We start from the raw sequence: 62075 nt of genomic DNA, 5'->3' as shown, positions 1-62075 counted from the left end.
CATGTTGTTGACACGTTCATATATTAAAGCCATTATGCAAATTTGGTCATGGCAAGAGCACAAAGTCAAGCGCTTGCTGAAATGAGTCGGGCTGAAAATTCCAATCTATCTTTCATGAATAGCATTACCCACCTTGTTGCATGAAAAGTATGGTATATATCTCATCAGACTGTCCATTATACCGCGAAAAATAGCGCAACACATGTGCCGAAGGTCATTGCCACTGTCGAAGGTCAACTGAAATGAACATCTTTCACTGTGAGTTCGCATACTTTTCGCTGAATTAATTTGCATATACCTCAAAAAGAGAACTGCTTATTATGATAAAACGCTTCCAATTTTTTTTCTCATTTTTTTAACAACTAACGGAATAAACGCCAGTGTATAAACGTAAAATGTCCACTGATTTAGTGATCATTTAACTTACCCGACAGGACCCATTTTCACCGTACCTGGTTGAAAATGGCGAATTTTCTCTCTGACAGTACGCGTTGACTGCTGCAAACTACGAGAATGCTTTTTGGAAAATCCGCTTTTACACAAATCAAGAATTTCCGCTCTGATGTTGAAAAGGGTTTTTTCCGGCGGGCTTCCTGATCTTGTGGTTTCGTGGATTGTTCGAATAATCCAATTAGAAATCGAATTTTGATTTGAATACTTGAAACGACTAACGGCTTCAATTTTCAAATAATAGATTCATTAATAGAATCTAGGGGGGTACGCTTCACCTGGTTCGACTGTAAGCACAAAATGTAGATGAAATTTCCTGGAGTTGAATTTTTGGAGACCGCGCCTAAATTTAGAAAGAGTAAGAAAAATTCGTCGTCGTGTGTTTACGACCTCCAAAAAGCGTCCCATCGGGAAATCATGTTTCATGTCCTAGTCGTGCAGTGACGGCAAAAAAAATGTTCCAAAAAGTGTAGTGCACGTGCAGAGTTGTTGTTTCGGTTATTAAGTCTATTGTTTCAGGCTGACGTTCTCGTTGCCGTCGCTGTCGTCGTTGCCAAAACTCCCTTTGCGGTTTACACCGGACGAACGTCCATTACCGTATTTGAAAGCAACACAACAGGCCCGTAGCAGGGGAGGCTTGAGCCCCCCCCCGCCCCCAGAATTTTTGGAAGTTACAAAACAGTTTGCCAAAAAATAAATAATTAAACCAAATTAATATGCAGCAATCAGTCTTAAACTCTGACGCTGCAAATGCCTTTTCACAGCCCTTTTAAAATGTGTTTACTACCTCTCAGTTTCCTTCGCTAGCAGTTTGTTTTTATATACAACAACAACAACAAAGGTACTCCTACCTTGTGAATCGGAAATAGAAAACCAAAATGGATTGTAATCAACCAATCTTAAGCCCTAAAAGCTGTTGAAATAAACTTGTTTTCTAAGGCATCCGCTCATTTATAGCAATACAAATGTCCTTAGACCTCCTTAGTGTATTACAATTTAGTGTTTGCGCGTTGTCGAAAGACGCACAAATATGTCCTGTCAAGAGCCAGAGAAAAAATTCTCCCACAGTCGGATTCTTACTGCCCGGTTAAAGCCAAATCATAAAAGAGAAAGAAAAATTTGTCGTCGTTTGTTTACGTCCTCCTTCAAACGTGAAATTAGGAAACTTGACATGGTAGTCCACGTAAAAGAAATCGTAAAAACGATGTACCAAAAAGTGTGATGCAGGTGCAAAGTTATTGTTTTTACTCACTAAATCTACTTTTTTTCTTTTTTTTTTTTTATGTTCTCGTTGCATCTTAAACTCCCTAATCAGTCTGGTTTTTGGGGGGTGACGGGGGGGGGGGGGGGGGAGGTAGTTTTATTTAACCATTTTGCTGAGCCCCCTCAGTTGTTTTAGCCTTGCTACGGGCCTGCACAACAAAGAAAAACGACAACAATATTAACGACAACGGTTATTTTCTAAACATTCGTATCATTAAAATCATAGGCTCTAAAATATAATCTAAATAAAAATGAAACCAATTACAGTTTTAAAATAAGATCTGACGTAGTTTATCTTAGGCTCGTACCCTCGTTTCTCGCGAGATCGTGCCACCGAACACAAGGCCACCTGTTGTTTAATTGTAGGTTAACAAGAATTTTCACTGGTTCGCTAGTGTTCGACAAATTCAGACAAGACCGCAAATACGATATCCCTGGACGGGCCGAGGGTTAGGGGGACGGGTAGTCCTCTGTATTTTGATAAGTGTTACCCACAAAACCCGATCTTCAATAATATGGCCTTCCTTTATACCGACTTTCACTCCCACTAGCATAAAAGAAAAAAAAATCAAGCTCTGATGATTAAAAAAACAAAAAACAAAAAGCTCTAGACTCGTTGGGGCGGCTTCCAAACGCAATTAGTTAGGAAGCTGCTAAAGAATATTATTTACGTTAATAAACATTTCAAAACAACGACACAACACAACGTTTGAGTTTGTAAGACATGTTTCGGATACTTCAGTATCCATCGTTAGTTCAAGGGTGTTTACAACTTTTGCCGGACTAAATTTAAAGCAGAAATGGCAGCTGATTATGTTATTTGTTCAGTCAGGTGCGAGTCGTTCCCACTCAATATGAAGGGTTTCTTTGATTTTAAGGTTGAAATCGAAAATATATTAAGGCGTGTCCAAGATGGGAAAACAATCCTTAGAACATCGATTCTTACAAGCCTCTGCACCCTGCAAACCTTTGTAAAAGTGGGGATGCCAATCCGTAAGTAAATGTTCTTGTCTAGTGGTTCCACTGACATAGCAGACGTTACAGCCTGCACTTGTAAATTTGGGATCAATTTTACTATAGGTAGTGGTCGATATGTCGGTGGCCAGTCGGTCGATAGTCGGTCGATAGCCGCTCGATAATCGCTCGATAGTCGGCCGATAAAAATTTGCGTGGTGGTCGACATGTCGACCGATTCTCGACCGACGGATGAAGTGTCGCGTCTCGGTGGAATATCGGTCAAGTGTCGATGGAATAACTGGTGGAATATCGGTCAAGTGTCAGTCGTCTATCGGCCGAGTGTCGGTCAAGCAGTTTAAGGCCTGGGTCAAGGGCTTTTAAGAGGAAAAATGGTTTATTCTAGATAACTTTAACAAATTCAATGGCACTGAACTGAAATTTGGAAGATAAAAAGATCTCATCATTCTGAAAATTTCTAAGCATAATAAGTAGTGCTATAGATCACGTGACATGTCACGTGATCATTTTTGTGAAAAAAGCAAAGATTTGACAGGTAGGCGACGGTTTTAAGAGATAACATCAAACAAAAACGCGTTTCTAATAAAGATTAAATATCTCCATCGCTTCACGTTTGGAATGATCGTCCATTGTTCTCCAGAAAAAAATTATCAGGGCAAAGGTCATTTTTTAGTCCACAATTCAACCTTTGATCGTTAATTTCTCCAATTTAAAACCTTAAGGACAGTCATTCCAAACGTAGAAAGTTAAATATTTAAAATCTGCTTCAGAAACACTAATTCAGTTATCTTTATAAAGAAAATTCGCCGCCATATCGCCGATTTACGAAATTCTCATTTTTTGGTCACGTGATATGTCACGTGATCAAAATTATACGTTAAGGCAAAAGAAAACATCAAGTATAATATTCAGGGAAAATTTCATCCTGTTTTAGGCAGACAAACCGAAGATATAGGGGATCATTCATAATTTCTGAACACCCTTCAAACCCAGGCCTTAAACTGCTTGAGATATATAGTCTATCGGTCAGAAGTGTCAGTGGAATATCGGTCAAGTGTCAGTCGTCTATCGGCCGAGTGTCGGTAGTCTATCGGTCAAGTGTCTGAACTTTATCGGTAAATATAGTTTGAGCGTCGCTCGTGTGGTTGTGTATTTTTGCAGTGTCGGTATTGCATGAGGGACAGAAGAAAAATTTGATTTGAAGGCATACACTTTCAGGTATATGATTAAGATAAGAAACTTATAAATGGCGTGGTGAATTTAAAAAAAAAATTGCAGGTGACTTATTTACTACAACATGAGCAACTCACGAATTGAAGTCCGTTAAGCAAGTAACAATAACGGGAAAGTGAAAATCCTCATAAACGCAAATCCTTGCGTCACTGTCCCACTTTAATAAGAAGTTAGCACCTATGATAAAACTTTCCAAAGACCTTCTCTTTATGGTTTCAATCTGTACTTTTCTCTCGAATATTTTCCCTTTATTTTTGAGACTTAAACTTTTTCCTACTCGCCTAACGGGAGCTTTACAATAACTAATGACTAATGCGAATCGCAGGTGCGTCACTTCACGGGGATAAACTCTAGCCGAGCAACATGCTTTTTAGTTTTTAGTTCACACATCTCTATGGTACAGCCGGAACTGGCTGAATTGCATCTCTGCAAATAGCAAAAATTCTGAGGCAGTTAATATTTAACCAATAAAACTTTATTCTGACAAGTAAAATAACCAACAAAATTTTTCCCAACAAAGATTATTTAAATTATTTTGTGTCCAAGAAACTTGTAAAACAACACACTCAGATAGATTTACTCCGGTGTGGGGGTATGGAACCAAGCCTACTTTGAGGGTGGGGGATGATGGTAGCAGAAAGAGACGACCTTAATTCTGGTGCTGTGGTAAGACAGCGCGTAAATCTCATTTGAAGACGATTTATCTTAGGATAAGACGACTTTCTTCTTATTTATACGATGATGGCGTCTTAGATTAAGATGATTTTTTCTTAGATTCAAAGTGCTGTGGTAAGTCATATTTTCATCTTAACTCAAGATTTGAACAATCTTATTCTAGATGCTTTAGAATCTCAATTCAAGTTCGAAGCAAGGAAGAAATCTTCAATCTAACTGCAACGGTCACTATTAAGCCTACATTCAAAAACAGGGAGCGTTTAATACCGTTAAGCTTGAACATGATACATGCAGCAATGAAAACAAAACAAATTTCAATCCATAGTACTTTATTAAAACCAAATCTGAAATGACACAACTTATACAAATCCGCTTACCGTAAATTTGCAGGAAAACAGAGGTCGGGCCGCGGCATTTTAAATACTGTTTTATTGGTCTTAAAAGTCCCGTAAATTATAAACTTTGCATTGCAGATTGTCTGAATTGTCACTACACTCATTCCTTTGATCGGTGACGCAGCAGAATTGCAGGACTCATCTTGGTTTTCAAAAAACAGGCGGTTTAGAAAGCGACAGTAATTTCTTCATTCCATTTTCATTCCGCTGAGTGTGCAGTGCACGCTGTTAAGTTCGTGTATAGTTACAACGTTTAGCCGAGGCTTTAGACCGTATTTGATGTCCAGATGTCTTCTCATTTGAATATTGAAGTTGTTGTCTCGAAATTCTTGTAAATTCTCCACTCTCCCCTGCTTGAAAAATATTAACGGCTTGTTTTAAGTCTGAACAAGGTGAGAGTTTGCGATGGATCAAAGCTCCAGACTGCAGCCCAGACTCCGTGTCTGCAGAGTTTGGATCAAAATCAACCAATCAGAAGAGAAGTCCTGTTCCCTATGAGGTCTGCATTTTTTTAATGAACCAATCAGGAAGGCCGTTCCAAAATTTGGATCCTTTTGTGTTGGAATTTTCTATTTCTTCCAAGTTAGCCTTTTTTTAATTAATTTTTTTTTTACCGAGAACTAAAATGGTGATTAAATCGCCGATATCTGGCATGTCAGATATCGGCGATTAAATTCGCCAAATGTGCCCGTTCCCGCGATTTTTTTACGCTCATCGCTGCGAATTGCCAGTAAATTCAATCAGTCAGGTTGGGCGGGTTTATCACATGTACAACGCCGCGATCGGCGAAAAAAAATCGCCAGGTGTGTCCGCATCAATCGGTGGCGAAAATCACTGGCGATTTTCGCTAACGATCAAATTCGCTGCGATCGTCGTATAAAATGCCAGGTGTGTCGCCAGCTTAAGGCGTATTGCATCTTACGTAGGATGGCAGTATCTTATAGCCTGCTTAGGCGTCTTAAAATTTCCACAAGACCAAAAAACGTCTTAAAATAAGGACCCCATCGACTCAGATTAATATAATTAAGACTGGTCTTTCTTAAAGTAAGATGCCTTAATGTTGATTAAGATAAGCGCTTCTCAAATGAAGACGATTTAAAGACAATATTTAAGACGATCTTTTATCTTATATACTAACTGAGACTCCGATAGTCTTCATTTGCGATCTCCTGTGTTAAAATAAGATGATCACCGTCTCAATTTAATGTGGTGGTGGTCTTGCATAAGACGGGAAACGTAAGGTAAAATCTTAGTTTAAGATTTTAGTTTTTACGGAGTAAGATAAGCGCCGTTTAAGACAATCTTTTATCTTATATACTAACTGAGACTCCGGTAGTCTTCATTTGAGATCTCCTGTGTTAAAATAAGATGATCACCGTCTCAATTTAATGTGGTGGTGGTCTTGCATAAGACGGGAAACGTAAGGTAAAATCTTAGTTTAAGATTTTAGTTTTTACGGAGCGAAGAAAACGGCGAAGGAAAAGGCGTGCCGAGTGAAGGGCACTTCCTTCCGCCAGTCCTCGCTCGGCCAGCTCCCTTCTCGGCACAGTTTCCCCCGGCTTGCTTCGCTTGAGGTGTTTTCTTTGGTCATATCCGCTACCGTAGACTGTTCACAGGCTATGCTAACTTATGCTGTGCCGTGGGTCCCGTACGAATACAATGGTTTTGACTGATTCCCTTAAAGGGGATACTGTTCAGCAATGTCATCGAGCAGCCATCGAAAGCATTTTTCGTCTTTAATAATCTCGGCGTTCTATCCCTTTAGAACAAGACAATTCATACTTTCTAGCTGCCTTAGCACATTCCTTCACTTCAAATCAACTGTCCACCCAGCCCTAGCTTCGCGAGGTTTTGCGAGTCACGTATTTCTAGTATTATCAGGTATTATATAATAATTTCACAGACTTGTTTCCGTACCACGTCATTTGTATTCGCTAATTTTGTTGTATTATATGAGATCGCAGAGATCTAGATTCTGCCAGGTGAACCCTCCCAACCAGTGTGCTTTGCGGGCGTTCAGTCGTGTGGCGGCCATTTTTGCTATTATCAAAATTGCAGTTCTCAGAGTCCTGGCTTTTTCTGAGGATTTTCTGCGCTATCTGAACGATTTACGGTCCGGTGTGTTAAGACATCATTACATCATAGAATTTCTATATATATCCGTGTTTTTGTTCTATTGAATTAAGTTTGTGCCAAAAAAAACCCCCCGATTTTGTTGTGGTGACGGGCCAAATGTCTCTGCCAAAACGTGGTAGGCCACCAAGGAATGAAAAAAACAAGACGATTCTGTTGCGAGAGAGCACTTTCAATCTCTGGAACCAGAAGAAGATTGATCTTGGTTTTCAAGGAAACACCAATAGCGAATTTGCGGAGTTTCTTTTGCATAGTTTGGAACAATGTAAGCAATTTGAACAAGAAAGCGTGGATGATGGAGCAGAGGACAAGAAGCACAGAACTGCAGCGAACAGTAAGTGGTTTGTTTTGCGTTGAAAGTAGAGTTAGCATTGCTTTTCCTTTGTTTCATTTATTTACAATTGTTGGTGATTATATTATTTCGAGTCTTGGGTATATCAGCTCATTTCAATACCACGTTTCAGACACGGTCAGTGTAAAATGCAGACTGCAGACTGCAGACTGCAGACTGCAGACTGGGGGTAAAATGCAGACTCGGGGTAAAATGCAGACCGAACACTGCAGACCAGGGGTAAAATGCAGACTAAATTATAAAGACTATCTTTTTAAAGTTAAACACTCGACGACTCATGTACTCATGTTCAATTCAATCATGGCTTTGTACAATGAACTCCTGAATCCAATTTTACCATTTTTCTTGCCTTCCTTATTGCCATAAAACTGTCATAAATATCCTTTCGATTGGCCCCCACATTCGTTCGCCATGATGTTTTTTTACTTCACAAACCGCAATCACCAGCTCCCGGGCGCAACTTCCGGGCCCACAGTAATTTGGCCCGCAGTAAATATTTTGTGTAACGCAATTGTAACGCAATATAAACTCAGTGGGTCTACGATCGAATTGAACTCGAATTAAACTCGAATTGAACTCTTCTGGACCCTGTCTTTTCTCAGAGGCTTCTTTTATTTGTTCCACCGATGTGGCCGGCTCTTCCTTGTCCAGTGAATCTGTGGAATCTGCAGGTAAATTGGCTTAAAATGTTTAAAATGAATGATTACTTTTCGGAATACAACTTGCCCAACAGAACAAAATTTAATTTAATTTAGTCTGCATTTACCCCTGGTCTGCAGTGTTCAGTCTGCATTTTACCCCCAGTCTGCGATCTGCAGTCTGTAGTCTGCAGTCTGCATTTTACACTGACCGGTTTCAGACAGGAGATCACTTATCCAATCAACACCAGCAAAAGCTGAAATGGCAGCAGTGACTAGCCTTTCCTTGTCTCCTGTTGTAGCAAGCAACGTAGCAAATGAAAGACACCCTTTGCCTTATAGTCAATAGTACATAGTTACATTGTAGTGATCTAGTCTTATTATTGTAATTTCTCTAGCATTTATATTTCACTAAATTTGATGTTCATTTCATGCTGAAGATGGCAGAGGCAACTGCTAAAACATGTCTGTAAAACTCAGGAGTGTCATGTTTTTCTTAAAATTAATTTCATCACTGCTTTTGTCCAGACCATATCCAGACCACAACACTAATCAATTTTCTCTGTTTGAAAAATCAGGAGTTTGAAGCAGTTCTCAATGTTAACACAAATACAGTTGACTCCCGATAACTCGAACACTTGCTAACTCGAACCTCACCCTAACTGGAACCAACTTTCCTTTCCTTTCAAGTCTTTTTTCATATAATTTTACCCTCGATAACTCAAACTCCCGATAACTCAAACCTTTGTCAATTTCCCTTGAAGGTTTGAGTTATCGGGAGTAGACTGTATAAACCCTTCCTTGGTTGCTAAGCTTTTGCACTAGCGATGTACAACTAATCTTGAAGGTCTGAAACCATTTGTTGTTTTTTGGGTCAGGTAAGAAATCAGGTTTCAAAAATCACATCTTTTTGTCTGAAAGAGGGTAAGGGTTCCAAGAAATGTGCTGCAGATGCCATCAAAATTTTAAGGAGTACCTCCCTGGGCCTCAAAGTTGATAAGAACACCTGCATAAACATCTCTCTCAAGTCTCACAAAATTAGTTGTTCCAGTCCCACACCAGTGTCTTCATTTGTAACTAGCTTTGAAAGAAGATTCACTGTACCATGTACTTTTGTATACATTGGTATCCTCAGTTTCAAAAGGCATCCTCTTTGTTTATTTGTTCCTGGTTTGTTTTTTGTAGCTTGGCGTCCCCTTATTGATGATAGCAATGATGCATCTATGCCGACACATGAGGAGGATGTAATGAAAACTTCAGGTAAGTTGGGACACCGGTGATTTAAGTGCTGTTGTTTTGAGCGTGACGAACGGCTCAACCTCAAAACGTCAGCACACAAGTCCCTTAACAGTGGCCAATTTATTTTCAGTTATCAGTAGACCCTTCTCCAAAATGGTGGCAACAGATTTGAATGAGTTAAAATTGAACTGAATGAAAACCTGATACCAGCACTGGAAAGAGCACCTTTACTTTATATTAGTAACCTTGCAAAGTTTCAGCATATTAGGTGTTATATGAGCCTAGGAAATGTAAGATGAAATTTGACAAATTTACAGATGTTTGTATGACTGGGGGTATATGTCATACCCCCAGTCATACAAACGTCTGTAAATATTTCATTTTTCAACTTACATTTTCTCAGCTGATATTACACCTGATATGCTGAAACTTTGCAGAGTTACTAAAGTAAAAGTGCTCTTTCTAGTGCCGGTATACAATTTTAATTTTAATTTATTTGAATTTTCAGCCGCCATTATGGAGAAGGGTCTATTCCAATGATAAAACCAGACATTTGTTTCTACTCCCCACTGACATAGCACCACAGTTTCCCTAGAGAGAAACTAAACTTATCTGTTTGACCTCAAAGTATTTTAATATTTTGTTACTAAAATTTATTGGCTTTAGTTCCCTAACTTTGGTTCTGTATAAAAGTGATCCTGTGTTTGCTGAAAATCAGTTGTTTGTATGGTTTGAAGACTATCAATTAAGAATAGTAGACACAACAAAATTGATTTGATTGGAAAGTGATAAAAATTGTATTTGCCATTGTTGGTTTCCATGATTGCACCCTAAAATACTCTAACATTTAGTGGATATAAGCAGCTTCAACTTTTGGGTTTCATTGAAGGACACTCAAGTGAACACAGCTCTAAGAAAGCAATTTTAAACAATACTATAATCTTCTAAATCCTAAATACTGTCCATCTAAAGCTGGATATGCTTCCTTTACAATCCTAACTGTACAGGCTGGACAAGCTTTTCTGTCTCCCTGACCCGCTTTACCAAAATGCCATAAAATATACTGACGGTATGCAGCTTTTCGAAAGCTATTAGATGTGAAATGGGGTTTCTGTACCCTTATGTCGCATCTTGCACCTATAATTTGCAACTGTTAACACTTTGCTGTCTATACATATATTCTGAAACAGTTCATAAGAGGTCACACATGCATTTTCCACAACATTTGTTTTTTTCTGGTGTTGGCATAGGTCTGCATACCCCACAGAGACACCACTCTAGTAGTTCACTGTCAGGTGGACCTTCAGGGTTGGAGTGACCTGTATCTCCCACAATCAAATTCTTTGCATAATCCTAACTGCCTTGTCCATTGCTAAGCAACTCAATAAGCAAACAATTCTTTTCTTCTGGGGTGACTGTTCTGATGAAGGCCTTTAAAAATAATCAAAATAAATTAATGTTGATCTTTTGCGAGTGAAGGGGTGATTGTGGGTCTAAACTATTGAAGGGAATCAGCTACGAGTATTTTGTGCTTGGGATTTTGCAAGCAAAGGAAGAAACTTGCAATTGAAAAACCCATTTTTGATCACGCCCCCCTGCTTCAAGATTCAACATAGCATACTGAGCAGACTGAGTTTCAATGTGAAGATTCGTTTACCAGCTGAAGACCCCAGCCCCAGCCCAAGGTTCCTTTTTTAGCACTTGCGGGTCCATGTTTAAAGTGTATTCAGATACTGGCTAATGTACTGGCTAATGCAAGCCTAATTGCCTCTGTGTCCTGAAAAGAATTTCACATTTTATAACTTTTCTCCTAGGTGTTCCTTGATGTTTTGCTATAGTGACATACTCAACATTTGCTTGATTGTCTGATGAGCTTGGGCCACAAATTCCCTCATGCAACAAACTCTCAGAGTAACCATATTGTGGTCACATGGTCCCTCGCATATTGAGTGACAATTCTGATGTGACAAGGCATTTTTGTACAGCACAGAATTTTCAACCGGTTGCCGGCCGCAGTAACCCATGTTTTCCTCTTCAGTAAAGGATTTCTAAGGTATGATATACCATATAATTAGTTAGGGTAACAACTTTGTAATTAGTTTGGCAAAGTTGAAGTTGATAAAAGTATTTCAAGTGGAAGGTCAAAACGACCTTAATTTAGGCCTTTTTCACACAAGAGATGAATTAACCATCTGACAAAGCCGTATACCAGGACGCTGTTTTCAGTTGAATTTCGCATTATTTTGGCATGCTGTAATTCCGCTGGAAAGGGATAATTTTTAAAATTTGCCCCAAATACTGAAGTTACTGAATTATTTCGATTTTTATGTTACTCCTTCGTCATTTCAAGACAAGCGGTTCATACAAGTGATACTTTCATGTTGTTTTTACTCACTCACAGGGCACCGGAATGAAAACAAATTAATTGAAAGTGTCTTTTTACAAATGGTTTCAGTAGTCCTTTATTATGATAAAGTTTGGCAATTTTCGACTTTTTTATTTTGCATGGCTGTAAGTGAAAGTTCCTGAGAACATGTCGATCAAAATCGATCATCAAAAATGTAGTCGTTATGTCGATAGTACTCGATATTTGTTGATAATTGTCAATCGACAACTTTAATTTGTCAATAAAGGTAACTAATCACACGATTTTCAACAGATTATTGTTTTTTCTTGAAAAAAATGAAGACAGTTCTCAATCAGCTACGAAATTATCCAAGCCAAGTGTACTGCTTAACATTAAACTTCAGTAGCTTTTATTCTTGTAATTTATTTAATTTAGTTTTATGAGGAGCACTGAGATAGAAATGCTTAATACTCGTTAATAGAGTTTGCATGCAGCTCCGCCACATTCTCGAAACCTGCATGAAGCCTGTTTCCTGAAAGTTTTGATAACCGATCGCGCCCGAAAACAAAAACAAAACAAAAAACACTCACATATATATAAATATATATGGATGATTTTGAAAGTTCTTCCTGAGCCAACGATAGATGTCATAAAAGGATCACAATGGATTCAAAGTCCGGATTCCGTGGATATGATAAAAGAAACCGAAAATGGACAAAAAGATAAAAATTTAGTTAAAACTATTCGGTCTCACAACTTTTATCAGTTACACCTAGAGTTAACAAATGAGACTTAAAGACTGAGGTTTTACAACAATCACTTAACACTTGACTCTGACAATGAATTGAAAGCAAATTTACAATAACAATGCAGCAATAATAAAAGTTATTATGAATTTAGACCAGAAGAAAACAATATTTAAGTGCTTATAAAGTTGCTTAAAATAATGAACTCTGGTAAACAACAACAATACAATAATGGAAGTGGTTACGAAATTAGACCAAAAGAAAACAATAAGTGCTGCAAACATACTAATGAACAACAACAATACAATAATAGAAGTGATTACGAAATTAGACCAAAAGAAAACAATTAGTGTTACAAAGATACTAATGAACAACAACAATACAATAATAGAAGTGATTACGGAATTAGACCAAAAGAAAACAGTTAGTGCTACAAAGATACTAATGAGGTACATGTACGGTAAAAGAATCAAAGGAAGTACAAAAACTAAGACTGGAAAACAGTCTAACAAAAGTGGTACAGTAAATGTTGTGCAACTGACACAACGTAATAAATTCTCTATTGATGGCCCTTGAACGACAAGGCAATTACAAACAACTAAAATTACAAAGAATGGGAAACAAACAAAAAAAAAATGATAACAAAAATAATACAGCCTGTACTAGAAGTCCACTTCAAGAAATTTGCAACCTGGAGATAAAATCCATGCACTAAATTTAGGTGTAATGGATATGATTTTTAAAATGTCTTTAAGTTAGCTCAAAAGGCGAGGGGGGAAATAACTGGGCACTCCAGTATGCGTTTTTCATGACAAGTAATTTTTCTGTGTCTTGAATTGTGTTTGTTTGAATTTGGTCTATGCATTGAGAAGTGAAGTCTGATACAGTGTGTGGTGATCTGTCAAGGTGTATGGCAACCTGGCAGGTTTTGTTGTTTGTTTTCATAGCCGATATTTTATTCCTAAACCTAATTTTAAACTCAGTAGTGGTCGATCCAACATACAGTACCGCTCGAAACTATGAGACCATTTGCCCCGAATTTGCCTCGGTCGATTCGCGGTTTTGATCTACAGTTTCACCTAGGCAAAACCTCGTCCGACCGCAATAAAAACCTCGGTTTCACCTAGGTTTTTTTCGGTTGACTTAAGCTGCGGTGAAAGGCAGGACGCGGTTGGGTTTGAATAGGCTATTGTTCGCTTTGTTTTCATGTTCTTCGAGGACAATGAGCGAACTGTCGGGTTTTAGGTGTGATAAATTTCACGGAAGCGCACTCGCTCTCAAGGGAAATAATCAAAGCGCTCTGTGAGCGAACTCGTGAATCGAACTGGTAAATGTAATAATATTTCGGATTACATGTATGCCAAAAATTATTTGCTTAACGTGCAAAACAATTCATTAAACTTCACTCGCACAATTCCTTTCGATACGCGAAGCAACGCAAAGGTCAGTGAAAGCTCGAATGCTAGTCGACGAAAGAAGAGAGCGCTTCCAGGTCTTTTTGAAGGAATTACAATGGAACTACAGGTAGTTGGGCATAAGTGAAAAGGCACTACTACTCCCGTTGTGGCTGAATAACAAACTGCAAAGCGTCCAGGTTTCCTACCAAGAATGGCCGTAAATTAACTTACTATAATTTTTTTCCGTGTTGTGTTGTTGCGGAATGAAACTTGATACACGTGAAGGAATTTGGTTGCCTAGCACGTGACTGAAATTTTCCCGGTGTTTTCATCATGGCACAGTCCTTTCTACGTCTAAACGACGGCTTCTCTCAAGAGGGTCGTACAGGGGGGGGTCTCTTGCACGGTTCACGAACAGAAAAAAATAGCAAATCACGGATCACAGAAATGAAAATTTCGTTTTCAAGCTCTTCACGGGTCACGCAAAACTTTCAGGTCACGGATTACGAAGAATAATTTATTACATTCACGTCTCACGGGAAACAAAATCAGCTAATCACGCATCACGAAAATACCCCTGTACGACCCTCTCTCAATGTTTTAAAACATCGGAAGGAGCTTTTCACTTTTGCTAAAGTTATTGTTTTCGTTTTATCCAAAGTAAATATTAATAGAAATACGTTAAGCGTTGCGGTAATTTTCCCCGTTTGTGTTTGCTCCAAGTGAATCGATCCTATCGCTCACACTCGATACCGAATCAAATCTATTACGAAGTTTTAGTTTTTCGAATCCGGATTACATTGGCAATACATTTGGAGGGATTTTCAGTTTGTTTTTCGCCGCGTCCGTACTGAAATCCGATTGCATATTTTGAATTCAGCGTCGCTATTTTGATTGAACTTTGTTGCGCACTTTACATCAGTAGGAAGGGTTATCAGGAGATTTATCAAACAAATAGAATATCTTTCTTGACTGTGTGGCGGAAACAGCAAGAATTAAACTGAAACTATGTCTTTTGCTCTGTGATTATTGCCTGTAGCGTGACAAAAACTGAACATGTCCCAAATGCAGAAAAAGAAACTTTCGTCAGTGACTGCCAAACGAATTGTTATCGGTCGTTCGGTTTCCGATTCAGTGAGTATTTACAAATTCTTTTGTTTGAGGGCTTCTTTAGGATAAAAGGTGAGATAATGTTTGACAATACCCTGACAATAGTAATTAGTCATTATTGTATTTTTACCGAGGCATTGCTGCGTCTAATTCCCCGCGGCTTTCGGTTGCTTTCGTCTTTGCCGCGGTTGCAGTTTTCATCCCACCGCGGTGAATTCGCGGCAATCACGTTCGGCAAAGACGAGGTTTTACCGCGTGCAAATGGTCCCATAGTTTCAAGCGGTACTGTACTAAATATTTTTGTTGTTGTTGTTTTTTTTAAAAAAATGAACCAAATAAATTATATCAGTGGAACTGCGCGAACGTCTTTGTCCAACAAAATATTGTCTTGCCAGTTTGGGCACTAAAAACTGTTTTAGAACTAACAACTGACGAAATTCTTACAAAGATCACATCTGATCTTGTCTCATTTGAAACAGCTCAGTGCTGGTGCATCTGTTGTTATCAATGGCAGTTTCCGTGCTAACAGGGTGCTTAAATTTCTTTAAGGTTCTTCGGTCTGTGATAAGATGAGATGATGAATTTGAAGGGAAAAGCGCTTTACATTTGGGGGATGACTCCAAAAGATGGCAATGTTTTCTAATCAGCCAATTAATGGCCGGTAAATTCGGATTATATGTCAGAATGAAGGGAAATATTTTCTTGGCATCCTTGTCTTTAAGCTCTACGAATTTGTTCCACTCTAGAAAATTAGTGGGAAACCAATTCTGCTGGATATATCTGGTCAACCAGATAACCCGTACACTCCTTAAACCTTATGTTAAAAAAACCCCTCAGAACAATTTATACACAGTCATAGAGGCAACCCCCAAATGGAATTGCCCTGGAGACATGCCAAACCCTGTTGATGCATTAAAAATCTATTTCCATGATTATCATCGACCGCTTCATTTTTTTTTAGTTTGACAATGACAAGTCGAGTCAAATCTTGGCTGAAATTCCAAACAGTGAGCATTGGACTTTGGTGATTCTTCAGTTCCTTTACAAAAGCGTATTGTACGGCGGTTCTAGCTTTTAGAACATGGTGGTTTGTACATGGCAGTTCTTACTTTTGGGTCTGAGTTTGTGTGCTTCAACGTACTGATTAACTTGGCTTTTTCTGTCCTCTGTTGCAATTGTTGGCTTATTGTCTGGTTGTGAAGTTGTGCAACTCAGTCAAGTCTCTTTGTTCAAAGTACACTTATATTATATCAAACATCTAAGAAAAGAATCAACTTAATTTACTCCTGATAATATAATAAATTTAAATATACAATAAAAAGGTAAAATATACCTACAAAAACAAACAAACAAAAAAAATAATTGTAATAATAAAGTAGAACTTACATAAAATAAACAAAAGTGACAAAGTACAGATACATGTACAGTTACAGTCAAATATAATCATTTAGTTGGAATGTGCATTTAATTGTTGAAACGGCGTTGTTGAAATATCATGATGAATAAAAGTATAGCATTACTTGTACACTTATTTCTTCTGGGATCTTTTGGTGACAGCTATTTTGCTTTCTGGTTTGTTATTTGATTTGGCTTGGCTTTTTCCTGAACAATGCCACCACACTGTGCATGTTTTGGCAGTTGTCGTGCATTGCTGTGTTATAATGGCTGCCATTTCTCAAACCTTTCCAAAATTTACAAGGCTACCCAACAGCATTTACATCCCTTCAAGTTACTGTCACATTACAACTACAAAATGTCACTCCACAGGAGTATGGAAGTGTTCATTTAATTGTTTTAAATTTGGGTGTGCTTGAAAGTTTACTTTTATTCTTATAATGCCTGGTTTCACTACTGTTTGAATTAAGGAATTTCCATCACACCAATTATTTTCCAACTGATTTTGTTTTACTTTTTCTCCTATGTGTATTACTGGAACAATCAAAATGTCTTGATTAACTGGGAAATGAGGTGAAAGACATGTTCAAGGCAAATTGTGGAGTACAGTCACACACTAAATTATTATTATTTTTTTCATTCTGAAAGTGTTCTTGCTGTATGTTTGAACCAGTTTACGAGACGTTATCGCTCACATGTCAAAATTCTCCCTTTTGCAATGTTTTTGCAGTCAAAGGTTTTTCTTTCTGCCATTATGATCATGTGCCTCTTTCTTTTTTATCGCTGAATCTTGTTGAGTGTTGCGCTGAGGAACAAAATGCTGTCAGGTTTAAAATATTCGAGGAAGAAAATCAGCACAGTTGCCCAGGAGAGTCAGTGCAGAAAACAGCCTATAGACAAATGTTTATTGATTACCTTCATACACAAAATCCCTATAAGCTCAAGTTTTTCAATGAATGTGGATTGAAACTTCCATTGCATGGAAGGCGATTGTATGGCAGTGCTCCTGTTGGTGAAAGGTGCGTTGAGTTTATATGCTATCACAATTCACCTAACATTACTGTAAATCTGTTAGCTGGACTTAATGGTGTAGAGTACTTGAACTTAGAACAAGGTGCATCTGATACTGTAGAGTTTCTGCAATTTTTTGGCGAAGCAGGAAATGCTGGAAACATTGAAACAGGGAGACCTGCTCTTGAAGTTGGAGACATTGTTGTAATGGACAATTGTCCAACACACCATTTTGCTGGCGGTCAAGTGCTGAAAGAATGGCTAAATGATCGTAACATTGAAGTCGTTTATACGCCAACGTATTTACCTGATTTCAACCCAGTCGAATTTGTATTTAACAAAATTAGATCTGGTATGTGTTACGAGCTTTGGGAACTCACAAACAAAAACCTCGAACTTGCTGCTATCAAAGCAGCTGTAGATCATATTACCCCAGAAAACGTGGTAGATTTTTTCAAATATACCTCTTACATCGATGTTTAAGTATTCCTCATTTGCATTAATAATAATAATAATAATAATAATAATAATAATAATAATAATAATAATACATTTATATAGCGTCTTTTCCCAGTTGTCCAAAAACGCTTCATAGAAGGGAAATTATAATTACAAATTGCCTAACTATGTCTATGCCTAACTATGTCTATGCATATATGTCTCAGAAATGCATTCAAAACTGTTTGGATATGTAGGTGGTCACTACAAACTTTAGTTTTGATTAGTACTTTTGCGAAATTCACACGGCAAAGGGAGTATTAATGTGAATCAATTTTCATCAACAATAACAACAATCTCAGTTTATTCATCATTTCAGTTACGTAAAACTCCAAGCTAAAGAATCTTAAATCTTCAAGCACCACAGGATTGTTGCCATTTGTCTGAGCAGCGGGAGACCTCACTAGAGATAAAAGATGCCAGCTAGTGTTTGCCTTTTTATAGCGTACACAATGTGCCTGTACAAGCTACCGGTAACATGAGAATTGCGATAATTTTTGTAAGAAATCTAAACAAGTAGATCACAACGACTAGCAAGAAAGTCCGAGCTACAAACAGGAACAGTATCAGGGATTTTGTTTAGCAATTAAATTTAAAATTAAATTAAATTAATTGTCACACCGCTGCATTTTTACATGAGAAAATGTAAACAAACAAAGACATACGCTCTTTCGAATGGTTGAACAATATGTTGCAACGCCTGTATTTATATAAATCTTAACAATTCTGGTTGCAAATTAAACTAATGGAGTTTAAAACAAGTGTCAAAAATCAGTCTTAGCCGCCATACTGTGAAGTTCAACAAGGGCATTTGCAGCGGCATGTTCCTCTGCTTCCTGTTCGCTTTCAAACGATCGGGCTTCCAACCTTCGTTTAGTACAAACATGTACATGTCAACAGTGTGATTTGAATCATTTGCTTTACAGGTACTGGTAGGTAGAGGCATATTGTTAGCACAGCTAATCAATTCCTCCTCGCGATTCTATTCATCCTGCAGACATACTGCCAGTCTGAAGTCTTCCAGCTCTGACCTAAATGAATAACTACTGTTATTACAGGTTGCTGTAGAGCTACGTGTAGGAAACTTTATGGCATACGGTACTCCTCTAAGATTCGTTTTTTGGGATTGACAACTTTTCCTCTGCTTTGCAGGATAGTTTTTATTTCGAGTTCGCGTACAGCTTCTTCCAATAAATGAATAACACTGTTCCTGGGAGAAAGTTTGCCATGAAACTTTTCCTGAAGCAAGGCAACATGTTTTTTGTTCAGAAGCGCCCAGTTTTTAATTCCATTTTTAACGTAATTACTAGGATCGGAAGTAACTATTTCCTGTTCTAGTCTCCTAGCAAACAACTCTTCAACCAATTTGTAAGCTTGAAATTTGTTTTTGTATTCACTTTTAAGATTACCCAGTTGTGTCTCGCATTTTGTCACCTTCAGTGTTAAATTTTGTTGCATGGACTTTTCTCCAGGATGTTTCTCCAGGATACCACACAGCATGGCTGAAGTGCATTCTTCCCCATCAGAATTGCCTCTGGTATGCCCTGCCCTTAAATGGCATTTGCCACAAACTGAAAGTGAACCTGCGTTGTGAAGCACCGCTTTCAATATATCCCACTCTAAGTTTTCTTTCTGCATTTTTGCATTCTCTGATTTCCTTTGTGCCTGCATTAATACTTTCAAGCTTTTGCGCTAGCATTCGATCTACAGGACTGCTTGTGTCCAGCTTGACATTACGTTGAACAGCAATACTGTCTTCCAAGCCTAAGCCTTTGTTTTGTGTTATAGTTTCAAATGAGAAGGCACGAATGGTGCTGCATGCCGGATGACTGTGCTTGAAGCCAACTGCTTGAGAGGGTTGCTTGAACAGGGGATCCCAGAACTCCTGCTCGTAGTTTGATCCTTTTAAACTCCCTTTCCGGAACTATTTGTGTACATTTCCAAATTTCAGCAAATCCGTGTGCATCATCGAAGTTCAAATTAATCCAATTTTCTTTGTCATCTAAATAGCTAATACGCGTAGTGCGCTCGTTGAGGAAGTCAAGATCTTTATCCTTAATTAGCATAACTGCCATTAACAAAGCTAATCCGGCAATGGCGCAGCCAGCGGACGCACAATAGATTAATATGTACAGTACATATAAAGAACTACGGACATTATTGATTAATAAAGTAATTCAAAAGCTTGGAAGTGTGTTGGGTACTCCACTGATAAATTCCAAGTAAGAGCCAGACTTGATGACGTCAGGTGGTAACGCATTCCATGATGGGATGGTTCTTACATAAAGTGAGTATTAATTTTGTAAGCATTGACTGAAGAGGAGGGTAGACTTATCTTAAAGTCATGACTCGCCCTTGTACGGCTGTACGCGGGCACAGAGATAAGCTCATGGGGAGGGAGATGTTAACGTGACCTCTATGTATAGACTAGTACACCGTGGCATTATACTGTATCTTGAACGAAATCTCGAATGAATACTGACCGGAGTTCACAGACGAAGCATAAACAAAAAACTTATCCACTTCTGTTTATTGCCTTGTAATCGGTGTATTCAACTTTGACCTGATACTCCATTTTCAACCGACTACTGTAGCAGTGAACGCGAGAAGGAACGATGACCAGCAAGGGAAGGACATCTTGTGTGCTTTGTTCTTAGTGGCGTCAAGGACCGACACATTACTATTGGAAACTGACCCAGTTGCCTATGGTAACAACTTAGTTTTCACGTCAAAACTTTGTCCCCAAACGTCCCTCGTGCCTTACTCAACTGAAAATCGTAGTACATGGCCTCACACTGCCCAAAGCAACATTGAACTTCGATCCACGTAGACACACTTATTCATGTTTGTATCTTCACCTGTTCACTGCTTTTAAAAAAGTTTAAAGGTGACCCTTTTATGAGCTTATGAGTGTTGTAAGATTCCTAATAGGGCTGTTGATGTTTTTTTTTTCTATACCTGATTTGTAAATACCACGCTGCACTCCAGCAGGGCACGATGAATAGCAACTGGACTGGTTGGAGCACCATTTGGCGTGGTCAATGCGATCCAATAGCTAACGCCCGGGCACATCTTTTCGCTTATGATGGAAGCGTGATTTTTCAACCACTCCTGACTTGATGAACCTGCAAGTTGACTCACATCAGCATACTGTTAAACATCGTTACTCTCCTCCTGTTTTTTGTTTGTTTTTGTTTGCCTCTTTGTTTCTTTTGGCGTTGAGTAGTAATGGTGCTTAAAAAGAAAGCTACATTCTTCATGCCTGAAAAATGGAAAAAAACAGAATTTGTTGATAAGTGAGATCTGGTGGATTTCATCCACCCAACAAGTGCTGAAAACCATGGAAATTGAAAAAAAAAGTGAAGAAACGTTTCAGTGCGCTGTCACAGGCATCTCTTGTTCGACACACGTTATTCCACGCTTTCTCGAAGCCTTCCTCCTGACCCTTGCAGACACACCTGGCAGATAAAATGCTGCACTTTGCCAAAAATACAGGGCTTAAATAATATAACCCAATGCTGCACTGTTAATCGTTCTGCTGTTAAGCTGCCTTGCAGGAAAATGAGATCTTTGCATTGTCAAATCAGACTGATTTAAGTGCTGAAACTTGTCCTGCTTTTATAGCGAAGAGACTTGTCAACTCCACAGGAATAATTACTGCATTCGAAAATTTACCCATCAAGGTATGAGCTTTTACATTCTCTATTGCTCTGACTGATGGACAGATAATCACCCACACCTCGCAATTAACAGCTAAAAGGCTGAAGCTAACAATGCTATTCAATCGGTTCCCAAATATTTCAGAGGAAAGTTTCCAAGGTGACTTTTCTCTCCAAAGACATTTCATCAATTTTACATGCAGATGACTTGCACGGAACAGGGATTTAATATCTGATCAGGCAATCGACAGCTGCCTTGTGCCGAGCAATAAACCAACAGCGTGATGTTTCTAATAGTGTGTTCACAATCTCATTACTGGAATGAATTCTCATAAAACACAAACACTCTGATGAGCTGATGTTATAATGAAACACAAAGCATAAAACTATTAGCAAAATTTGTCATGAAAAAGCAGCGAGGCTTGTTCCATGTGGTTTCCCATAGTCCAAAAAGAATGTCACAACTGGGTTGTATTCTCATTCTATAACACAAACATTCTGATGAGCTGAGTGATATTATAATGAAACTTGAAGCATAAAACGATTAGGGAAATTTGTCGTGAAAAAGCAGCCAGACTTGTCGCATGCATTTTACTTATCAATATTGATATGGCTTCCCATAGTTTTTTGAGAACACAAATTCGTGAAATCTGCAAAATCCGTTGTTTCTATTAATACTGCAAAAGTGTTCAATATTACGGGAAAAACTTCCTTCAGTGCAGTGGCTTTTGCATGTTCCGAGTGCAACGTCTCTATGCGATCTGCAGCACTGTCTTCTGTAGCGTCTGAGTCGCCTGAAGGCTTGCTTGGCTGCACTGAGGCTGAGGCTCGATGTCCTCATCAATTAAAGAAACCGTTAAGATATTTTTCAGTTCGTCTTTTGGTAGATCGTGTTCATGGACAACAGGCTCAAGCGGGGTACTGCCCTCATTATTGCCCACGATCTTCTGTACCCATCCAACGCAATCAATGGCATGTTGCTTCAGCCACTCGTTTGCCTGTGGATTCACGTGAGGTAGCGGGCATTTAAAGCAGTACTTATGTAACCTTTTATCCATTGCTTCATTGTGAGCCACTCCAAAATCGAGCCCTGTCTGACAAGTGATGTACATTGATGCGCTGCAATGAAACCCTTTGGCCTTCTTCCACTTGACATCAGGAGACGTGAAGCCCCCTTAATTGGCACAATATTTTCCAGTCATGTACCTCCAGAAGGCCAGAAAATGCCTCATCAAGGAAGATTATCTCCGTGGAGCTGTCAATCATGGCTTTATTGAAGTTTTTCTGCTTGGTGACCTGCAAAAATGCGGTTGAGGGAGGCTATCTGGAGGACTGGTGCAGATAGACTGGTCTTTCCGCTATCTGCTGACCTGATCGCACATGGTATGGGCTGTTTGTGTTGCTTTGGGCAGAACATATTAAGAGTAGAGCAGTGAACTAAGATTAAGCCTTACCTCCAGTTCTGTTATTCTTTCTGCCATTCTTTGATTATTAAGAGATGCTACACCAACATGAAAAGAAATACGTCAAGAAAGTATGTGCTTAATACCTCCCCACCCCTTCATGCAAAATGGCACCACTGGGCTAAAGAAAAAGGGAAAAAATCATACTGAGACGAATTGCCACAGTAATAATCTGTCCCTAATGCACCTCCCATGCAGGGGTGTCATTAAATTTTCAAATAGAAGGGTCCTAAAGGTGTAGTAGACGGGGATGCTTGGCACTCGATGGCGGGAGGCCTGAGCTGCTGGGGTGGTCCGGACTCTCGGAAATGCATTTTCCAGCATTCTGAGAAGGAAATTTGGAAGTGTTATGGCATTCACTATGCTGGCAAAAACTGCCAAAAATTTACAATTTTATTTTCCTAGATACTTGAACACACATTCAAGATAACACATCAGAAGTACATGACTTCAAGAAAAACGGTGTGTAAAAACTATTAAAATTAGCAAGTGAAATCACCAGAATTTACAATCACGTACCGAACTACAGACTTTTTTGTTAATAAATTATGACCTTATGTCAAACATTCATGATTTGCATACTTGGTTGACAATTTTGAACCATTGCTAAAACCACTGCTTGACTGAAAAAAAAAATTGTACGACAGTGTTCTAAAACTGAACCCCTAAAAGCATAGATGGACTCAACAAGAATCACAGTTGTGAAACACTGTAAGGTCAGACTTTAACAAGTTTTCAACAACGGGCTACTTGGATGCATTCTTTCATGGCTGGCAAAAATAAGCTGAGCCTGCCCTGCGCTGCATGTAGAACTATTCACTGACAATTATTATTAAACAGAGCACAATCAGTCATAGAAGTCTTTGTCTTCAAAGCCCTCATCATCATTGTCATCATCGTCATCAGAGCCATCATCAGGAAGATTGAAAGCTTTACAGAAAGCTTCAACTTCTTCTGTGAGTCTGACGGACATCTCCTCAGACCCTTCATCAAATGAATCTGTTTGCACTCCTGCATCCACCAGGACCAGCTCAGATTCACTGTGGGAACAAGTAGCTGAACTTGCTTGTCCTACTTTTGGGATTCTTCTCCTGCACTTTGCAGTAATCCTCGCCCTCACTGCTTCTTTGGTTAGCGATTTGACAGCATCTGTGCCAGGAGCTGGCCCATTGATAGAAACGTGCAGCAGTGCTTGCAACATGTCATTTTTCAATGTTGACCTGCACCTCGTCTTCACCCATTTCACACAGCTCGCACCCCTCTCAGGCCAGGCATTTGAAACTGGAGTTGAGAGCATTATGTCAGTCACATTACTGAGCTGGGAGAGTTGACAAATTCGCTGCAGGCTCCATTCGGTAGCAGTTACTTTACAGGGAACATCGGGAGTTTGCATTCTTTAGGAATCTCTTCCTTCCATGTCAGCATGTCATACTTCAACTTTGCAAACTCAGTTTTAAGTTCCTCTCCAACTGACTCCTTCTTGTCTGCAGTCATGGAACTCGTGAAGTGCTGAGCTATAACATGGACTTGTTTTTGCCATAAGTCTTAAAGGACGGGTCTTCCTTGTTTGGGACTTTCAATGGGTCAAAGATTGACCATGCAGACACCACAGACAAACTTCCCTGAAATCTGTTATCGATGTTGGCCTTCAGTGCATCTACATAATTGGACAAAGATTTTCCAACACTTGCAGCTGATACAGGAAAGCATTCATGTCAAGAATTCCGAGCCTTCCATTTTCAAGAAGATCTGCTTTCAGCCTGTTAATTGGGGGCTTGCTTTCGACTGCTGTCCCTCTCTGAAAAGCCTTTCTCAAGTTTGAGAGGTGAGGCAATACTTCCACAAGAATGTACACAGTCCCAATTAACTTGACATCTTTCACTTTTGAGAAAAGACCCAGGGAGGTTGCATCAGTAGCCTTCAAGGTGTTTAAAGCGTGAAGTAATGCGGGGTATTCGGCATCAACTGCTTTAATGGATGCATCAAAAGAAAGCCATCTGGTGTTACATGCCTTCTTCAGACGTCTTGAGACACGTTTACAGGCCTTGTCACTTGACAATGTCAGGCCTTTAATTTCTGCCTGGGTTTTGAGGTAGACAGGTAAATGAACGATTTATTCACTAAAACGCAACGAAAACTTAGGCAATACATTTCATGATTCTCGACCAGAACGTCGAGCAACGTTTTTCATAACATAAACTCGGACCCAGTGCCCACTCATTGGAACTTAGTCTCCACTCATACACACGCAATGCGCCTTACACAAAATGAAACGCGGAATATAAATTTTCAGTTCGGAACATCCTCCCGCCCGATGCAGGGAGTGCATCACATGTAACTTGTCAACAAAGTTCAATAAAGTTCAACTAAAATGTTCAACAATGTCTCATCAAGTTCAATTAAGTTCAGCAGCTATATCAGCATCACAGGCTTCAAACAGGTGTAGCCGCTGCACTGGACGGCGAGTAACACTTCCGGATGAGGTCCGCAGGGTGACGGACCGGACAAGTCCATCGCGGCCTGTGTGGGTGTCTTCCACTCGTGCACGTGACCATTGACCCCGAGCTACACGATCCTCACTCACAAGGACCAAGTCACCTTTACGGATTTCACGACCAATCTTATACCATTTCTTGAGGGGTGTCAGGGATTTCAGATACTCTGCATGCCAACGCTTCCAAAATCCATTTACGAGCCTCTGGTGATACTGAAATCGTTTGGTGAGGGCTCTTGATGTCTGTTCTGAAACATGAGTGTCTTTAGTCGGACACACTTGAAGGTTTCTGCCAATCAGAATCTGTGCAGGGGTAATCACACTGTAGTCATCAGGGTCTGCACCCAGGTAAGTAAGAGGACGACTGTTCAGTTGTGCTTCAATTTCAGCCAAAATAGTAGTTAACTGCTCGGCATCTAACATTGCTTTGGCAAATAGTTTCTTCAATGGCGTCTTAACACTCTTTACAAGTCGCTCATAAAACCCACCCCACCATGGGGCCTTCTCCGCTATGAACTTCCACTGAATCTTCTTTTCGGACAAAGCACTCTGGGTTTGGTCTGATTCCAATACTCTCCAACATTGCTGTAGCTCCTTGTTAGCAGCCTTGAAAGTTTTTGCATTATCTGACCAAATAATGCTGCACATTCCTCTTCTTGCAATCATGCGTCTCAAAGCAAGGAGAAATCGCTCAGTCGTCATATTACACACCAACTCTAAGTGTACCGCACGGGTAACTGCACATGTAAATAAACAGATATAGACTTTATCACCACTGTCTTTCAAATACAAAGGACCAGCAAAGTCTAGTCCCACATTAGTGAACGGGGGCGCAGGCTTAATTCTGTCTTCAGGAAGTGGTGCCATCCGCTGACCAAAGGGCTTTGTTAGGTAATGGCGACATATTAGACAGTTCCTCAGTGTCTGACGGACAGTCGATCGTCCTTTGATCAACCAAAATTTCTGTCGCAAAACTGACAAAGTGTGTTCAACTCCAGCATGAAGCTCACGGCGGTGAACATCATCAATCAACAACTTAACAACAGGATTGTTGGAAGGCAAGATAATAGGATGCTTCTCCTCTTCTGGTAACAGTGACTTGTGAATTCTTCCTCCAACACGAAGAAAACCACTAGTAGGACACATAAACGGGTTCAAATTGGCCAGGTTGCTGTCCTTCACTGTACCATGCCGTTTACTTGACGTAATTTCTTCAGCAAAACTTGCTTCTTGTACATGAAAAATCAACCATTTTTCTGCATTTTGCATCTCTAAACCAGTTAAAGGGCTGTCAATCCTTTCCTCCTCTTTCACCCTTGAGTTTCTAACGAATCTTCTGATCCAAGCAACAGTTCTTAGCAAGCGACCGTACTTACTGAATCTTGTGAAGTCAATGAATGGCTCTTTGGGTTGCACAACACAACTGACACTAGCTTTACTCTTCCTCTCTGGGTCAACATTTTCCCTGGAAGGCTTTGACCTCAAATCCTCGGGCCAATCTTTTTCGGACTCTTGCAACCAAGAGGGTCCTTTCCACCACAAATGACTCTCTCTTAACTGACTTGCAGACAAACCTCGGGTAGGTAGATCCGCTGGATTCTGCGGTCCTGGACAGTACCTCCAAACACTGGGATCTAACAATGACTGAATTTCAATAACACGATTGGCAACAAATGGTTTCCACTGTGAGGCGGCTCCTCTGATCCAGTGTAAAGTTGAAGAATTGTCTGTCCAACAAACAATGCGGTTTATGGGACAATCGATTGCACCTTTGACATAGGTACAAAGTCTAGCAGTAATTACAGCAGCCATCAACTCTAAGCGCGGAAGTGTAATCTTCCTTACAGGAGCCACTCGGGTCTTGGACATTACAAGACTGGTAGATGCCTTTCCATCTTCACTAACAACTCTCAGATAAACTGCAGAGGCATAAGCAACTTCCGACGCATCACCAAATGCGTGTAACTCAACTTTAGGATTCTGACTTAATGACAAATCAGTGTAACATCTTGGAATGTGAACGTGTTCAAGTTCTGAAAGTTCTTGAACCCACTGATTCCATTTCAATGAGACTTCCATGGGAATTTCCTCATCCCATCCAACACCTTGGGTCCACAAACTTTGAAGAATCAATTTTGACCTCACTGAAAACGGTGCGATTAGACCAATCGGATCAAAAATCTTTGCTGCTAAAGACGCCACTTTTCTTTTTGTGTACACTGTCTCTGATCTGGACTTAACAATGTCCGCATCAATTGCAAAGACAAGGCTGTCAGTTATCGTATTCCACTTTAAACCTAATGCTTTTGTCATTGGATGTGCTTCTGCTAAATCACTCTCCAGGTTGACGAGACTAACTGCTGCTCTGTCCCTCTCAGGTAAAGAATCCATAAGCTCAGACGAATTGCTTGACCATTTTGTCAAATTAAAGGCAGCTTTCTGCATAAGCTCAGTTGCACTTTGCTGCAATTTCAGTGTTTCCTGCACATTGTCTCTCCCTGAAGCAAAGTCATCAACATAAGTGTTCCTTAAAATTTCACTTGATGCAACAGGGAATGTTCCTTTACACCTTTTCACATGCTCTTGAATAGTACCAATGGCAAGAAAAGGACTGGAAACAACTCCAAATGTGACCCTTGTCATTCTGTAAATCTTAGGCGTGGCCTTAGGGTCCAAATCTCTCCATAGATACCGGTGTGAATCCATGTCTTCCTCTTTTAACCGGATCTGTAAGAACATCTTCTCTATGTCACCCATGATAGCTACATGATTCTTTCGAAAACGCAGAATAATTCCAACTAAATCTGGCTGCAATGCTGGGCCTGGCTCTAAGCAGCTGTTCAGAGAGACACCATTGCTATCTTTAGCTGATGCATCAAACACCACTCTTGTCTTGGTTGTCTGCTTGTCTTCTCTAATGACCGCATGATGGGGGAGATAAAACACAGGACGCCCATCTGTCGGTGTAACTTCATCACAAGGTACTTCTTCAGCAACACCATTCTCAACATACTTGTTAATCGCTTCTTGGTATGACGTAGCTTTCATTGGCTCTTGGAGCAGCTTCTTTTCTAGATTGTACAACCTACTTTCCGCTTGCCGGTAATTATCTTTCAATGCAACACGATCTTTCTTCCACGGTAAGGATACTTCATAGCGACCATCATTGTACGTTAGAGTCTCTTTAAACTTCTTCAAGACCATATCTTCAACATGAGTAGTAGAAACTGAACTTTCAGCAGGTCTAACACCAATGGACTCCAAATCCCAGAACTTTTGAAGTGTTTCATTCAATTGTTCCTCAACACCAATTTGAACATTCATAGACACAGTGCATTCTCTGTCATGACCACCTGTTGGTCCACAGAAGACCCAACCCAAAGTTGTGCGAACTGCAACTGGTTCACTGGAACGTCCTCTTACAATGTCTCTTGTCACGAAGGAATAATAGAAATCCAAACCAATAAGCACATCAATCTCCTGTTCATCTCTAGGGAACTCTTCAGGAAATACTATGTTCCGAAGATGAGACCATCTTCCTGGATGAATATCCACAGCTTCAGCTGGCCGGCATATTACTGGTGTAGTAAGCGCTTCAATACACTGAGGCTGTCCAGATTTATCAACAGGTGCCACAGTAAATGTAATTCTCTTCCGCAAAGTGTTCTTGGTAGCCTCTCCTCCAAATCCAGAGACAACAATTTTGACACTCTTCCCGTTAAGACCAAGCTCATCAATTACACTCTGCCGAACAAACGATGTTTGAGAACCAGGATCAAAGAAACATCTCACAACTTTTGAACACCCATTCACTCCACACAAAATAGCTGGTACAGTCTGCAGAATCACCTTTCCACCCGAGCCCACTGCAACAGAATTTGCCACAACTGAAGATGACACAGGAGGACCTGATGAAGGGGATGGTAATTCAGGGACCGATTCCACCTTAACTTCTTCCAAGTGAGGTCGAGCTGAATCTTGATGCAGGAGACTGTGATGTCTACCTTGGCAGTGCTTGCATGGAGGCTTCTGGCACACTTCAGCTCTATGACCAGATTCAAGGCATCGGAAACACAGACCCTTAGACGTTGCCTTTCTGAACCTTTCTTTTACAGGCAATGACAGAAAACTGACACATGACTTCAAACCATGGTTTTTGGAGCAAATGACACACTTGCCCTCTTGCGTTGTCGCACATAATGCAGAGGTGGATGACCTTTGCGAGCGGTTAAACTTGAAACGATTTTCACGATTTCCAGGATTTTCCTTTGCTGGAGCTTTCGAATCAAGAGAAGGAGGTTGGGAAGACTCTTTAGCTCTAATCAGTTGTTCCAAGAAAGTGAACAGTGTTTTCACTTCTACACAGTCCTGCTTAGCTATTTCCTCACTGAGCTCCAGTTCCCATTTTTCCACAACTTCTTTAGGTAGCTTGTCCACGATAAGGGGCACCAGAACAGGAGCCAAAGTTTCAGATTTAAACTTTTCACCCATGGACTCGACAGAACGAACGTGACCTATCACTTCATCGTAAAATTTACGCATGGAGGCTGCATCATCACAGCTCAAACGTGGCAAATGGATCAAGGATCTTACATGTGCATCGAGGATTAACCTTGTATGCCCAAATCTTTCCTTCAGGATTTCCAAAACTGGCTGGTAATTCGCTTGTACCACTGCTAAACCTTTCACCGCTTCAGCAGCCGAACCCTTTAGCGATCTCATCAAATACTCTAATTTTTGGACATCTGCCAACGACGCATTGTCGACTACCGAAACTTTTATCGACTGATAATAGGGTTGCCAACTCAAAACATTGCCATCAAAGGTTGGTAGATTGATCTTGGGTAGCTTAACTTGTACTTGAGAAGACGACTGAGATACATGTGGGTTGCTTCCCGCCAATTTCACTTCTGGCAAATGTTTACTTGAAAGATAACTCGTCATTTTCGCCATGCTTTCAATCACACGCCCTTCATACTCATTGTGACTCTCACACTCGGCATCAATGTCAGCATCTTCCAACATCGTGCACATTGTGCCTTGCACTTCTTGCAAATCGCTCCATTTGCTTGCGATGTTATCTTTCAACACTTGAATTCGTGCATGATTATCTTGTTGTGACAGGGCTTCGTCGACTGACTTCACCGTGTCTGTTAAAGATTTTCTCAGAAACCTTCTCTTTTTCTTGACAGCTTCTAAATCTTTCGACATTTTCAAACACCGTTTAAAATTCCACTGCAAATCCACTGAAGTTCCACTCGATCAAGGTGCTGCAACACACGTGTTTTGGCGCCAATCGCCAAGATGCGAAAACCCACTTTTTCGCGGCAAGAAACAGAAGTCCAACACTCCTTTTCGCTTGACCGATCGTCGATACTGTTCATCCGGCTCGAAGGACCATGTAAATGAACGATTTATTCACTAAAACGCAACGAAAACTTAGGCAATACATTTCATGATTCTCAACCAGAACGTCGAGCAACGTTTTTCATAACATAAACTCGGACCCAGTGCCCACTCATTGGAACTTAGTCTCCACTCATACACACGCAATGCGCCTTACACAAAATGAAACGCGGAATATAAATTTTCAGTTCGGAACACAGCCATCTTCTTTGGTGAATTTTGATACATTCTCCATAACTGAGTCAGCCATGTCAGGACACTTTTGATGTAAGACACATTTTCCAAGGAGTCGGTACAAGCTAATGCCAGTCTGTGGCAAATACAGTGAAAGTTTATCAATTGTGGGTTAAGTTCTTTCAACTTAACAGCAACTCTGTTTCTCACGCCGGTCATAACAGAAGCCCCATCAGATTCAAATGATGACAATTTATTGAAATCTAAACCAAACTTATCCATATTCTGGATTATGCAATTGGTGATGATGCTTGAATTTGCAGATGTTGAATCCTCCATGAGATTATTGATAGACAAGAAACCAGTCTTAGTTAATCCACTTGATTTGTCATAAAATTGTGCAAACATTATCATCTGTTCCATAACAGAGATATCAGTTGCATTGTCTACTAAAAGGCCAAAATGTGTTCCTTGCTTTATACTGCAGAGAAAGATATTTTCCACAGTTTTTCCTATTGTCAAGAAAATTTCTCTCAATGCGCCTTGGAATCTGTGAAGAAAATGCTTTAAATCTGTCAGTCCCAACTCTTCTAACAGGTTAAGAAGTGATTTGATCTTGTGGTTAGGCAGCTCTTCTTTCATGATCCAATATGCCGCTGTAAGTGCCTTGATCAGCACATCTTCTGCGACTGAAACCCTGGAAGACCGAAACCCTCTGTAGCATTTCAGAAGCCACTGCATTCTTGTGTTGCGCCGTACGGCAGTGGTCTTCTAAAGCTTCAGGACGTAATCGTTTACAAGGCTTCTTGTTTAAAATCTTCGACTTGTTTTGAAGGTTAGATGTGTCATACTTTTTGCACAATAAGAAGTAAAGTCCCTCGCCTTCAACATAAACAGGCCACTACATCTCAGTTGTAGCACAAAATGACAGGGATCGTTTGTTCAGCCAACTATGCTGGAATTTGTAAGTCTGTTTTGCCATCTTTTCTGCTTCATTTTTGGTTACATTACAACAATCAGCCTCTTTACAAAAAATCACGCTGATGGTACTTGGATGTAAACAGGTTATCTGCGCACTTTATAACATTATTGGATAAAGTGCTGCTAGCATGACTGTTTCCATCTTTAGAGACACTCTGACCAGATGTTGGTGGAAATGAGGCATCAACGGCATTATAGTCAACACCAGTGGTAGGTTGGGAAGGAGTCACACGGGGTCGCTTTTCTGGTACCCCCTTACACTGTATGATCTTGAATTTCATTTCTAGTATGTTGAAATGGCATTAATTTTTTCCCTTATGTGTATTAATTAAATAATTTCAGGTATTGTTATATGTTAAAAAACAAAAAATAGTTGACGGAGTCTCCAAATAAATATGTTCTTTAGGTGCCATAATGGCCACTGATTCTAAGGCGTATGAAATGAAAGGTGGATAAACCAGCAATAACCAAGGCCCGTGAAATATTTCCATGAAAAGTTCCCCGCGAATTTGTCCAAGAAATAATTGTTGTGAGCCAAACAGCAAAACGCCGCCCATTCACCAACTCGAGCTGTTTTTCCTTTAAAATAATGGAGCATCAAAAGGGAAAAGAATGTTTTATCGTAACGTTATGTTTTTGTCTATAATCATGGCTTTTATGTACACGCGCGAATCGCTTTTTCTTGCACGTACAGTACACATAAAATTTTTTTACACGGTCTCGTGTTACGTCTATGGAGTCTCTGCGAAAAAACTTAAGTGGATTCAGATTGAGGGGTGGCAGTGGTCATGTTTGTTTTAGACTTGATTGATTTTTTATTTGTGTTGCAAAGAAAACTGCGAAACGCTTCTGTCTGGGAAAAGCACGGAACGGAACATAATCTTTGAATCCCCCATAATTTGCTTCTTTTGGTATGATTCTCTAGAACATTCCATGCAAAGTCACGCGCCGACAAGGGGAAAACCTTATCACGTGCTAGGCAACGAATTGATGTTCAGTCAGGCGGAACGAAGCTACACGTTTCAGTCATTTCCAGTGTGGCTTTATATTTTTTACAATCTATTCGCTGCTGTTTCTATTTTGTAATCTCTTTCCTAGCGCTCTAAATTGGTACACTTTGATGGCAAAAGCTATTACATCACAACATGCAAACATTCGTTGGGATGTAAATACTTTCTTCGTTTACCCAACAAAAATTGATGTACTGCGAAATTTATGATTTCTCGCCTCGGTGCTTTTCTGCTCAAAAAACAAACAGGAAAGGAAGAAACTTGAGTCCAGATGAGCGATAGGTACGGACTGCTGACCACATGTATGTTGACGCAAGAACCATAAGATGAAAATGAGAGATTAGCGCTGCTCTGTGAGAAACATCTGTGCAGCGCTGTATGATAATGGTGTAACCGGCCAAAAATTCGGCCATGGACAATTCATTGAATAGTTTTGGCTCACCTGGGGCGAATATATGTGGTCATTCCTGCGGATTTGTGATCCTTTGAGGAGCGTGTTGATCACCAAGAGACTTCTCGCTTGACTTGTCTCCAGCCTTCACAGATTCGTTGGGTTTTGAAGACATTACGGTGTTGGATGCGAGTTTGGGCTGGGCCAACTGCAATTCTCACAGTAACTGCTTTATTTCGAGATCCTGCGTCTCCATGTGAAGTCGAAGTTTGAGCTGGTCTTCGCGACTGGATTGAGGCGGTGAAACGGCCGTAGCAGACGGTGGCAAAGACACTGATGGCAGAACTCTTTCAGTTGGTTCAAGAATCTCCGCTTGAGCCAGTTTCTGTTTCCCGCGATGATCCGCTAAAAATTGAAGTCCCAATGTTGAGTCTGTTAAAGCTGCTGACTGCGTGTTGGCAATCTGGTTGATTGTTGGCGAGTCTTCACGTCGGTCGGTAAACAGCGGAGATAGCGAATCCCAGACGTAATCGTTGCTCAAATGGCTAGCACAATGTGAAGGTGCTGATTTTCTTGACATTTGGAAAACGAGGATACAAAAAAAAATACAACGAAGAGGCTTACAAAAGCGATGAACTAGCACTGGCGAGAGAGACACGTGCAATGAAACGAAACTTGATTGCGCTAGACTGTGGTTGCGTAATGACAATAACAATAATTAACCAACATGCTCTTCTTCGTTTTTTAGAATGTCTTTAAAAACAAAACTTGTAACATAGATTGCAAATGCAAATCCCATATGCTATTCTTTGTTTTTGAAAATGTCTTTAAGAACTGAACTTGTAACAGAGATTGCAAATGCAAATCTCACATGCTATTGTTTGTTTTTTGAAATGTTAAAATGTTTCATGTTCGTGTTTTAACATGTTTTTAGAACGCAACTTTGAACGTAGTTTACATAGTAAGTAGTTTAATGCCAAGATGGCTCATTACTTAATCGTTCCATAGTGTCATTGTGCCAGTCCATTTGAAACAGATGTCAGCTGGGTTATGCTTTTTTTTTTTTAACATTATAGGTGAAGTGGATATCCTTGAGGTCCATAAGCAGGTTTTCGATAGATTCTGAGTCACTCATAACGGAAACGTCTGGAGACAGAGCCAGAAGACTTTCAATTGCATCTGTAAATGCTGTCAGCCATATTTCCTTTCCAGCTATTTCTACTTTTACTTGTATAGATGCATCTCTCTTGCACTCGCCTTGACGCTGCCGTACTCCACAGTTCCTGCATTTAATGCACTTCTGATGAGAACTCTCTGTCATCTTCGTTTTACAAGCTTGACAAGCAACGAATACACTTAGGTTGTTAAGAAACTTAAACATCTTGACTTTAACTTCCTTTTCTGGGTTTTCCAGTAGTGTAGGTCCTTGCACAGACTTAAGTTGTTTGCTGGCGGCTTCCTTGAAGCTAGTTGCTGGTGTCATTGCTAAGTGGGTGCTTCCTTGAAGTGCTTGATGTTCAGGTTTTGGTATTCATATGTTGCCCTATTTTTTATGTTGTTAACGAGCTCATCCCAAATGTGAATTTCAGCTGTACCTGTCTCATCTTCTAACACACAATCGTCTCTGATGAGTGTCATCTTTTGGGTGGATTTCACTTCAACTGGTTTAGGTTGGTCACTGCCCTAAGTGCAACATATGTCATTCCTGAAGATTTTCCTGAAGGACCAAGATCAACTCAGGCTTTCTTTAGCATTTAACCTTGACTCTTGTGTAAAGTGATTGCCCATGTTAACTTTAGGGGTAATTGGGCGATTTCAGAAAATGTCTGTACGATACCACCGGTGGCATCAAAATTTAACCCCCCCCCCCCCCTCCTTGCCTTCAGAAATTACAAAATGCTTTACCCCCATGCCTTCGGAATTCCATTTCCGTAAACCCCCCCTCCCCCCCTTCCGAAATTGTTCTTTTCAAACACCCCTTTGGAATTCCTTGTTTGACAGTCTAATACAAATGAGAGAATTTTTCTTTTTCCTCCGGCCACAATTCAGCTAAATTTATTCTTGTCAGTGAATAAAATGAACAACACAAGCGTACCTTATAGTGCACAGAAAGCCTTGTAGCAAAGTTTTCCTGGTAAAATCCTTTGCTAGACAACAATATCTTTATTACATCCACCCTTACCTGTCTTTGGCATGCTATGTTTACATTGCTATCACCAAATTAAATCTCTTTATGTGGCTCAATCAGCTTCATGTTTCAGGAGAGTACATTGTTTTGATGCCTTCGAAGTTAATTAGCGGCCATCTTGAAATCACATTTTATTGAGTAACCGCTGACCTTTAGTTTTGCAGCCTAAGCTGCAATGGTTGCAATAGAACTACAGTATTTGGTCCTAACATTTGAGTCTATTTACGTTTTTACGAACCATGGTATTTATCGGTAAGCATATTCAAACAAAATGTTCATGTGTTCTTTTGTCAATGCTAATTTGTCTTCCATAATATTTAAACAAGGAATGCGAGCAGTACATTACAACCACTACACTATTTTTTTTCTGTTCTCACCAGATGACGTCGACATCAACTGTGATTTTTGACTACAAAAGAATGGAAAAAAGTTGAAGTATATTTGTTCACTAGCACATTGATTTAATTAACAGATTTGCCAGCCGCCTTTACCTTAGATTCCACTGACCATTTGCTTTGCTTACACGGCATACTTCGTCTACTACGTCTAAAGCAAAAGAAAGAAAAATGAATAAAAAGTTCCAGAAAAATTACGAAATTCGTATATGGGACAACCTTGTTTGGATTAGCTCTTGATTTTTAAAATGCCATTGGCAAATGCAAGTGTCAGACGAAGTTCGTATACTCTCAGCTTCCCTCCTTTGACATCTTTACGATAAAGAATTCCTACTGTGCCATTGTCCTTGTCACACCACTGAATTTCTCCTTCATTCCATCCCAGCTGGAACATCGTTCCTTCCAATTCATTTTGTGTCCATAATGCCATCACCTTGCTTCCGACGTCCACCCGGTCAGTTTTTGTGTTGCCGCTGAAAGATTCTTTTTCAGCAGCATATCATTGCAAAATGATGTTGTTAACCCTTTCTTCGCTAAAGGCGACTAATGTCGCCGTTTTAGAGGTTACCACTTTCAAGATTGGCCACATTCTCAAATCTAGAAATCTGGTTATTATGGTCTACTAATAGTGTTAATTAGTAAGTGTTTTAGGCTTTAAGTGCAAATAAACTGAGTTTATCTTCCGTTTGCCGTTCCATATCAACATTTATTTTCAAGTGCAAATAAACTGAGTTTATCTTCCGTTTGCCGTTCCATATCAACATTTATTTTCAAGCAAAAATGCCCATTTTCTGCGGCATCGAGGAAAGCTGAAAAACACACATCTTTGCTTCCAATTTTTTAATTCAAAATCTCATTTTAAAACCAAAATTCCTTCATGACAGCAAACCTTAATCTCATGACTAAGCATTTCTCTCCAATTTTGCCTCTCACGTGTACAGCTGTTCGAACATCAGCCATTTGATTCGAGCCACTTTTCAAAGCCCGTGATTTCCCATTTGCCGTCCGAGTTGCATTCTGGGTAATTTCGATACAACGACGAAATGGAGGTCCTGCCATCTTAATTCAGTAGTTTTTATATAAGTGTCGAGCCACCTGGTCCTACTGGAAAAATATCGCACACATCGTTTTCTTTGCAAGTCAAATCTCCCCCAAATTGCCTGGGTAGGTCCGAGAATCCACCCACAGTACGGCCAGAGAGACAACTTCACTCGTGAGCCACCATCACTCGATACCAACACTTTTGGCGTCCCAGTCGCTATGAAATCATCTCTCACCTCTGGATTCTTTCAGAGGATTGCCTCTACTCTCCATTCCAGCTTTATGATGCCAGCCTGGGAGCTTCTGCAGTGGAAAATGGCCTGAAAGTACACTTATAAACCGACAACTTACCGATTAGAATGTGTTTGTGCTCGCGAGCAAACCAACAACAGTTCAAATAGGTGACTTCACGAAAAAACTTGAGTCCTCGTTATTGCAGAGCAGCGAACATTTCAAAGGAGATCTTCATATAGGACAACTAAATCCGTTTTGGTCATCTACATCGAGATAATTGTCCAGAGAGTCCAAGAAATTTGGCAGTGAAAGGGTTAATGTTGGAATGTTTCACAAGCTCAAAAAGCAATACTACAAAGGTATACAAATATTTTTTCTTCCTCTTCAGTTGCTGCACTCATGCATGAGTGCGTTTTCAAGTACGCATGTGATGTTTTACTGAGACACCATAACGATAACATGTTATCCCATACGAAAATTCTGAGCAAGTAACGGGCGAGATTCAAGCCATAAAAAACGTCGCTAAAGAGCAAGACAGAGCGTGATGATAATCAGCCTGGCAGGAGCGATAAAAATTGAACGATAAATGAATGGTTAAAATGATGTGACAGGCCTGCACTGACTCCCCTTTTGTGGTTTTGTGGTTGCGACGCATGTTTAGAGCCTTCAGAGTTTCGCTTTGACTAGTATGTCGTTAAGCGATTTCCCTCTTTTGTAGGATATAATAGGAGGCGTGTTATATATAGTTTTCAGCAAAGGCTGATTTTGAATAAAGCTGCATTTGTGCATCAGTATCTTTTTAAGTTCGGTAACTGCTGGGTGGTATGTAGTTACGAACCGTAGGATTTTCTCACGAGCCTTAAGCTTTTGTTGTAGTGCCAACTGCCTTCCGGCGAAGGTGATTTCAGATAGTGTGCTCTCTATCAGATGTTTAGGGTATCCACGTGCTGTAAGACATGTTTTGAATTTAGAGAGAGACTCCTTGAAAGCTGTTTCTGAGGAGTTAGTTCGGAGAAGTCTGATAGCTTCACCTTTGATGAAACGTCTTTTAACACCTGGTGGGTGACAAGAGGTAAAATGGGTATATTGAAAGGTTTCAGTCGGCTTGTAATGTGTTTTGATATCAAGGATAGATTCTTTGGAGAATCTTTCACCCTTGTGCACCACTGTGTCTAGGAATGTGATTTTCTTGTCTGAAATATCAGCCGTGAATTTGATCGTGGGATGGAAGTTGTTGGCTTGTTCTATAAATAATTCTATCTCTTGTTTATTGGTGTCCCATAGAGAGAATATGTCATCAATGAAACGTTTCCATGACAACAGTTTAATTCTGCTCTGGCCTAGTAACTCTGATTCAATTTCCGCCATGAAAATGTTGGCAAATGAAACTGCCATTTTAGTTCCCATAGCTGTTCCATGAATTTGGAGATAGTTTACTCCGTTAAACTGGAATGAGTTTTCTTTCAGAATAAGGCCAAGCATTTCTTTGAGATAGTGTGATGGAATGGGAGGGCTATCATTGTAGAAACAGTTGTATGCTTTGCATACTGTATTGATACCCTCCTCTTGTGGTAGATTAGTGTACAAGTTTGTGACATCCATAGATACTAAAATTGTATCGTGCGATACTTTAGTTTTTTCTATGAAGTTTATGAAATCAGTTGTATCTTTGAGATACGATTTCTGTTTAATGGCAATAGGCTGTAGCAAACGATCAACGAAGGATGAGATTCTCTCTGTTGGACCACTGCAACCGCTTATTATAGGTCTCCCAACCGGTTTCGGTTTGTGGATTTTTGTGAGAGTGTAGAATATCGGTATCCTTGGTGGGTGTGGGGATTGAGAAAGCCATCTTTTCATCATGTCATCAATGTGTTTGCCTTGGTGTAGTTGAGTTACAATCTCTTTGACCCTGAGAAGAGTGTCCTCAACCATGGGCTTAGCAAGAGGTTTATAATGGTCTCAGATGTTTAGTTGGACTTGAGGCTCTTGTATTTTTTCAGAACGATTGAGAAGTACTGTCGTACTGCCTTTATCCGCTCGTTTAATGTTAATAGCAGTATTGTTTTTTAGTTCTTGAACTGCTTTGTGTTCATGGTATGACAGATTGTATTTTGGCTTTCTTATTTTGACCTCTGCAAGTGCTAACTTGACATTTTCTAAGTAGCTTTCAAGGGCAACGGATGATTGAACTGGGGGTATCCAGTTCGATTTTACATGGAACAGATGTGGTTCCTTCTCTTGACCGTGGAATATAAACTGGAGGCACATACGTCTTGCAAAGTGTTCAAAGTCGTGCAAGAGTTGACGCCTGATGTTGTTTTCATTCCTCATGGGTGTTGGTATGAATTTGAGCCCTTTAGAAATGACGCTAACTTGATTGTCAGTTAAAGTTGCGTCTGAGAGGTTTTTGATATACTTCTCATTTGATTCCCTTTGTTTGGCTATTCGCCTTTGTGTCATGCTATTTCTGCGTTGTTTGCGCCTGATATTTTTGTTGAGCCTTTGCCGTTTTGTAGGGATGAATATTGAGGCTGGTTTTTCAGTAAACACACTGTAATAGCTTTCAACATTTTTATTGTCTTTCAGCAAGTGTGTACAAAGCAGATCCTTTAGATCTGCGATTTCTTTTTGAAGGTGCCCTATCTTTACATTGTTGTTGTTTACAATGTTTTCACGGGCCGCCGAAGGCGAATTGGACTCTTTCTGAGAAAATACAATATTGTTGGAACAAGCTTTTGTGGCCTTTGCCTGTTTAAGTTTTGTGGCGTGACTGTCTAGTCTACGCTGGTGAAAGCGCTTAAGAGTGCTGACATGATCTTGTTCAGCCCTTTGTTTGATAGCTTTAATTTCCTTTGTGATGTTCGCCCGCGCGGTGTAGTGCAGTGACTTAGGGCAAGTCTTTAGTTTCAAGTGTTTATCCAGTTTCTGGATAGATTCTTGAGTCTTGCTGATCTTGTAATCCAGTGTCTGGTTTCCGCTGCCCATATTTTTATAGTTCCTTTTTCTCGATTGTGGTGGATCGAGGGGAGGTTTAAAAGGGCTTCTCTTGTATTTAAGAGGCTCTGTTCGCCTTTGGTTAGCTTGTTCTGTAATTTTGTGTCTTTCTTCAAGTTGCGATGATGGAGGGCTCGCCTCTTCTGTATCTGAGAACGGATCAGCTGGAAAATGGTTGAGATCATAATCGTCTACCTCGTGTTCACGACGGTGTGTTGGTGTCCTTGGTGGGGATACCATTGTTGTATCTTCAAGAAGGGCATTTTCCTCGCTTGGAGAGAGGTATTTCTCCTTTAGAGGGTTGTCTGACCTGGTTTTCAGAATAAATCTGAAGATGTATGGTCTAAGCAGGACCGGCGGTTTCAATTCTTATTGAATCTCTTCAGCTGCTGTGTAGCGACAACGTACAGTATTTCAGGGATAGGTAGAGAAATTCTCAATTCTGATCCCGTGAAAAAGTGATTTTTCAACCCTTTTATACTCGGTATATTTTCAGCTGGGATCGGCTGTGCACTCTTGTCATTGGCTCGTTTTCCGGAAACGAAAGTAGCCAATTGTGTGCCGGTATTTTCAATCCGTTTTAATTCGTAGCTCAGCTGTGTGTTTGTTGAGAAGGCTTTTTTGAAGCATTTTTTGTCTGAAGGACGTTTAAATCGCAATGGTGAATAATGAGACCGACATGCGTTTTGTGTTGCACCATTTAAAAGTATAAAAATGGTATAGTGTATAGATCTTATGCGCTAATGTCACAACAAGTGTGATCACGCTTGTGATCACAGTCACCCTTATGTTCACAGTATTAACTTTATGTGTGAAGTACACAAGAACATAAAAAGCACAAAATACAGGACGTTAAAAAAGTTGTACAATAATGTAATAACAACAACAAATTTCATTACTGTCAAAAATGAGCTACATATATAGTATATATGTGTATATAAAATACTGCCCCAAAGTAATAGCCTTTCAGAGGCTATTTGAGGCGGGGGCAGAACGTCCATTAAAGAACGGCGCAGTCTGTTGGGCAGTGGAATTAAAAAGCTAAAATAGTATACATTTTGACAAGTTGAGAACCACAAAGGTAAACGTGAACTAATATTTTCTTACGATTCAGAAGGATGCTAACCAGGAATCACTTTCAACATAAAAATTCGTCGTTATTGTATTACGCGATTGTCATGTTGCTCACCTCAGTAATTGGAACATTCTTCGATATTCTTTCCCTTGTGGAAACGTAGACTAAAATACAACTGGCAAGAGTCATTTCGTTTTACAGCAGACCAAAGAAGTCCTCTGAGTGTTCTCGATCAGAGTACATTTATTGCGACGAACTTCAAACATTCAAGTGGCTGCACAGTTGGAGACAATCCGAAGGAACAGTCTGTTGTTTACAAAACGGCCGGGTGCAGATCTTTGCTTCAGAAACCCAAAACATCAAACTGTTTCCCAGACTAATAAAGGAAGATACTTCGCATTGAAAACGTTCCCGCTCTTCTAAGTCAAATTACCAACGGTCGAGTTTATTTTCAGGACCATTTTTGTAACGCGATCAGGTAAAGGTAATTTGAAACAGGTTCATGACATTTGGCCAATAAGATTAAACGCGCAGATGTCTCAAGAGAACTTGTAGATAAAATTCCGACACGCACGTGTCATGCAGCTCGGAGAAAAGGCGCTAAATTTCTCAAAACTGAAGTTAGAATCGTACCTTGAAAATATTTTTCAGTGTATATCAGTGCTTTGTCGCGAACATGCAAAAAAGAAGCCTTGATTTTTTGCCTTGGATCGAGTAAGTAAAATGAATCGAGCACAAAGAAGGCAACATAATAATATTATGCTCCAAATAATATTCATTGTTAGTCGTTTAATAAGCTGCTATAAAATGTTGTACAGGACTGATGAACACAGAAAAAAAACACGTATATATTGCAGATTAAGCTTTTGACGCACAAAAACAAAAACGAACCACGAAACCAGAGAGTTACAATAACGAAAGACCAGAGCGACACGCACTGTGAAAGAAAGATTCAAATTTCTCCTGAGTTTAGTGCGGTAAGTCATTCGGCTGTCATTAAACCACATCTTTAATTTACTGGAATATGATTTTTTTTCACTCCATTAGTGTTAACAGATATTTGGGCCTATTTGAATGAGATGGTAATGTTTTTGATTTTCAATTTTACCCTAACCACCCGTGATCACGCTATCTCTGTAGAGAATCACGGTCAGTGGAGTGATCACACCCTGATCACGGGTGTGATCACTCCAATTACGCATTGCTGAAGGCGTGATCACGGTGAAAGGAGTGTCACGCCGGTGATCACAGCCGTGATTTGTGATCACAACGTGATACCGTTTTTACTAGGGAAGCAATGATCTCCTGAACAGCCAAAGCAGAAGATGAATCTATACTCTTCTTTTGGTGAGCCTTATCCTTGTTCGACTTTCTGGGCTTGTCATTTGTGCTTGTTTTGGACTCTAACCGCTTTTTCTTACGGGGTGAACCAGATTCAGTGTTGCCATCAGCAGGAGGCTGCGTATCTGCTTTCCACTGGCGAATTAAGTCCTCAGCTGAAAACGCCCTCCCTGCAGTTATTGATGACTTTATAAATGGGTGAAGTCCCTTAGAGTAGCGATCCAGAAGATGTTTCTCCTCTTTAGCCAAACATTTGGATAAAAAAAGTAATCTTTTATTAATAACGTTCAATTTTCTTTTCCCAGTCATGAGGATAAAAAACTATTTCACGTACAAAGAACGTGCAATCTTATTATCCCAAGGAAAACCCCCCTTGGTTGAGCCACCCCCCAGCAGTTAGCCCTCACCCTGTGCAATCTCACCCATTGGTAGCCCCCTCAAGTTTAGATCACCACAGGAGCATGAAGCCAGAGGGTGCCCGGCTTCATGCCCGGACCTAGTGAGCACATTATTACAAATTCGCACTGATCTATATACATTTAAATGTGTTTTTCACTTTAATTTACACTGCTTAGCTCCGCTCGGGTCTTCAGGCTGACAAATTGATTAGCCTTGCTTCACAACGAAATAAGATGACTGCAAAGCAGAGGTGCGCACAAGCAACACAAGATAGAAGCATGACATAGGTGCCTACGTGAAACACAATTTGACAGAATAGCACCAAGGCACGTGCAAGACATGAGGACGGCATGCACACATGCAAGACAAGATCACAGCAAGACACAGGTGTGTACATGCAACACAAGATAACAGCATAACACAGGTGTGCACGCACAATAGAATTTGGCAGCATGACTTGAACAGAAGAAAGATAATGTATGACAGAGTGTGTCATTGGAACTAGGACAATAGAGAGATACACAGGTAATGAATTGAATACATAAGAACCAAGCTTTTATTATTGTATCTGTGCACAGCTCTTTGGGGGGTGGTTGATCGTGCCATTTACGGCAATCACAGGCAAGTGGCTAGCTTTGCCACAAGCGAAACATTTGTCGCTAGAAGCACCGCTGCGGCGTCATTCAAGTCGTGTCTGAAACCTTGGGAGCTTTGAAAGCGTTCCCCACGAAACTGCACTGGCTGCCTGGAGGTGGATCACTGTTCGTAACAACAGACAAGTTTGTCGGCCTTCCGCTCAGCCTCAGATGCCAAACAGGCAAAACTGGTGGCACGTAGGTCAACCTGGCGATCAGCTTGTTTAGCGAAGGCGAGTCTGTCCCATAGAGCTGACAGTTTTGCCGTGTCGTACGCCTTTAACAAGCGTGCTTCGTCTAAGGTGGCCCGTAGTTTGTTCAGGGCAACTGTTTTGTTGAAGTTGATGACGTGACAATAGACCTTAAGTTTGTCACGCAAACGGCTGAACCGCTGTGTGTGGTTGGTCCCTTTTAGAAAACTAATCTCTCCTTTCAGCTCTTTTTCCAAGCCGGCAAGTTCCTGAGTGTAAACGGAATGACAGGAAATAAGAAACAGATAACAAGTCAAGCAGATGTGTAAGACATCACTTTATCGCATGCAACATGCTAACAAGAAATTGCTTCATATCAGAGGTGCTCTTAAATCTAGTGATATCACGCTAATGCGGCAGGTCACGAATTGGTGTACTCAATTTTGCCAGGTAAGCAAGCAAATACCCTCAAAAATAGCTTGCAAAAAACAAACAGTTTCAATAAGTCTGCCCGACAATGCCTCAGTGAGTGGGGTAGTCGCAAACCAGACTTCTGCTGTGTTGGTCGCACAATAGTGTAACCTTTGTAGCACGATACATGCTAGTTCTCTGTGTGGTATGTACATTTTGATCATGGAATTAAACAGGGCAGCGATCCAAAGATAGTGCTTTACGCCAGTTTCTGTGTTGGTCGCACAATAGGGAACACAATCATGACACGTTTCCACATGCGGTGGTCTATCTTAGTCACATCATACTAACTGTATGACATGCACGTAATACACGTCAGTTTTCTGTTGGTCGCACGATACATCAGACGCCAGTTTTCTGTGATGGTCGCACAATCTGAATCACGGAATAGCTTGGTTATCAAAGACATGTTGACCCCACGCCAGTTTTCTGTGTTGGTCGCACAATAGCAATGCTATCATGACCTGTTATCATACGCGGTGGTCTATCCAGTCACACGATACTAAACTACTTCTTTCCACGTTATCACACGACAGTTCTATGTGGTTTCCACAATTGTAGAGCGGCTATCACTGCATGTTATCACAGGCTAGCATACCGTCCAACCCGCATAAAAATTAAGGCGGGTGATAGAAAACAAAACCCAAATTGACAGCTCTCAGAAAATGATGACATAAATTTGTGTACAACCCTACTAAAAAGCAGAAGCCAAAAGACTGGGATGGTATATTAGATGGTGCTGGTCGACATAGAAAAAACAAGACACAAACTTGTCAATAGATGCTCTGTAAACCATATGGACTGGCATATAGATATCCAGGTGTGATAGAAGGCATGGCTGCACGCAACTAAAAACTGGATGCCGCACAATGATATCACTTTGAACCACAGTTTTATGAAAATGCCATGAATTTTCTGTGAATACCCCATGAAAGGCATTTCATGGCCCCTGAAAACTGCAAAATTAAATTTCATGGCCTTATTTGTGGCCATGAATTTTCCATGAAAATGTAGCATTTTATTTCATGACCCATGCATTTGATTAGGAGAGACATTCATGGGTCATGAATTTTCCATGAATTTGATGCTTCAAAGGTGGGAATCATGAAAATTCACCACACATGCCATGAATAAATTATGTGTTGTTGATATGGACACATGTTTTAACACCAGACTTCTAAAAATTTATTTATTACATTATTTTAAAGATAATCAAGAATATAAGGACAAATAGAAGTCGCTACCATGCATAAAATTTCAAGCTAACTTGGATCGAGTAAGTAAAATGAATCGAGCACAAAGAAGGCAACATAATAATATTATGCTCCAAATAATATTCATTGTTAGTCGTTTAATAAGCTGCTATAAAATGTTGTACAGGACTGATGAACACAGAAAAAAAACACGTATATATTGCAGATTAAGCTTTTGACGCACAAAAACAAAAACGAACCACGAAACCAGAGAGTTACAATAACGAAAGACCAGAACGACACGCACTGTGAAAGAAAGATTCAAATTTCTCCTGAGTTTAGTGCGGTAAGTCATTCGGCTGTCATTAAACCACATCTTTAATTTACTGGAATATGATTTTTTTTTACTCCATTAGTGTTAACAGATATTTTGGACTATTTGTATGAGATGGTAATGTTTTTGATTTTCAATTTTACCCTAACCACCCGTGATCACGCTATCTCTGTAGAGAATCACGGTCAGTGGAGTGATCACACCCTGATCACGGGTGTGATCACTCCAATTACGCATTGCTGAAGGCGTGATCACGGTGAAAGGAGTGTCACGCCGGTGATCACAGCCGTGATTTGTGATCACAACGTGATACCGTTTTTACTAGGGAAGCAATGATCTCCTGAACAGCCAAAGCAGAAGATGAATCTATACTCTTCTTTTGGTGAGCCTTATCCTTGTTCGACTTTCTGGGCTTGTCATTTGTGCTTGTTTTGGACTCTAACCGCTTTTTCTTACGGGGTGAACCAGATTCAGTGTTGCCATCAGCAGGAGGCTGCGTATCTGCTTTCCACTGGCGAATTAAGTCCTCAGCTGAAAACGCCCTCCCTGCAGTTATTGATGACTTTATAAATGGGTGAAGTCCCTTAGAGTAGCGATCCAGAAGATGTTTCTCCTCTTTAGCCAAACATTTGGATAAAAAAAGTAATCTTTTATTAATAACGTTCAATTTTCTTTTCCCAGTCATGAGGATAAAAAACTATTTCACGTACAAAGAACGTGCAATCTTATTATCCCAAGGAAAACCCCCCTTGGTTGAGCCACCCCCCAGCAGTTAGCCCTCACCCTGTGCAATCTCACCCATTGGTAGCCCCCTCAAGTTTAGATCACCACAGGAGCATGAAGCCAGAGGGTGCCCGGCTTCATGCCCGGACCTAGTGAGCACATTATTACAAATTCGCACTGATCTATATACATTTAAATGTGTTTTTCACTTTAATTTACACTGCTTAGCTCCGCTCGGGTCTTCAGGCTGACAAATTGATTAGCCTTGCTTCACAACGAAATAAGATGACTGCAAAGCAGAGGTGCGCACAAGCAACACAAGATAGAAGCATGACATAGGTGCCTACGTGAAACACAATTTGACAGAATAGCACCAAGGCACGTGCAAGACATGAGGACGGCATGCGCACATGCAAGACAAGATCACAGCAAGACACAGGTGTGTACATGCAACACAAGATAACAGCATAACACAGGTGTGCACGCACAATAGAATTTGGCAGCATGACTTGAACAGAAGAAAGATAATGTATGACAGAGTGTGTCATTGGAACTAGGACAATAGAGAGATACACAGGTAATGAATTGAATACATAAGAACCAAGCTTTTATTATTGTATCTGTGCACAGCTCTTTGGGGGGTGGTTGATCGTGCCATTTACGGCAATCACAGGCAAGTGGCTAGCTTTGCCACAAGCGAAACATTTGTCGCTAGAAGCACCGCTGCGGCGTCATTCAAGTCGTGTCTGAAACCTTGGGAGCTTTGAAAGCGTTCCCCACGAAACTGCACTGGTTGCCTGGAGGTGGATCACTGTTCGTAACAACAGACAAGTTTGTCGGCCTCCCGCTCAGCCTCAGATGCCAAACAGGCAAAACTGGTGGCACGTAGGTCAACCTGGCGATCAGCTTGTTTAGCGAAGGCGAGTCTGTCCCATAGAGCTGACAGTTTTGCCGTGTCGTACGCCTTTAACAAGCGTGCTTCGTCTAAGGTGGCCCGTAGTTTGTTCAGGGCAACTGTTTTGTTGAAGTTGATGACGTGACAATAGACCTTAAGTTTGTCACGCAAACGGCTGAACCGCTGTGTGTGGTTGGTCCCTTTTAGAAAACTAATCTCTCCTTTCAGCTCTTTTTCCAAGCCGGCAAGTTCCTGAGTGTAAACGGAATGACAGGAAATAAGAAACAGATAACAAGTCAAGCAGATGTGTAAGACATCACTTTATCGCATGCAACATGCTAACAAGAAATTGCTTCATATCAGAGGTGCTCTTAAATCTAGTGATATCACGCTAATGCGGCAGGTCACGAATTGGTGTACTCAATTTTGCCAGGTAAGCAAGCAAATACCCTCAAAAATAGCTTGCAAAAAACAAACAGTTTCAATAAGTCTGCCCGACAATGCCTCAGTGAGTGGGGTAGTCGCAAACCAGACTTCTGCTGTGTTGGTCGCACAATAGTGTAACCTTTATAGCACGATACATGCTAGTTCTCTGTGTGGTATGTACATTTTGATCATGGAATTAAACAGTGCAGCGATCCAAAGATAGTGCTTTACGCCAGTTTCTGTGTTGGTCGCACAATAGGGAACACAATCATGACACGTTTCCACATGCGGTGGTCTATCTTAGTCACATCATACTAACTGTATGACATGCACGTAATACACGTCAGTTTTCTGTTGGTCGCACGATACATCAGACGCCAGTTTTCTGTGATGGTCGCACAATCTGAATCACGGAATAGCTTGGTTATCAAAGACATGTTGACCCCACGCCAGTTTTCTGTGTTGGTCGCACAATAGCAATGCTATCATGACCTGTTATCATACGCGGTGGTCTATCCAGTCACACGATACTAAACTACTTCTTTCCACGTTATCACACGACAGTTCTATGTGGTTTCCACAATTGTAGAGCGGCTATCACTGCATGTTATCACAGGCTAGCATACCGTCCAACCCGCATAAAAATTAAGGCGGGTGATAGAAAACAAAACCCAAATTGACAGCTCTCAGAAAATGATGACATAAATTTGTGTACAACCCTACTAAAAAGCAGAAGCCAAAAGACTGGGATGGTATATTAGATGGTGCTGGTCGACATAGAAAAAACAAGACACAAACTTGTCAATAGATGCTCTGTAAACCATATGGACTGGCATATAGATATCCAGGTGTGATAGAAGGCATGGCTGCACGCAACTAAAAACTGGATGCCGCACAATGATATCACTTTGAACCACAGTTTTATGAAAATGCCATGAATTTTCTGTGAATACCCCATGAAAGGCATTTCATGGCCCCTGAAAACTGCAAAATTAAATTTCATGGCCTTATTTGTGGCCATGAATTTTCCATGAAAATGTAGCATTTTATTTCATGACCCATGCATTTGATTAGGAGAGACATTCATGGATCATGAATTTTCCATGAATTTGATGCTTCAAAGGTGGGAATCATGAAAATTCACCACACATGCCAGGAATAAATTATGTGTTGTTGATATGGACACATGTTTTAACACCAGACTTCTTAAAATTTATTTATTACATTATTTTAAAGATAATCAAGAATATAAGGACAAATAGAAGTCGCTACCATGCATAAAATTTCAAGCTAACTGATCAAAGATGACCATGAACATGCAGTATAAGGTGTTAGACTTAAGCTCAAGCTTGTAAACAACTCAAAACTATGGTGGAGGCCCAATGTTATAGAGTGCCTAGCTGACTAATATACATGTTCAGTACTCTTGAAATATAACTGTGGTTTGGTACATCAGATCTCTGTTACCTTCAGTACATTGTACTACAACTTCCTAATTATATGGATCTGGGTTACATTCCTCTGTATCTAAAACAAAAACTTTTGAAGTAATAGTATCTTAACTATTATTATTGTCTCCATTGTTTCCCAGAACATGTCTTTTTATGTTTATATTAACGTTCTATTCTAACTTTGTAGGTTGAAGACCACAATGTCTTAAAAACCATTGGTGAAATCGGGGTTGGAAACTTAAATTAAAGAGCTCCACAGTCCAGTTCAACACCTAAATGTATTTTTCAATATCCCTGCAGCTGACATTGTTCATTAAAGACTTGATTTTGAAAAGTAAAATAGTTTCATCCACTAAAAGCATCTCATTTCAGTTTTAAACAAATCTCGTGAGTATGTAGGCATGTGGAAGAGTCAATTGAACTTTAAGGCGGAAGTTCTGAGGTTGCACTTTTCGAGGGTGAGTTGATTGTTGCACTGCAGTGTACATTGTAAGTTGGTTTATAACTTGACTTCACAATTTGTCTCTCTTTACCCAGGTTCATAAATGGATATTGGTAACAGGGGTAACCAGGGCAGGAAAAAAATTTGAAAACCACTTGCCCAGTGGGCCAGCTCAGTCAATTTCAGTTTTTACTTGCCCCAGCTTAAATATTACTAGCCCAATGGGAACGGAACATTCCTTATCAACTGCTCGCAGTAGCTCATGTATCTTTCACCTACTTAATTTTAAGTACCAAGGAGCACATTATTTGGGTATAGTCTATCACTGATTATACACAGTGCCTAGTAGACAAATTGTCTCTTTCTCTTTTCCTTGCGTTCTAATTTTGTGCTTGGCCGTTCAGCCTTCCATTTGTTTGAAAATATCCGTGGAATTGAAATTAAACCATGGTTTCAAATCACCGTTTTGCTCATCTTGCAGTCTGCAGTTTTGAAATAGTTCCTGACTGGAAATTATCATTTATCAAGCTGATACTTTCAGATAGATTCACAAGTCTACTTTGGGCAAACTTCACTTGTCCACTGGGTCACCAAACTTCTATTTTCAGTTACCCAAGTTCAAAATTTACTTGCCCCTGGCAATCAGACCTGGATTTTTTCTTGCCCTGGTAACCCTCCAATGAACTACCAACTGAGGTACATCCAAGAACCAGATAATAGAATTCTCAACTGCAGTGGTTAGAGGATGAGAGACTTTATAAAGATGACTGAGGGTTCTTTGCTGCATGCAATTCTCTGCCCACCATAAACCACACTGTGAATCAAACTGCTCCCATTCAAATACATTAACAGCAACCCAAGTGAACTGTTTTGAGTCAAAAGAGTGTTAAAAGATTTTGTCAATCACTCCAAACTTCATCTTTCCAGGTTCTTTACTTTCCACCAAAGATGGAGATGCTATGTAAACAATGCTTGCTCGTTTGCTTGGATGCTGCTTGGAGACATAAAGGCATGCAGTCTCGTGAGTGCTGCTTGGTTTCAATCACATGTTGAAGATGCGTGACAGCTGTGGACTGAAGGCATTCACGAATAGCTGTTAATGCATCTTCACATTGTTGCTCCATCTGGCCACCCTCTGGTCTCCACTACAAGAGCGACTTTGGAAATTTCTTTAACCGTCGCTCTCTGTGAGCTTTCTCTTCCTCCAATTTGTACTGCCTTATCACAGATTTCAACTCTGGGAGCTCTTTTTTGTAGACATCTTCCATCTGTCTTAGGTCTTCATGGGAAATCACAATCTCAGTTTCCTCCAGTCTCTGAGATGAGGTCTCACCAATGGGAGTTTCACCAAGGACTGGCAATTCAAAGGAGAGACTATCTTTCATATGTCCAGTCACCTTGACATAATTGCACCACTCAAAGATCTGCAAAATGTAAAACAAATAAAAGTTATATTAAATTTTGTTATGGGTCCAATGTCAGTTGTATAGAGGCATAATTGCAGAGTTATGGAAGTCATTGAACCCTTTACATGTTTAATTGCAAATACTGTACTAAAAAAATGCGTATTTCATTTCGATTTCCTTTTGTTTGTGTTTTCCTGTTTCTTTGTTTCAACTAGGTAGATATTTTGTAATGACATGGGTATACAAAGGCAATGCTAAAATGAAACTAATCTGACAGTAAACACAAGTAATGTCAATCACTGTCATAATCAGTTCAGTTGATTTTAAGAACTGTTTGAGGCCAATCACTGACAAGCATTTTCCCAAGGCAATATGAATAAAATAATAACAAGAGGAACAAATAGACCCAAATAGACCCAATGTTTACATGCACTGTACTACAGTGCATGTAAACATTATCAATGCTATGACAGTTGCATCATCTCTCTGGCTAAATTAACCAATTAGCATTACCTGGTAGGTTCTTAGAATGGTTGCCTCTGGATGTTTCCTACTCAAGGCCCTTCTGCATAGCCACGAGTTGAATTTTGTTCATTTTGTTCAATACGTGAAGCTTTCATTGCACCCTTGTCAAATTTTGAGATACAAACTACTTTAAGGCAGACAAGCAACTTTCTTCTAATGAGGTAATTTGATAATATCTAGCTTCTAATACATCACAATAGATCCACAGTCTTCATAGCTGTTAGTGAACCAGACCTTAGCTTACCTGCAATGACAATGGAAAAGCTCCCTCCATCGCTGCTAACTTGTTGCTGCAGTTGGCAAAGTTTGCATTCATCCTGGGAGGGAGCAAACACAGCTGCAATGGCATTTGTGAAGAGGACCAAGGCTTCAGATTGTTTTCCTTCAAGCATGCCTCTTAAACAGTACTTCAATATGCCTCGTGCTGCAATCTACCACAAGAACATGTAATCAGAGAAAATAAACAGAATTATCCCTTTTTAAAGACCAGGCTTTAATTTAAAAAGCAAGAAGTAAAATTGTACAAGAACAGGAAAAAAGAAATAAATGTTGTAGTGAATAATAATCCAACTTGCCATATCAACTTCCAATGTGGGTCTACCATTATAATGACACAGCAAGGATATAGTGAGTGTTCGCACACTACACAAATTCCTCTAGCGGGCAAGAGGTTAGGGTTAGTTAGTGTTTGTGTTGTACCGTACATACATGTATCAAGACAAATGGAGCGTTGATTTCCTTCTGGCTCCCTTAGTCCCTTAAAGGTTTCTGTGATCAACACAATTTGGCAATACCTCTTTCCATTCATATGAGATCATTCTTGATATATGAGCAAAGATTGGGCGAGGACGGAATGAACAACAACTTGTCTTGCTCTTCTGTCAGCCTCTTCAACTTGCTTTTTTGTCAGAACAAATGGTGCAGGAGGCAGCGAACTGGAACTTTGATGCTCACTTTTGTTTTTCTTTCTTGCCCTTTTCCCTTTCCCTCCATTGGTTGACTTGCCAGAAGTTGATTTTGTCTCTGTAGGAACAGGGGTGAAGGTCGGCCAAGACTCCTAAAACCTGGTTAATGACTTCTCTTGCATTCTCACAGCAAAAGAGTCCTCTGGGGCCTTCCCAGCAAGACATCGACGTAGATGCTTTACCTGCACTGCTATAGTATGCATTGCATCAGGCATGCTCTGTTCCACTCAATTGAATCCAGGAAGCTTCTTTGCAAGCACGTACGTGCCACGACAGCCTGTTCCGGTTGCTAACTTACTAGACTGCGATTTATTCTTGGCACTGTCATATGCCCTGTGGAAATTGAAATCTTGTTGGAAAGTGCGATATGTAGGCCTGCCTCACTCCTCAACTGAATGTTCAGGGAAGCTTTCAGTGTCTTTCCTAAGCTCATGATCTGGAGGCAAAAATCGTCGATTTCCAGGATATACCCCTTTACTCAAGTGCTTGCAGTATTGCCCTTTCAGAAGACACCATGCACAGCCTCTTTAAGATCCAGGGACTGTGAGTGAGAAGAACTTTCCAAGTCCCTGGTAGTCAAGAATGTAAACCATGACTTCAACTTTCACATGAAATGGCGCTCTCCTGTAGTCATCATAAAACTTGGAACCACATAAACAGATAATTTCTCCTACAAGCACTTCCAAATAGAGATCAAGGTCTTTTGGCTCATTTCCTTCTGTCTGACTAGGAATTATTCCCACAAGCAGTAAATTTGCAAACTGGTATCTAATCTGCCTTGGGAGATTCAGCTGGCCTAACACAATTGGCCACATAGAATATGTTGCCTTGTTTTTACTCCAGGGGTTACGTCCATCAACACACAAAGACAATGCAATATCCCTTGGATCACCATGAAATGTGCCATTGTCATCATAAGCCTCCTTCCACTTTGATGAATGATGAGCATCATTCATAATGCCTCCTGTTTCCACCGACTGACATTCACCACCATGACATTGCAGTAAGTATGAGATGTCCTTTGAACCTAAGCTTCTGGCAAGTCTTAGTCGAAGTGGAAGGTAGTGGAAGGTTCTTCGAGGGACGTTAGATTTTCCTGCTTTAAATCATGACTTGTTGCATTTTGGGCACAAGTATCTATTTTCTCCTTCCAGTTCAGTCCCTTCCCATCAACTGCCTTATGCCAGTTTCGAACAACTTCAACAAAACGTGCTTCTGAGCTATGTCCATTTTCTTTTTATGAAATCCAGGACACCATTTGAGAAAATTTGCTCACAGTGTTGAACGGACTGTTTCTGCTTCCCTGTCGAGGTTAAAAAAAAGTTTTAAATTTATTTTCTGTCGCACTGAAAAAAGCTTGCTTCATATATTGATGGATGCCAGGGTGTGCTTAAAAGATAATAAATTTTGTGGGTTACTAATGCACACTGTTAAGTTTTTCTTCTAATGTTTTTTGTCTTTATACTTGAGATTCTAATTTTCTATGTTCCTGTGTATGGTTCATGTATGACAAAGGAGCAAAGAAACAAAAGAAAAACTGTCCATCAAAAACAAAATAAAACAGGTGGTGTTCCTCGAAAGCATGAACAGCACGTCCAAAGTCTTCAAGTTAGTGAGCTCCATGAAAGTTATACTTAAATTTTGGGATACTTGGTGATTCAAATTGGTCCACCGAAATTGGCCTGGAATTTCCAAGCAAATGTATACCCTCCTTTAACCTCGGTGATATAACTGTTACTTTTTCTAACAACAAGGTTTAACACAGTCTTCTCTATGTACTGAAAAAGCTTGTTGAAGTACTATACAATGCATCAAAGATTAAAAATGATGGTTCGCCATAAAACAAAACATTCCCAAGAAGATGAAATGTTCAGAATTTTTTAATGAGACATGTACATGTGATGTACTGGCAAATCGTGGAGTGTACAAAACTGTATTGTAATTAACTTACCAGATTCAGCATCATGAAGGGCTTCCACAAAGTGGCGGACATCTACTCCTGTGATCTCTTCAGAACGCAGACATTCGGTGATGCGTTTTAGGACATGGTTGTGATCTCTCTCATGTATAAATTTATCAGTAGATTCACATTGCTCAGGCTGATAGAGATTTTTGCTAAAATCTACACCCATGTCTTGTTTCATTTTCTTTACTTTGTAGCAGAACAAATATGTTGCCATCAAAGACTTACGACAGTCCTTGGTATCCTCTTCTTTCTCTAAGGAAATAAATCAACATCAAGATTAGTCACTTTTAATATACATATTTTTTCATATTGGTCAGGCAAGGACCTGTGTATCTGTGTGTGATATTAAATTATAACCGATTCTTCGCATAATTTACCTTCTGACATACTACTGTGCTTAATTAGAAAAATATAAATACAAGATGGAGAACTTACTTTTTGGGTCCCATGGACGGGGATCATAATGGGCTGGAGACAGCCTCCGCTTCATAACATGGATGGCTCTTTCAAAGGGCACCGGATAACCATCAGCATTCATGAACGTATATAGCCATACAATGTCTTCCTCTGGCACTGCTGGGTGGTAAGCCTGTGCAGAAATAATTGTCCCACGGGACCCTGTTTGAAAATAATAACTATAACGCTCAGAGACAAAAAACCTATATAATTTTTCTCAAGCAGACCCAACAATGAAATTGAACACAGAAATGCTCTTTATTTATATCTCTTTGCAGAAACCTAATCATTAGGTTTGCTTATTTTTTTAATGACTGTAGATGTTTTATATGGATCGCGATCTTACACTTTTCCAAATGAGAATGAAAGCTTATGGGGCTGCATTTGTTGTTAGTCCAGCTTTCACACATGGCATGAGAAGAAGAGAACACGAGAAAAACGACAGAAAAAAAAATACCTTGAATCCTTTTTGGTGCGATGTACTTGCATATGGTATTCACATTAATGCTTTGAGTCTCTGCTTGGCGTCCATCATGAGCTGAATAACAGATATTGGCCTTTTTTCTCCCATAGTGCGGAGAGAATTGAATTCCCTATCAGTGACTGTACCTACAAAAAAGAGTTGAAATGATTTCCTTTCTTAAGTCATTTTTTCTGTTTCTTCAAACAATTCTTACATCCTTTTCTACTTTAACATCTCCCAAAAATAGCACTCCTGTTCATATTTATCTTGTTTAGTGTTTACACTGTGTTACGAGAACAAATACAGTGTAAATTTTTACCTCACTATACACAATTGTTTGTTGATTTATACAATCACAAAACAAGTATATACCTGTAGGAAGCGGAGTCTCCAAGACATAATTGTCAGAGTTGTAATAATGCTAACTTTACGCGGGTTAGTCTACACATATTCATTTGTAACATTGTGGAAGCACTTTGTCCACAGACCCAGTATTTGAAAGCAACAAATGCACCACATTTAATCTCTCTTCATCATAAAGATATAGGGCACATAGTGGCACATACATGCAAGTATTGCAAATCACTCTATTATTATTATAATGTGTAAACTCACCAACCACAACCATTCCCGGATCCACTATGACACTTCTCAGCTCTTGACAGAGTTCTCGTACTTTTTGGTCAGTTGCACTGTGATAGGGAATGAATCGCCCAGGAACAGCATAGGGCTTCATGTCACGTTTCTCATCGGCAATCATGAACACCATCAGATGAGAGGCAGCTTCCCTCTTCTTGGAAAAAAGGTCCTGAGCATAGCGTAGAAGCCTTTCACGCAGACTGGTTAGATCACTGGCAGTACTTCCAGATGTCTGGCTCACAGACATTCTTGAATGTAAGCTGGATAAAGACGATTTGAGTTCCTTGTTGACATTGATGAGAGTCTAGAAGCATTCACACTCCCAAGCCAATGCAAACATGCTGTCTTCAGAAGCATTTGTCTGTTGCTGCTTTGCTGCATATTTGTCTTTAGCAGCTTTCTCTTCTCTCTTCAGAAAATTTAAATCTACATCCAAAGCAGATATCACTAGTACTAGATCTTCTTTCACATTGACACGCCTTTCCTTTAATCCTAAGCCACTATAGAATGCTCTTCTAGCCATGTAGTCCTGGTATAGTGCTTGCAGCTTTCCAACTTCTAGGTCGCTATCTCCTGCCCATTCATGATGCATCGACTCCCTCTGTCCCTTTCTCAAGTCACAGGCATCTGCTTTTATCCACCAACGTCCATTTGTATCGCTCTCCTTTATTTTATTTAGTACAGTGTGCTGACAGCGAAAATGAAAAGCCAAAAAGTGTAAATGAACTTATGCTGTATAAGAGAGGAATTAGTAGACATCACCTTTACTTTGAAGGCAATCAGCCATAGATGTTACCAGATGTTGTGGTTCAATTTTATCTCTTGTAAGAAATTTTTGTTCTATTTACATGAATATTTGAGCACGACCATGAAATAAATCTAAAGAAATATAAACAATTTACAACAGTAAAATAAAACCACAACATTGTTTTAGAGACAGTTTGAAAACATTACCATACTCCTCCTAGTCGAGGAGCAGAAACACAAAAAAATTGACCACGTAGCACCCCCTCCACACAAAATATTTGAGTTCAGATTATGATAGACTGATACCCATAGAACATTTCTAGGCCGGTCGTACTAAGAAAATATGGGGTCAGTGATCTGCTACGAAGCGTTTTTTATAGGGGGGTGGGGGTGCTATCAGACATTCCCAATAAGATAAGTGTAACATAAACAAGTATGAAAAGTGGTCATATCTCTGGAATTATTAACGATATCGGTCTGAAACTTGGACAGTTTATGTAACTTCAAAAGCCAAAAGTTTTAAAGACTTTAAAGGAGCACATCTGTCGCCATGGTAACGGTTGCTAGGGAAAATAAGGAAAAAAACATTTCTCATTCAAAACTGTGCTTTTAATGGGAAACTGTGGCTTTATAGCTGAAAAATATTTAAAGTATTCATCTTGCATAAGCGTAGAATATTTGTGGATTTGTCTTATTAATAACATGTGGGGTCAGTGATCAGCTGCAAAGTGTTTTTATGAGGGTGGGGGTGCTATCAGAAGTTGCATATTAGATAGCCGTAACGTAAACAAGTAGTCACAACTCTGAAACGTTTTACGCTAGCAGTCTGAAACTTGGAAAGGTCATGGAACGTTAGTAGCAGAGTACTTTAGAAGTCTTTGAAGTCGCACTTCTGTTACCATGGCAATGGTTGCTAAGGAAAATAAGAAGTAAACTTAAATAATGAGCCTAAAGGGAAAAATATGACTTTACAGCTGAAGACACTTATATAAGAGAAACACCAACGTACCACTGTATATGTATTTGATCAGCGATTGATAGCAGTTGGGTGGAAAAGATATCTAAGACCCTCACTTTGAATTTTATGAAGCTATGCATTTACAATTTTAGAATGGGTTAGATCTTGAATAGCTTCCTTTGTTGTAATTGGGGTCATCTTTCGTTTCCTTTGAAACAGCACGAGACTCACACATTCCTCGATTACCTCTTAAAAAATGAGAAGTTAAAGAAGTCTAACTTTACAATGAAGTCTTTTGACTTGAGAACGCTAAATACAGAGCTTGTTCTTTACTGTGAAGGTTAAGTACAGAGTGCTTTATTGTGGTAGCACAAACTTGAAACGTCAGATAAGCTTCATGGAAGGCAACATATATGTTACTATCTAAAATATGAACTCGTTTGAAGTATACTTTGTGTATATCTCCTGCACAAGTCGCTCTTCATCATCACTGCTGTCATCTAACAGTTCGGTCGTGTGTGGATTCTGGCAACTTTCGTCACCCATGCAGCCACAAGCCTCTGTGCATGGCATCTCGTTGACTCTGCACATGCATCGGGAGCTAGAATTGCAGGCTGATTTGTTGCACTTGCACATCACCAACTCTGCTAGACCCTGAGGTGCCGCATCTTTTGTCATAAGGACAGGTTTCATGAGGTTCTCGGCGAAATTCCACCCGTTTCCAATTGGTGATGGTAGTTGCTGCATGGGTATCAAACACCGCTTCCAAATCATGGTCTGGTAGTTGGCACGTAAAATGTGGAGTCGTAGACTGTCCGATGTTGGAGGGAGTCCTTCATTTTTCTGCTTCTTCTGACAGAATACCCAGTACCTGTTGGAAAAAAAATACAATTGGTCGCGCTGTTGTTGAACAAAATTACCGTCAGTGTTTTTGTGAAAAGATTATTACCTAACATCATCTGCAGTTGTTCCTGCTCTTGTTGAGATTGTGTACAGCGAACAGATGTACTTTTCGGCTGCACTTACAGTCTCGGATGATGGTGGTGCCACCTCTCCTAAGCGGGAAATACCAGTGTGTGTTTCGACGCTGTCTCTCAAAGATTTCCACGCCCTCTTCTTACCAACTTGTTGTAAACCACTTGTGGTGTCACTGCCAGTTAGGGCATGAAAGGCCGGAGCTAGATCACACAGGTTATGGCCAAGTTTCTCTGACAGTCTATGAATTGGAATGTAACGAAGTTTGTCTTTAACACCAGTCTGAAACCAGAGCTGCTCACAGGGTAGATATTGACAGGAATAGAGACATAAAACAGCCACATCTGTATCTGGTGACTGCACAACAACTCTTGGGTGGTCACGTGAGCAGTCCTTAACATGCAGCAGCATCCTCGTATCTGCTTCTTCATGGTCACACTGAAGATGATGAAGGGAGCATTCTTGATCTGTAGTTAGAAGACGCACATCTTCCCCGTTCTCAAAGCAACCTGCCAATACTAACTTCTGGTCAGGCTTCAGTTTAGACTTTGCTATCGCTGTCCATTCATCACTGAGAAACTTCTGCAAGTTGGTCTTGTTAACTGGATTGGAGATGTACCTTAGCCACTGCTTTGGGACTGGAGTGGATGGTCCTGCAATTCGGATTTCATAGCCCGACGACGATCCTCTTCTCTGCCGCTCACTTTCCTTGATCGAGTGTTCTTTGTCATAACGATCAAAAACCACATCTACACGGTTGCAGTTGCACTTTCCCAGTGGTGCTGTTATGGTGCTGTAATAGTTGTTAGCGAGTTCTCCAAATGTGCGAGCACCTGCTGTTTTCACCATCTGTACAACAGCCATGCCGTCTAAAACGTATGCTGTCAAAAGTTCACTATCAGAAAGCAGCCTTGGTAAAACCTGAACAGCTTCTTCCAGTGTGGAAAGCAAAGTGCTTTTGGTTGTCTTTCTCAGTGAGCCATCTGGGTGAGCAAGGGAATAAGGGACAGCGGACAGCTCATACTTGAGGACCTCTCTCAAATTAATGTCCCTTGATCTAGAGGCAATAAGGAGACGTGCAAAAAGGCTTCGATCTGCATTTACAGTCACGATATTCTTGTCAGCAGATTTTGCCTATGCCTTCTTAGCCATACTTGCGAATGTCTGTATCCTCAGTTTTGATACTGGATCCCAAAATTGAATTTCGTTGCTGTTCAGCCTCTTACTGATGAATGATCGCATTTCTTGCCTTCCAAGGTTCTCAGAATTTAGTAGACGAGTTGCTGAATCGGGGGGCATCACTACTCCTGTGGCTAAATTTGACAATGGAGTTGGGTTTCCTTCATCACTTTCCCTGTCAAATGGATTTGACATCACTGACTGCAAGGTGGCTATCAACTTCTTTAAGTCCTCCTCATCTCTTTGTATCCTTTGACGACCTGCTTCCTTGTGTGTTACTTCTTCTTGCACGTTACTGCGAATACCACACAGTTCCTTGGTTGCGGTTGTAACTGCTGCACGTTCATGAGCGGTGAGGAACCACCTCTCCAATGCTCCGGGTTTCTGTGAAATGCCGACTATTCCACCTTTAGTTTTAGAATCTAGGTTAACGCTTTGTTCAAGAGCCATGTCAGTCCAGACTTGACTGAACGGCTGAGATGATCTGCTAACTGCATGATTGCCTTGCATGAATTCATAATGAACGTCTACTGCGGATTCTTCTAGAAGTCGCATATCTGCAAGGTACACTGGAAGCCAACGGGAGTAGTTTGGACGATCCATACAGAAAAAGTGAGGCACCATATCAGCAGTTGCTTCGAGATGAAGCTTCCAGTTCCCTTCCCTTTCAGCCCTCATGAATCTTAAAAGGACTTGAACCATGCAAATATAACTTTCCCAGAACTGGAAAAGCTGAGATGAAGATTCATGCTTGAATCTGCAAAAAAGTTTGCTGAGGTTTTCTAAGGAGTCGCAAAGGACGTCAAAAGCTTCTTTTCACTCTTCTTTAGCAGTTGTTACCTTCAACTTATTAAGGTTGGTTTCTACTTGGACTACGTCGACAGCTTCTAGTCGTTCGGCTTCTCTCTCCTTGCTTACCCACTTGCAAAATGCTTGCCATTGCAATCTTAATAATGCTTCCATTACAAGCTTGTGGGCGCGCACACCACGGTTGTAGGTTTTTCCCTTGAGAAGCGCTAAGGTTGTATTGCTGCCATAAATGCCAGATTCGGTGAGAAGGTCTTCTAGTCCACTGTCTTGGAATTTCTTTCCTATCACCGATAGGAAGTTCAGTGCGATGTGGAATCCTCCCATCCGAACAACAAGATGTTCAAATTCCTCCGGAAACCGCCACTGGATTTCTTTGGCGTTGGTGTATATTGCGAGGTCAAACATGATGACCGTGCTTCTCTGTCCCAGGCTTTCCGTCATAGCTTGCACACCCTTCAGCAATGTGTATACTGTGCTGAACTCAGTAGGCGAGCCGGCTATCATTGGGCAATAGCCAATAGTTGTACGTGGAACAGTCACGGTTGACATCTGCTCATTGAAGGCACTCCAGCCGGGTGTGCTCTGCTCACCCTGGTTTTCTCCATTTGAAAGAAGACAGTGCTGGCCAAGCCGTAACAGAAACCAGGCCAAATCTTGCTTGTCGATGTTTGCATGGAGCCCAGTATTTAGGACATTCTGTTCTTCTTGTACTTTCCCTAGAAACTGAGTCACGTCTGGCCGTTTGCCACGCACATCGCATTCGTAAACAGGTTGGACATGAAGAGGTAGTTCTAAAGATCTTCGTCTTGTTGAATAATCATCACGTATCACTGGGGCAGGCTTTGGTCCGTATTGTTCTCTCTGATAGGCAACAAGGGTTGTAGCGTGTGTAGTTTGCTTTCCGTCCAGAGTTTCCTCGTTGAGATCATTGTTATCCCCTGCAAACTGAACGAAGGTACCAGGTGAGATATTCGAGGGCACAACAACAACGTGGTCTTCCGATCTTGCACTTACTTCCCTAGCCAAACTGGTATTGATAATCTCAACGTCATCGTATGAGGAACAATGTCCCATTTTATTCAGTAGTGTGACTATTTGCTTGGAGCCAGTTAAATGATGC

The 62075-nt window shown here is 40.3% G+C and overlaps 5 protein-coding genes and 2 pseudogenes across 8 annotated transcripts; 2 read left to right on the top strand and 5 right to left on the bottom strand.

Annotated features, from left to right (window-relative positions):
• The first annotated feature begins 7027 nt into the window (after window positions 1-7027).
• On the top strand, window positions 7028-49876 carry LOC146467877 (uncharacterized). 3 transcript variants are annotated; one of them, XR_014867619.1, is made up of 4 exons: window positions 7028-7458; window positions 9300-9374; window positions 11168-11406; window positions 49797-49876. XR_014867619.1 is itself a non-coding variant. In XM_085125204.1 (3 exons), exons 1-3 carry the CDS (start codon window positions 7224-7226, stop codon window positions 11176-11178), a joined length of 321 nt encoding a protein of 106 aa, XP_084981330.1. In that variant the 5' UTR covers window positions 7028-7223; the 3' UTR covers window positions 11179-11511. The 3 variants fall into 3 exon arrangements, 2 of the variants coding, with proteins under 2 accessions (XP_084981330.1, XP_084981329.1); XM_085125204.1 differs by lacking the exon at window positions 49797-49876 and having other exon boundaries at window positions 11168-11511; XM_085125203.1 differs by lacking the exons at window positions 11168-11406; window positions 49797-49876 and having other exon boundaries at window positions 9300-9917.
• On the top strand, window positions 17249-17842 carry LOC146467881 (uncharacterized). Its single transcript, XM_085125655.1, has one exon. The coding sequence runs from the start codon at window positions 17249-17251 to the stop codon at window positions 17840-17842; it is 594 nt and encodes a 197-aa protein (XP_084981781.1).
• LOC146467880 (uncharacterized) lies at window positions 25375-30684 on the bottom strand. Its single transcript, XM_085125654.1, has one exon. It carries the CDS (start codon window positions 30682-30684, stop codon window positions 25375-25377), a length of 5310 nt encoding a protein of 1769 aa, XP_084981780.1.
• LOC146467879 (uncharacterized) lies at window positions 34378-36448 on the bottom strand (annotated as a pseudogene).
• On the bottom strand, window positions 37960-39171 carry LOC146467878 (uncharacterized). Its single transcript, XM_085125543.1, has one exon. It carries the CDS (start codon window positions 39154-39156, stop codon window positions 37960-37962), a length of 1197 nt encoding a protein of 398 aa, XP_084981669.1. The 5' UTR covers window positions 39157-39171.
• A 3898-nt stretch (window positions 49877-53774) lies between the features above and the next one.
• On the bottom strand, window positions 53775-58738 carry LOC146467876 (uncharacterized; annotated as a pseudogene). Its single transcript, XR_014867695.1, has 9 exons — window positions 58443-58738; window positions 57933-57946; window positions 56263-57012; window positions 55685-55793; window positions 55531-55583; window positions 55164-55346; window positions 54670-54980; window positions 54501-54561; window positions 53775-54065 (listed from the first exon to the last, which is right to left on the bottom strand). The product of XR_014867695.1 is annotated as an uncharacterized LOC146467876 (transcript).
• Window positions 57258-59837, bottom strand: LOC146467875 (uncharacterized). Its single transcript, XM_085125202.1, has one exon. The coding sequence runs from the start codon at window positions 59828-59830 to the stop codon at window positions 58937-58939; it is 894 nt and encodes a 297-aa protein (XP_084981328.1). The 5' UTR covers window positions 59831-59837; the 3' UTR covers window positions 57258-58936.
• Between the last annotated feature and the right edge of the window lie 2238 nt (window positions 59838-62075).

Source organism: Pavona decussata, unplaced genomic scaffold (genome assembly GCF_977016875.1).
Source record: "Pavona decussata unplaced genomic scaffold, jaPavDecu1.1 SCAFFOLD_134, whole genome shotgun sequence".
Taxonomy (NCBI): Eukaryota; Metazoa; Cnidaria; class Anthozoa; order Scleractinia; family Agariciidae; genus Pavona; species Pavona decussata.
This window is presented reverse-complemented; position numbering and strand designations above follow the sequence as displayed.

What these genes read in the sequence shown, in the direction of transcription:
- LOC146467877 (XM_085125203.1), top strand. Translation starts at nt 7,224, where the DNA reads ATGTCTCTGCCAAAACGTGGTAGGCCACCAAGGAATGAAAAAAACAAG. An exon ending in GCACAGAACTGCAGCGAACA is followed by an intron (nt 7,459 to 9,299) that starts GTAAGTGGTTTG and finishes TGTTTTTTGTAG; the next exon opens with CTTGGCGTCCCCTTATTGAT.
- LOC146467881 (XM_085125655.1), top strand. Translation starts at nt 17,249, where the DNA reads ATGTTTATTGATTACCTTCATACACAAAATCCCTATAAGCTCAAGTTT.
- LOC146467880 (XM_085125654.1), bottom strand. Translation starts at nt 30,684, where the DNA reads ATGTCGAAAGATTTAGAAGCTGTCAAGAAAAAGAGAAGGTTTCTGAGA.
- LOC146467878 (XM_085125543.1), bottom strand. Translation starts at nt 39,156, where the DNA reads ATGATGAAAAGATGGCTTTCTCAATCCCCACACCCACCAAGGATACCG.
- LOC146467875 (XM_085125202.1), bottom strand. Translation starts at nt 59,830, where the DNA reads ATGGCTGTTGTACAGATGGTGAAAACAGCAGGTGCTCGCACATTTGGA.